The sequence below is a fragment of the Pan paniscus genome, chromosome 18, assembly GCF_029289425.2.
Source record: "Pan paniscus chromosome 18, NHGRI_mPanPan1-v2.0_pri, whole genome shotgun sequence".
Lineage (NCBI taxonomy): Eukaryota > Metazoa > Chordata > Mammalia > Primates > Hominidae > Pan > Pan paniscus.
The window spans coordinates 9,601,667-9,673,755 of record NC_073267.2 but is presented as its reverse complement, the minus strand read 5'-3'; the positions used below and the strand labels follow the sequence as shown (position 1 = coordinate 9,673,755).

The window sequence follows — 72,089 nt, the reverse complement described above, 5'->3', positions numbered from 1 at the left end:
AGCAACAGCAAAGACCAACTTAAAGAGGCTCCTACTAGCCAAAGATGGGACCATTTGGGCATCAATAAAAAAATAACTGCATACTAAATATGTTTCTATCCATGGGTTTATAACAATGTTAAAAATATTTTTTAAATGCTCACTGGTCCCCGCTGGAAAATTCTAGTGAGCCAATTCATTTTTTTTTTTTTATGGGGGAAAGAATCAAGTATTTATCCTTCCTTTTCTTTGCAAATTGCACCGCTGAGTAATCAAATGGGAGATGAGGGAAAGTTTGTGTGCATAGAACTCCTCCATTTAATAAATGAAAAGGAATAATAGAATGAGAATACCATCACTTTGCAACCCCAAATGAATTCGTGGATCCAGGCCCTGCACACCCACAGCTGCTGCCATCCCCTAGAGTGACAACCAGACATTATGCGCATCCTGACGGGAGGACACTACACCTCCTACGAGGCAGTCTTGCCAGATCAGTCAAATTGGAACCTGAGCAAACCTCTATACTCAAGGCCGGGCACAGTGGCTCACGTCTGTAATCCCAGCACTTTGGGGGGCCAAGGCGGGCGGATCACTTGAGGTCAGGGGTTTGAGACCCACCTGGCCAACATGGGAAACCTCGTCTCTGCTAAAAATACAAAAACTAGCCAGGCGTGGTGGTGGGCGCCTGTAATCCCAGCTACTTGGGAGGCTGAAGCAGAATTGCTTGAACCTAGGAGGCGGAAGCTGCAGTGAGCCACGATAGCTGCTACTGCCCTCCAGCCTGGGCGACAGAGCGAGGCTCCATCTCAAAAACAAAAAACCACCACATAACCTTTTCAAGCCTCCTCTATGTTGTAGCACGTGTCAGTACTTCATTCCTTTTTATAACTAAATAATATTCCATTATATGGATAGGCCACTTTTGTTATCCACTCATTCACTGGTGAATACATGGATTATTCCACTTTGGGGCTAATATGAAAAATACTTCTATGAACATTTTTCCATTCGTTTTTCTATGAACATATGTTTTCAATTCTCTTGGGTATATACTTAGCCCCAAAGTTGTCTGATAGCTTTTCATCGTTCTTAAAATGAAATCTGAGCTCTTTATCCTGACCTGTCCTGTCTTGCATGGTCTGAGCCCTGCCCGCTCCTCCCTCCGCTTCATCATCCACTCCCCTCCGGCTTCCCCAGGGGCTCCAGGTACTTCCTTCTGGTCACTGACCCAGGACCTTTGGCAGGGCTGTTCCTAACACCTGTATTTAGCTGTCTGCCATCATTAGCCTGTAAACTGCACAGAGCAGAAGCCACATCCTGTCTGTTGCGGCAGGGCACAGAGCCTGGCCGGTGATAAGAGGTCAATGAATACTTGATCCGCAGTGTCCTCATCTAAACTTTGGGTTAAATCAGAGAAGAGATTCGTAACCTCAGTCCATGGATACAGGAGTGAGCTTCAGAGTCAAGAAACCTACTGAAATGTCTGTGTGTTCTTCCAGGGAAAGGGTCTGCAGTTGTCAGCAGATTCTCAAAGGGTCTATGCCAAGCCCATCACCACCAAATCATAAGTATCCCAGGTCCAGGTCAATCATTTTCAAACTTCAGTGTGCATCGGAATAACCTGGGAAAAGGTCAGGGGCGGTGGCTCACGCCTGTAATCCCAGAACTTCGGGAGGCTGAGGCGGGTGGGTCACTTGAGGTCAGGAGTTCAAGACCAGCCTGGCCAACATGACGTAACCCCATCTCTACTAAAAATACAAAAACTAGCCAGGCGTGGTGGCAGGTGCCTGTAATCCCAGCTACTGGGGAGGCTGAGGCAGGAGAATCGCTTGAACCTGGGAGGCGGAGGTTGCAGTGAGCCGAGATCACACCACTGCACTCCAGCCTGGGAGACAAAGTGAGGCTCTGTCTCAAAATAATAAGAACAACACGGGAGAGTCTGTAAATAGTTAGATATTCAGCACCCTTCACCCCGCAGAACGGTCTGACTTGCGCATTTGGGATAGGCTCTGAAATCTTTATCACTAACTGTCTCCTACCTTGAACGTTGGATGCAGGTCCAAGGACCATATTTTAAGAATGTTACCCCAAAGATTTCCTTGACCTACCTAAGAATCAGCATAAGGCATCTTGAAGTGTCTTTGTAGCACTGACATTCTCAGAGGCTTCCAGAAAACAAACGGCCCTTTCAGGCGTGGAGGGTGCAGTAATGAGAAAGGCTTCTCTGCCCCTGGGGCTGGAGCTCAGCACTGGGTGAGGGGCTCCAAGGGTCATGTGCCCTGTGCTCCAGGAGCCTCTAGATGGCAGTGCCCAGCCAGAAATAGAGCCAGAGTGGGTGGATGCGGGAGGCTGTTGAGTCCTGAGGCTGCACATGGGAGGGTGAGGAAAGCCCAGCGGCCAAAGCCCCCACAACTGGCCCCAACTGGCTCACAGACAGGTGCAGCCAGGCTGGAACCCCGGATGCTCAGACACTTGTCAACTGAGAAGTGAATGGAAGGGAGGGAGGAAGATCATATGAGAGTTTGAATTATTAATGATAGTAGCTAACAATTATTGAAAATTTGCTGCCAGCCACTGTTCTCTGACCAAATTGAGATCATCCTGTTTATATTTCTCATGATATTACAAGCATTTTTCCATGTCTTGAAATATTTTTCAAGGCCAGGCGAGGTGGCTTATGTCTGTAATCCCAGCACTTTTGGAGGCCGAGGTGGGAGGATTGCTTGAGCCTAGGAGTCCAAGACCAGGCTGGACAACATAGGGAGACCCCCATCGCTACCAAAAAAAAAAAATTTTTTTTTTAATTAGCTGGGCATGGCGGGGCACCTCTGCGGTCCCAGCTACTTAGGAGGCTGAGGCAGGAGGATTGCCTGAGCCCAGAAGATGGAGGCTGAAGTGAGCCCTGATCATTCCACTGCACCCCAGGCTAGGTGACAGGGAGCAATCTTGTCTAAAAAAAAAAAACAGTCTGGGCTTAGTGGCTCACACCTGTAATCCTAGCACTCTGGGAGGCTGAGGCAGGCAAATTGCCTGAGCCCAGGAGTTCAAGACCAACCTGGGCAACACAGCAAAACCACATCTCTACTAAAAACACAAAAAATTAGCCAGGCATGGTGGTGCCTGCCTGTAACTCCCAGCTACTCAGTAGGCTGAGGTGAGGGTCACGTGAGCCTAGGAGGTTGAGGTTGCACTGAGCCTCAAGACTGGACCATTGCACTCCAACCAGGGTGACAGAATGAGACCCTGGCTCAAAAAAAAAAAAAGAAAATTCAAGAGTATGCTTTAGGCCAGGCACGGTGTCTCACGCCTGTAATTCCAGCACTTTGGGAGGATGAGGCAGGCAGATCACAAGGTCAGGAGTTCGAGACCAGCCTGGCCAATATGGTGAAACCCTGTCTCTACCGAAAATACAAAAAAAAAAAAAAAATTAGCCAGGCGTGGTGGTGCACACCTGTAATCCCAGCTACTCAGGAGGCTGAGGCAGAAGAATTGCTTGAACCCGGGAGGCGGAGGTTGTGGTGAGCCAAGATCGCGCCACTGTACTCCAGCCTGGGCAACAGAGAGAGACTCCACCTCAAAAAAAAAAAAAAAAAGTATGCTTTATAAAGGCTTCATAATTTTCCATCTAATGAAACTAATAAGATGTGATGAACCAGTCCCTATTATTAGGGCTTTAGGTTATTCCTCACTGTCTTCCACTCCAAGTACCACACTTCATATTGTTGCATTAGAATCCTCTTTTGGCCAGGCACGGTGGCTCCCGCCTGTAATCCCAGCACTTTGGGAGGCCAAGGCGGGCTATTCAACTGAGGTCGGAAGTTCAAGACCTATCTGGCCAACATGGAGAAACCCCGCCTCTACTAAAAATACAAAATTAGCCAGGCATGGTGGCACATGCCTGTAATCCCAGCCACTCAGGAGGCTGAGGCAGGAGAATAACTTGAACCCAGGAGGTGGAGGTTGCAGTGAGCCGAGATCAAGCCATTGCACTCCAGCCTGTGCAACAAGAGCGAGACTCTGTCTCCAAAAAAAAAAAACAAAGAATCCTCTTTTAAGGCTGGGCACGGTGGCTCACGCCTGTAATCCCAGCACTTTGGTAGGCTGAGGCGGGTGGATCACCTGAGGTCAGGAGTTCAAGACTATCCTGGCCAACATGGTGAAACTCTGTCTCTACTAAAAATACAAAAATTAGCTGGGCGTGGTAGCAGGCGGAGGCTGTGGTGAACCGAGATCACGCCATTGCACTCCAGTCTGGGCAACAAAAGTGAAACTCCATCTCAAAAAAAAAAAAGAAAAAGAAAATCCTCTTTTACAACTCTTATTACCTCTGAATATATGTTTAGAAACAGGTTTATAAAACCCAAAATTAGGACCACTTTTGAAAGATCTTAATAGATACAGCCAACTTTTTTTGTTTTGAGACAGTCTCGCTCTGTTGCCCAGGCTACAGTGCAGTGGCGTGATCTCCGCTCCCAGCAACCTCTGCCTCCCAGGTTCAAGCAATTCTCATGCCTCAGCCACCTGAGTAGCTGGGATTACAGGCACACGCCACTGGGCCCAGCTGATTTTTTTTTTTTTTTTTTTTAAGTAGAGACAGGGTTTCACCATGTTGGCCAGGCTGGTCTCGAACTCCTTGCCTCGAGTGATCTGCCCGCCTCGGCCTCCCAAAGTGCTGGGATTAAGGCGTAAGCCACTGTGTCAGGCCCAGCCAACTTATTTTTCAAGATGTTTTAGCACCTCTCAGCAGCAGCATGTGAGCGGGCACGTCATCTCAGACTTCCCAACCCCAAGTAATAGCCACTTATCTTTTCAAAACTGTATTCAAAACACAGTATCACTTTTTTTTGTTTTTCCTTTTCCATTTCCATTTTTGAGAGAGTCTTGCTCTGTCACCCAGGCTGGAGTGCAGTGGCTCGATCTCAGTTCACTGCAACCTCCGCCTCCCGGGTTCAAATGATTCTCCTGCCTCAGCCTCCCGAGTACCTGAGATTACAGGCGCCCACCACCACGCCTGGCTAATTTTTGTATTTTTAGTAGACGCAGGGTTTCACCAGGTTGGCCAGGCTGGTCTCGAACTCCTGGCCTCAAGTGATTCACCCACTTCAGCCTACTAAAGTGCTGGGATTATTGGCATAAGCCTCCACGCCCGGCAACTTTTAAAAATTTGAATCTCACAAAATAATGTTGAGCCATTTTTTTCATATATCAGTTGGTAATTTTTATTTCTGATTCTGAAAACTCCCTGGTCCTATCTTTTCTTTTTCTTTTTTTCTTTTTTCTTTTTTTTTTTGAGACAGAGTCTCACTCTGTGGCCCAGGCTGGAGTGCAGCGGTGCAATCTTGGCTCACTGCAACCTCCGCCTCCCAGGTTCAAGCGATTCTCCTGCCTCAGCCTCCTGAGTAGCTGGGACTACAGGTGCATGCTACCACACCCGGCTAATTTTTTATACTTTTAGTAAAGATGGGGTTTCACCATGTTAGCCAGGATGATCTCGATGTGCTGTCCTTGTGATCTGCCCACCTCAGCCTCCCAAAGTGCTGAGATTACAGGTGTGAACCACCACGCCCGGCCCCCTATTTTTCTTATTTGGCATATAACCTTCTTATCCACATATAAGAACTCTGTGGGTGGGAGGGATTAAATTTCTCCTGTTTGCCAGTTCCATTTTCAATATTTTTTTATATTGATGATAAACAAAAGCTTACATTTATGCTTATAATCAATCTTTTATTTTAAAATATATTTTCCATTGCCTTTATGTTTCTAAAAAATATTCAGGCTGGGTGCAGTGGCTCACGCCTATAATCCCAGCACTTTGGGTGGCAGAGGCGGAGGATCACTGGAGCCCAGGACTTAGAGACCTTCCTGAGCAACATAGCGAGACTCTGTCTCTATAAAAAAAAAAAAAAAGAAAAGAAAAAAAATTTTTAATTAGCTGGGTGTGGTGGTGCACACCTTTAGTCCCAACTACTTGGAAAGCTGAGGCTGGAAGATCAATTGGGCCCGGGAGGTTGAGGCTGCAGTGAGCCACAATCACACTACTCCAGTTCACCATGGGTGTGACAAAGTAGACCCTGTCTCTCAAAAAATAAAAATAAAGTTAAGTACTCGCTATACTTCCCACCAGTTTTTTAATGTTTCCATTTTGCATTTAAGTCTTTAATGTCAATATAATGTCAATTTAATGTCAATTTAATGTGTTTTTCCCCAAGAAGTCAGTTTTCCCAACACCATTAACTGATTAACTCATCCCTTCCCTGTCATTTTGTGTTATTCCCTGATGAGATATCAACTTCTTATATTAACCAGGGTATTTTCTGGAGTATCTATCCTGTTTCAGTCTTTGTGCTAACGCCTAACTTTGAATTATTACAATTTTGTCATGTTTTAATTCTCTTTATTTTTGAGACGGAGTCTCATTCTATTGCCCAGGCTGGAGCACAGTGGCATGATCTTGGCTCAGTGCAACCTCGGCCTCTCAGGTTCAAGCAATTCTCCTGCTTCAGCCTCCTGAGTAGCTGGGATTACAGGCGCCCACCACCATGCCTGGCTAATTTTTTGTATTTTTAGTAAAGACGGGGTTTCACCATATTGGCCAGGCTGGTGTCAAACTCCTGACCTTGTGATCCGCCCTACTCGGCCTCCCAAAGTGCTGCCATTACAGGTGTGAGCCACTGTGCCTGACCTTAATTCTGTTTTATCTCAAAATTTATTTAGCTATTCTCAGCTGTGAATTCTTTGAGCCAAACATGAATATGGTACTTCTGATCAGTTTCCCAAAATCCCTTTGGATTTGTGTTAGAACTATAATTTGGAAAGAAATAGCACTTAGGTGTGAAGAGGGTATGAAACCTCATCTTTACAAAAAATAAATTAGATGGGCCTGGTAATGCACACCTGTAGTCCCAGCTCGGGAGGCTGAGGTGGGAGGATTGCTTAAGCCTGGGAGTTTGAGGCTGCAGTGAGTTATGATTGTGTTACTGCACTTCAGGTAACACAGCGAGACCTTGTCTCAAAAAAAAAGGGGGGGGCGTTTTGCTTAGGGTCACACAACTCAATAAGTGGTGGGGCCAGGACTCAATCAGGCAGCCTGTCTCCAGAGACTGCGCATCGGCATTATTTTGTTTAGTCCTGTCGTACTGTTTTTTCTTTAGTATTCTAAACCAGCCACCTTAATAAAGAATTCTATTTTTCTCATAAAGAAAAAGCATAATTTGGAGCCCGCCACAGTGGTGTGCACCTGTAGTCCCAACTACTCAGGAGGCTGAGGAAACAAGATCACTTGAATCTAGCAGTTTGATGCCAGCCTGGACAACATAGTTGAGACCCTGTCTCAAAAAAAATTTTAATTACAATTTTAGGACAGGAGTAGTGGCTCATGCCTGTAATCCCAGCACTCTGGAAGGCTGACATGGGCAGATCACCTGAGGTCAGGAGTTCAAGACCATCCTGGCCAACATGGTGAAACTCTGTCTCTACTAAAAATACAAAAATTAGCTGGGCGTGGTGGCAGGCGCCTGTAATCCCAGCTACTGAAGAGGCTGACGCAGAAGAATCACTTGAACCTGGGAGGCAGAGGCTGCAGTGAGCCAAGATTGCACCACTGTACTCCAGCCTGGGCAACAGAGCAACACAGTCTCAAAAAAATTAAATTAAATTAAATTTTTTTTAAAGGCATAATTCAGAGGAAAAAGCATCAACAGGAAACTATTCTCTCTCTCTCTGCTTAGACAGGGAACCACCACCGTTTATCTGGAGTGAATAAAAAGCCAAGTTAAACACATAAAAGTGACCCCACATGTCATTCCCCTGGATCACATGCTCCACGGAAGCAAGGGTTGTGCTCTGATGGGATCAGGTAAGGAAATGTTGCACAGGGGAAGAGGGCCTGGACCTTACAGAGAGAAAATCCTAAGTGAGAGTCGCAACTGGACATCTCAGACAAATCACTCCACCTTTCTGAGCATCAGCAAAACAGGCACAAACACGTCCCTTGGGGATGTGCATGGAAAGCACCCAGGAGCCGGCTGGGGAATGGGGTTATCAAGACGACTGTGGTGACTGGCCCCTCGCATCCCACTGTGGGCATTTCACGAATTCTTGCAGGATTGGTGGACTTCCTGTTTGTCTTGTCTCCACTCTCCTGCCTACAGACAAGCTAGAGCCTGCTTTGCACACAGCCATAGGTTTGTCTGCTGCCAAAGGATAACAGGATTACAGTCACAACCAGGAGCCCTAGGGTCCTATAGAACAGAGCCCCGAAGGGCAGGCCCAGGGCACCATCAGGACCCCACCTGGTAGTGTGGAAACGGGAAGATGTTTGGGGCGGGGGGAGCAGGTTCTAAACCCAGAGAATAAGCACCTGCGAGTACAGTTCACTGATTCCTGAGCATTCCAGCCCAGAACCCCAGATCCAGGACAGGCGAGGGAGCTCATTTTAGAGATGGGGAAAGTGAGGCCCAGAGAGCTGTTTCCGAAGGAGCATGGAAGGGTACCTGCCCATTTTCCCAGGTGTCCTGACCCAAGAGAAGCCAAAGCCAGCCCTGTCCACAGATGTGCTTGGTGGGTCAACCTGGTCTGTTTTTAAATACACGGGTTCAAGTGTCCTTAAACAGATGTGCACCCTGCGAATCGCTGTGGTCTCAGGCTGCCAGCATCTGAATGCACCACCCCAAGCAAACAGGATGCATTTTCACAATTAACTTGGGGTTTTATCACCCAGTTTGAGACAAAAGGCAGCGGAGCCCAGACAGGGCAGTGAGTTAAACAAGGTTAGCAAGTAAATGCCCAGCACTACAGGTCCTTCTGGGCACAAATGGCTCAGTGAACCAGACTGGGCACTCGGAGACGGAGAGGTGGTTCCTCAGGGGAACTGAAAATCCGGGTGGGGAAAAGAGGAGGTGTCTGAGCTGTGGAATCTGGCAGCAGGCCCCCCTCGCTTCAAATCCTGACTCAAGAAGTTCTGGGCCCGTTTGTCAGCACCCCATTCGCCACCAGGGACCTCCCAGGACAAGCCCTGCCGTGGGAAAACTGTCGCTTTAAGGCTCTGGTGGGCAGGCCCAGCCATTTCCATGGAGCAGACTCTGAGCTGTTTCTGTCTTTCAAAAACCAAGGCCCCAACAGGAAGTGAGTCACCACAGGAAAATACAGGGTTCCCAGCCTTAGGGGGCTCGAGGCTGACCTCAGATGCCCCCGTGGGGGTCAGGCCTTTGTGGGTGCATGGCTCTGTGGGTGGGGAAAGATTATTTCAGCATTTGCTGAAATCACTGAATGGTGTGTGACTGAGGGGAAGGTCTCTAACTCAGCCCAGGTTCATCTGAGTCAACCAGGGTCAAACAGGTTTCACGGGCATCTTTGGGTCACTGACCGGGCAAAGCCAGGCCCTTAAAACAAGAGGTTGTTGGCCGGGCACGGTGGCTCACACCTGTAATCCCAGCACTTTGGGAGGCCAAGGCAGGTGGATCACCTGAGGTCAGGAGTTCAAGACCAGCCTGGCCAACACGGTGAAACCCCGTCTCTACTAAAAAATACAAAAATTAGGGCCAGGTGCAGTGGCTCACATCTGTAATCCCAGCATTTTGGGAGGCCAAGGTGGGTGGATCACCCGAGGTCAGGAGTTCGAGACCAGCCTGGCCAACATGGTGAAACCCCATCTCTACTAAAAATACAAAAAAAAAAATCAGATGGGCGTGGTGGCATGCACCTATAATCCCAGGTAGGCTGAGGTAGGAGAATCGCTTGAACCCAGGAGGCGGAGGTTGCAGTGAACTGAGAACGCACCACTGCACTCCAGCCTGCTAAATAAAAATTAGCTGGGTGTGGTGGGGCACACCTGTCACCTGTAATCCCACCTACTTGGAGGGCTGAGGCAGGAGAATCGCTTGTGCCCAGGAGGCAGAGGTTACAGTGAGCTGAGATTATGCCAGTGCACTCCAGCCTGGGCGACAGTGAGACTTTGTCTCAAAAAAAAAAAAAAAAAGAGGTTGTTGAAAGCACACTAAGAACCAACCAAATGTTTGATGTGCTTGCAGTCCTGTGAGTTAGCTTTGTCACGCCCACCTTCACAGATGAGAAAACTGAGGCTCAGATTAAGTTATCTGCCCAAGTTCCTACCAGCCCACACTCCCCAATCCCCTCCTGAATTTGAACCCAAGCTTGGGCTTGACAAGAAATGCTCATGAGTACCTTTCAGACAGGACAGAAGCCAGACAGATCTGAGCACCCCCCAAACCTTTCAGACAGGACAGAAGCCAGAGAGATCTGCGCACCCCCCAAACCTTTCAGATAGGACAGAAGCCAGAGAGCTCTGCACACCCCCCAAACCTTTCAGACAGGACAGAAGCCAGCGAGATCTGCGCACCTCCCAAACCTTTCAGACAGGACAGAAGCCAGAGAGATCTGCGCACCCCCCAGACCTTTCAGTGCCTCAGCCCTCTCATCTGTAAGCTGGGAATCCCCTCATTCAACTGCGTACTGGTGTCTATTCAGTGCCAGGCCAACAGTGAATACACACATGCAGACCCTGCCCTACAGCAATAGCAGACCCAAAACACCAGGAAACCAGCAAGGAAAATCATCACAAGGCAGAATGAGAAACAAGGGGCCCAGAGACTCACACAGGAGGAGAGGGTGAAGACATGCCCGGGAGGACACGACAGATGAGCCAGAATAAGGGGGATGGCCTTTCCAAAGAATGGGCAGAAGGACGCCCTGGGAGATGTAAACCACAGTTGTCGTCAAACTTGCAGCTGAAGTGAATGTTAACAAGGGAGGCCTCTGGAGAAGGTTCCATTGGGCAGACCAGGCCCTGCTAGGTCACACCTCAGAAGGAAGGGAAATCTCAATTGCTGGGCCCACTGAGAGCCCTGGCCCTCCCCAGGCTCAGAAGGCCCATCTCAGCCACCCGGGGCTTGGAAATACTCCACCCCCCGTCCCAGTCGGCTCCCCCAGCAGCCTATGCAAGGACAGCAACCACGCCCTCGGGACGTGCCGGCTGCCCAGGCTTCAGCAGCTGGCGCAAAGGCCCAGTGAAGGCTCCAGAAGCCAAGCTCGGCAAGTTGATTTAACATGGGATTGCACTGGGCTGCATCAGTGTCCCGATGTCAGGTCACAACAGCTTCGCAAGAGCCCACCTGTCGTTCTGCGCGTGGGTTAAGGTTGACAACAGTGCAGACACAGTTCCTTTCCGTTGGGTCTGTGACGAACCAAGGAATGAGTATCACCTAGGCCATTCCTGGTGACTGTCCACCAAGCTTCCTGCCGACCTCAGTGAACCCCCTCCTCCTCCAGAGCCCCTCTTCTCACTTGGGAATGACCTCTTCTCATCTCGGGATGGTTCACAATTGCCCAACTGCTCCAAGTCACCCGTGGAGAAATGGAGAGAGAATGCCATCTTGTGGCCACAGTGCCAGGATTAAAAACTTGTCGAGTGCCAGGTACCCTTCTGAAGTGTTTTAGGAAACACCTCATTTCATCCTCACAACCTTATCATCCTCTTTATGGATGGGGAAACCAAGGCAGAGTAGCTAAAGAACTTGCCAAGATGGGCTAGTGACACAGCCTTTGAACCAACAGGCAGGCTGCACCTAGAAGCTCAGGGCACAGCTGCCATCACAGCCTGTGAGGGCTTCCCAAGGGTCTGCTGGGTGTCCCCAGGGCACAAGGCAGGGGTCCAATCAGTACCCAGCCTGGGGCCACGTAGGGGCACCGTTGGGTCACGCAGACCGTCTCATCGCGTGAATGGAGATATCAGAACCTGCCCGATGGGGTTGGCAAAGGCATTAAGCACTCGGTAATCCTTAGCTTTTTCACTGCAATATCCTTTACATAACAAAAGATGTAGTTCTGCACAGACTGGTAACAAGGCTCCCATCTACTTGAACAGGGAAAGAAGTGGTGTATAAGACCCGTTTGGTATATGGTTTTCTAGGAATACGGTATACTCCCCAGACAGGTATTTTGTAATGTTATCACCAGTAGCTCCTGGCCGGGTGGGTAGATTTGGGGTCTATAGGAATATGGGCAGAAAGCTGCTGCACATCACAGGATTCCAATTAATAGGATGGCTGACGTACTGCTCGAGGATCAAGGGTCTTTTCATTTTCTGCCGCATCCAACTGCCTTGACCTTGGTCCAGCTTCCCTCGTAGTTGCAAGAGGCTGCGGCGACTCCAGGCTCACCTGCAGGTGACATCTGGGAGCAGGAGACCCTCCAGAAGACTTCACCTGTACCTTCCTATACCACTTCCCCCCTCCCCCAAGTAGTCCTAACCCCAAGTGTAAACAGGTAAAGAGATAAACAAGTAGTAGGACTTAGAACTTTTTTTTTTTTTGTATTTTTAGTAGCGATGAGGTTTTGCCATGTTGGACACAGGTCTTGAACTCCTGACCTCAAGTAATCCACCTGCCTCAGCCTCCCGAAGTGCTGGGATTACAGGCGTGAGCCACCACACCTGGCCAGAACCCATTTTTAATTCTTTAATTTGCTTTTTTTTTTTTTTTTTTGAGATACCATGTCCTACCCAGACCTTTGGATTCAGCATGTGTGTCCAGGTGGGGAATTCAGAAATCTGTAAATTAAACCTCCCTCCAGAAGACAAAGCCCCACCAGCTTCCAGGTTCAGGGAACTGTCGCCAAGGCACACCTGCTGGGTCATCCCTGGTGAGCCATGACTCACCACGCCCTGGGCCCTGTGGGTGCCAACTTCCTCCTATCAAGCCAGTCAAACACCCTGGCCCAGAGGAACGCACTGACTGTGCTGACTTCCCCAAAGCCCAAGGCATTGAGGGTGGGTGGCAGGCGGCCCAAGAGTAGGGGCTGAGTCGTCTGACAGCCCCATCTGTCCTCAGCCGCAGGGCTGGCCCCAAGGAGCCCAGTGCCACTAGCCACCCACCCAGTTAACAATCTGCAAAGGAGCAAAAGCAACATTCCCTCTGCGGAATGTGCCAAAGGTACATTCTGCTGAAGCATGGAAAATCTTGGTGCCTGGGCCCCACCCCAGAGTCCCATCTAGTTCTTCTGGGGTACCACATGCCCAGTGGCAGATTCTAACATGAAGGAAGGATGAGAAACACAAAACTAGAGAGCAAAGAGGAGATGGGGGAAACTGAGGCTGGAGGCCAGTGCAGAACCCAGAAGAGAGCCCTCGGACTCTGAGAAGGGAATCTTATCCAGCCATGCCACGACAAGCACATTTAAAGGCTAACATCTGAGTCCTCACTTCGCGCCAGGCATGGTGCTAGGCATCTTCCACACCATAACCTTGAGGGAGGGCCCCGGGAGGCAGGCCGCCAGTGGGACTGTCACCTACACCCTACTGACCCCGAAGTCCTTCTCTTCACCACCACCCTAGTTCTCGACACACCTAAGGCCCAGGAAGAGGAAAAATAGGGAGTTCCTTGTGAAAACCTAGAAAACTTCAAGCCACCTTTTATGAACTCATTCAAGAAATGTCTATACCTACCCTGTGCTGCATGCTGAGGTCCAGAGAGCCCACGTTTTCAAGCTGGCTGTGAAATCAACACAGTTGGTCACATACAACATCCTGTTCAGTGAAACAGCAAGAAGCTATGAAGTGCATTTGACATAGAAAGCTAAGAACTGCTGAGACCTGTTTCATCAGTTCTGTGTGTGTTCATTCACAAAAGGTGTGGCTGGGTAAAAGATCTTGATGGGAGAGGTATTTCTTACCACAGATCATAGTCCAGCATGTCTGAGAAACACTGAGGATGGGCAAGAGGCGAGCCTTCCTGTGCCCAATGCAATTGTGTACGCAAACACAGTTCTATACAACATTCACATTAACCTAAGAGGCCCCAAACAGCAAACAAGAACTTCTTGGTAGTTACAAATTTCTACATACACCTTGAAATCAACATGGGCATGGTGATCTTGAGACTCACCATGGGGAAAAGAGACTGGGAGTGATTAAGCTCCTGCCCACTACACTCAAGGACAGTTTAGCAGGTGACCCCCTTTTCCCCAGGGAACTTCAGCCCTGGCACCGCCACTCCTGAGGAAGACGTATGAATGGTCTTAGAATCCTTCCCTAAAGCTCTAAGTTATAGAGGCACATACCTTGGTGGGTTTATAGAGGGCATTCAGATTATGAGTCCACAAGCAAATAGTACTGAGTGTTGAGCCCAATGGACCCACAGGTGCCAAAAGCAGCCCAGTGGTAGCTGGCTGCCCCAGGCACCCCCAAACCCTTCTTCCAGGGTCAAGCTACAAAACTCTTGTCAGCCAGCTGAGCCCTCCTTGTTGCTGAAGCTGCAGAAAACCACAGGCCTTCTGAAGCTCCCAAAGGCAATTCCACTAAGTAATGAGAGCCCCAACACTTCCAGCAGCAACTCAGAGAACATGCCCGCCAGGCCTAAAACACAAGCAAATGCTATAGCCCTCCCCAACAGCGGCCGTGCACAGCAACCACACTAGCACCCCATACTCCCTCTACTTGGGCTAAAGAGGAGTAGCTTCCTTGCTTGAGGGTTAAGTACTAGTGAAGTGAGGCAGCCTGTACTTGCCGGCCTGTGGCATCTCCTAGGAGGGCATTCAACTTCAGTTCAAAAAATTAAAATCTCTGTCACATGTGAACAAGCCCCTTCCCTGAAAACTCACCACTTAGTGTGTTACCTATCGAGGTTGCAGTGAGCTATGATCGCACCACCGCACTCCAGCCTAGGCAAGAGAGTAAAACCCTGTCTCAAAGAAAAAAGAAAGGGCTAATTTTTCTTTTTCTTTTTTTTAGACGGAGTCTTGCTCTGTCGCCAGGCTGGAGTGCAGTGGTGCAATCTTTGCTCACCGCAACCTCTCCGCCTCCCGGATTCAAGTGATTCTCCTGTCTCAGCCTCCCACGTAGCTGGGACTACAGGTGCGTGCCACCACGCCCAGCTAATTTTTGTATTTTTAGTAGAGATGGGGTTTCACCATGTTGGCCAGGATGGTTTCAATCTCTTGACCTCGTGATCTGCCCGCCTCGGCCTCCCAGTGCTGGGATTACAGGCGTGAGCCACCACGCCTAGCCAAAAAGGGATAATTTTTCAATGGCATGTTAAGATAAGCTATCAGCCACATTCCAGAGTTCTCCAGGGCTCTGCTGATGGGAGAATTATAAATGGAGATGTAAATGTATCCAACTTCCAAGGAACACAAGTCACTAACATTCACATTTTTAAATTTATTTTTCTATGTTTTCTATTTATTTCACAGATGATAAAACTGAGCCCAGAGAGGCAAACTTACCTAGGTTCCCAGACCTGGTAGTAGAGTCAGCATTCAAACCCACGTGATATCAAGCAAAAAAGTCTTCCTTCATACGAGCAGGTAAAAAACAGATTAAAACTGAAAGGTCACTTCTGCCAAAGGAAGTATAAATACCCAACACTGGCTACGATGTAAGGGAACAGGCGCTCTTACTTTCTGATGGAAGTATTAACTGGTACCTTGCAGAAGGTACTTTGGCAAGACCCATCAGTATTTTATAGATGAATTTCTTTGACCCAGATAGTTCATCTGCAGAAATTTGTCATAGAGAAACTTAAAACATAGGCCAGGCGCAGTGTCTCATGCCTGTAATCCCAGCACTTGGGGAGGCCAAGGCGGGCAGATCACTTAAGGTCAGGAATTCAAGACTAGCCTGGCCAACATGGTGAAATCCCGTCTCTACTAAAAATTCAAAATTAAATTAGCTGGGCATGGTGGCGCACACCTGTAGTTATAGGCAGGAGAATCGCCTGAACCTGGGAGGCAGAGATTGCAGTGAGCTGGGATCGCACCACTGCACTCCAGCGACAGAGACTCCATCTCAAAAAACAAGAAAAAGAAAAAACTTCACTGCTGCACTACTAATTATAAAAAATCTGTAACCTGCATCAAGGCTTATCTGTACAAGGGAATACTATCCTGTCACAAGATTTCACCATATTTGAAACCCCGTATCTAACAAAAATACAAAAAATAGCCAGGTGTGGTGGCAGGCACCTGTAATCCAGCTACTCGGGAGGTTGAGGCATGAAGATTGCTTGAACCCAGGAGGCAGAGGTTGTGGTGAGCCAAGATCGTGCCACTGCACTCCAGCCTGGGTGAGAGAGTGAAACTCCATCACAAAAAAAAAAAAAAAAAAAAAGATTTCACCATATTAATTCTAATGTATAAAAGACCTGTATATACTATAAGCTGCTGTGTGGCTTGATTTTTGCTGTTTTAAATCTTTTTTTAAGCACTAAATAAAAAAAAAATGAGGGGCCATCGAAAACTTGACTTGCTACGTCACAGGCTACTGTCTACTGAACTTCACAAGGAGCCTGCAGATCCCATTATAGGAAGTAAAACCCTGGATCTCATCCCATCAAACCCAACAGCACAACACACGGTCTGACAGCCAGCCTGGGTGCTCGGGCCTGCTCGTCTCTCAAATGCTGCCCCCACTAAAACATCACACACCTCAAATATTCCAAAGGGAGGCTAGAAGCTGGCCTTATGGGGTAAGGTCATCTAAACCATCAAAGCCGACAACTTTCCAGAAGGGGTAGCAGGTACCATAAACACTTATAACTTTAAACAAGGGGTTGCTCTGGAAGAACCTTTCTAGTCACTTTATTCCACAAATCCAGAATGTATCTCTGAAGATTCCCATCCTCACCATAACTAAATACCTCAGTCACCAATCTAATGAATGAAGCACCAGGTTACAACATACTACATAAAGTAAAATGCAATGAGATTAATCTGCTGACGTAGTCACCACTAGAGGTAGTAGCCAGGCCAAAAACTCAATCATTCTGTTCATAATTTTCTAAAATTATGGCCCCATTTCAAAATCATCTCTTGGCGTCCTGCACTTGCCTCTGAGGCTGACTAGCCCTCTGGGTTGGATGTTGGCCATCCCTCTCACTATAAAGGAAGTTAGCCAGTTTTCACTGTTGAATGGAAATCTTCAGGCCCATTATTCGAGTTTAATGAGTTCCAGTAGCCCTTAGAAAAAAACATTTAGAAACCTAATTCTTTTTTAAAAGCCTAAACTTCATTTGATTGCATCAAAAAGTTATTCAGATGTGATGACCAAAACAAAACTGCAGACAAGCCCCATGGTTTTTTTGTTTTTATTCATTTTATGATTAAGGTGTTTATCACTTCTCCAGTTGGGTAAACCACATTGAAGAATCTGACTGCAGGTCTTTAGATTCAGCCAAATGCTTTCCATCAATTTTGCTCTAAAAAATATTAAACATTTTAATACTTCAGCCATGCTCAGAACGCTGCAGTCTAAGGATGAACTTCAACTTGCCCATGCCAAGTTAGGGCGACAGGAGCAGAACTAAGGAGCTATGACGTCTAAAAGAATCAGAGAATCTGGCTTAAGACGAAGAGAGGTTCTGTTCCCCAAAACTAAACTGTCTAGTTTTTAAATCCACCCTTAACTGTTCAAGAAACTGAAAAAGTCAACTTGTTTTTAAAGTACCACACAGGTATGCAATCTTCCATGATTTGTTTTGCATCTCAGCTAGCACAGGGAAACCCTTGAAAAACCTAGCTGTCAGAAGTTTTTCCTAAGAGAAATCATTACGCTTCTACTGCTGAGCTTCATGTTTATTCTGTGCGTCGGGGAAAGGAGAAAGCAATGGGACAGAGAAGGGAAAAGTTGCGACTGGGTGACAAATTCATTAGGTGCATTTGAAAGTAAATGCAATGGAAAAAAGTAACAAATGCTAAAGTTTTCTAAAAGTTTAATGAAGCCAATAAGGCATATAAATTGTGTTCTGGCAGACATTAAGACCTGCTTTCTCTTACCGAAGAAAATGGCACGTTTTATCAAAATTTGACAATTCAGAGTAAAGGGTACTGAGATTAAGCTTCAGAGCACCAACTTAAACAAAACAACCAAAAAATTGTTATCCAACGTGGAAAGAGGAACAAGAACCAAGGCATAAAGGGGAATTAAATATGTGTTCCTCCATCTCAAAATCCTTTTAGGAATAGGAGTTCTGGCCACTTGTGAGCAACACATTGCACCACCAAACCCCAATTCCAGAATCTAAATTTACGATAGAAAAACAAAGGTAACTCCAAATGCATGTCTTGTATATTCCAAAGGGAAGCTTGAAAGTATTCATAATACATAGGCTTGTCTGTTTCAGGTAAAATGACAGATTGCTATAATTCTTCCTGCTATTATAGTCAAACAAAAAATGATCCACTTTCGCAAAAGTTTAGAAATCTCTCACTTTCATTCCTAGTTTTAGTATGGAATTCACTTTTTTAAATAAGGGCTACATCTATAATGAATACAGAACTTCAATTCACACAACATTTCTAACATTCCATTCACATCCCACCCAGTCAATGAATGAATATTTATGGTTAACTCAGCAAAGTTTCTTCACAGAAAGATATTATTAAATGGCTGAAGAAATTGCAAACTTTAACAAAGTGCTGTGAGTAATTACTGGAAAAACCCTTACACTGATTTGCAATGGTCTTTTAAGGATAAAAATAGGAAGTAACTGATACTGGACTACAAGTTTGCAAGGAAACATTTTTCACTGTCCTACTTGATATATAATATAATAATATGATAGAATAAATTACAGTACCTGGCAGGCTGACATCAGTTCTTCATCTAAAAAAACACTATCATTCAGTTCAGGATATTAAAAATGAAGATGAAACATGCTCTAAAACATTGTAGCTACAAGAGGTCTTATATTTACTCAAAAGAGGAATCTATTGAGAACTTTTTATTTAGGTCTACCTAACAGCTAGAGAATCTCCATGCGATTCCATCTTTTCCAGAATGAGATTCCAAACTGAACTTTTTAGGAGAGGGATTGGAGGGACAGGGAGAGTTGGGTTTTGCTATTTTAAGTTGCAATCACATTATTAGTAGATAAAAAAGAGAGCTTTATCATCTTCCACCCATTCCAATGGAAACTGCACTAAGCAGGGACTCCATGAAAAATGTAAAATGATAGACTAGAAAACCTACCCCACCATCCATCTCCCTCTCCCTCTCACTAATACTGAACCAAAAAGGAAGCCCATTCTCAAAGTTCATGACCTCTCTACTTTAGGTCACCTCGAATGCAGTCTACATGTTTACATTGACCATAAGGAAAGTACCCCGCATGGGAAGTAGTGTTTGTCTTAAAACTGAGTACTTTAGGCCTACAGGGTTACTCTGGGGACAGTTTAATAATAATACTGCTACTTTAGAGCACTAACACACACAAAGTGAATCCAATAAAGCTCTGTGCATTGATTCAATATTTAGTATTAATTGCATGACCATCATAGCACCTCTTTACATCACACAATCACCAGAATTAGAAACTGCTTTGAAAACTAAAAACAGGGCACAGTCCAATAATTAGAATTGCACACTGTTACTATATAGAAACCAGGTGCATGGTACAGTGCAGCTGCAAAAATGGAAGCCAAATCATGTTTTTAGACAATTTTAGGAACCTGGCAATACTGTTGAAGCAAAATACTCAACACAGCAGGAAATGGACCCAAAAAAAAAAAAGCATTCTATAACCAAATAAACATCTGATATTTCCTTTCCCTTTGAGAATAAATACAGTTAAGGTCACTTTTAGCCTTGGAACGGATATATGTTTGCCTATGATGATCTTGCTAACGACTACAAAATATCTGATGTCCTCTGCTAGGATTATAGTTTTAAGAAAGCCATAATTACAAGAGGCATCTACTATAAATACCTAGAACTTCCTTTTATGGCAACCACTATAGAATTCACTTGTCTTAAACAGTGAACAAGGGAAGATGGCCTCATGTTTCCTTTGCAATTATAGTATATGTTGAGGATCAAGTGGCTTTCAAGCAGCATGGTGGGTGTGAAAATGTTTGCAGTTTAGATCATTCTGTTGCGTTTATGGGTTGGTGAGTCTGTAATGACATCGCCACACTGGGCTGAGGTACGCTTTCTAGTTCCACCATTGTCCAAGTGGAGTGCCATTTCTTCTGATATGAAAGTGTTCAAATCGACATCATGGAGTCCATTTCTCCTTCGACTAGCATTCGATCCACTGCTTACATGTGTAGGAGAGCCTGGGGTACTCGAACGCACGCTTATACTAGCCATTGCACCACTAAGACCTAGGAAGAAGAAAAAAGGTTTTAGAGTTGCTCAATTATGTAACCCTTTTGAAAGCAACCCACTTACTTTCCATGTTGTCACAATGTCAAAGCATGTCTGCCTATTTCCTTTATAAGGGATTACTAGTAAGCAATTAAGTTTTATTCTGGAAAAACATATCATCTGGCCTTGACATATATTTTATTGGTAATACTACCAATATCTATAATATTGGTAACTACCAATTACTAAAAGTTACTACGTGTCAACCACCGTGCTAGGTGTACAAATATCTCATTAAATTTTCCCATCTATGAGGTAGGTACCGCACAAAATTTACAGATAAGGACAGGAGACATTTGCTTTAAAGACAAGACATTTTTGGTTACCCAAAGTTACCATTCCAACAGACCCCTCTGATGAGTGTGTATGTGTGTGATGTATTCAGGAGAGCCAGAAATCACTTCCAGGCCTAGGTGGGCTTGTTCCAACATCCCCTCTAGATAAGGTGATCACATAACTTGCCACCCAAAACAGATTACTGTTGAGCCCGAAAAGAGTCACTGTTAAAATTTCTACTGGGACATGAGGTACAAAGTCAGTCTGCCCTGGACAAATCAGGCTATGTGATCACCTAAGGTCTGGAATGTATTTGGTAGATATCCTTCAGGACAGCCTCAATCATGAGCCTCTCTAATCCTTCAGGGAAGTGGGGAGGGGAGAGGGTTGTGAAGAATCCTGCTGCTTTGTTTTCAACATTAAGAGTTACTGAATCCAGGGCCAGGCACAGTGGCTCACACCTGTAATCCCAGCACTTTGGGAGGCCGGGCAGATCTCTTCAGGTCAGGAGTTCATGACCAGCCTGGCCAACATGGTGAAAACTCGTCTCTACTAAAAAATACAAAAATTAGCCCGGCATGGTGGCAGGCGCCTGTAATCCCAGCTACTCGGGAGGCTAAGGAGGAGAATCGCTTGAACCCGGGAGGCGGTGGTTGCAAAGAACCGAGACTGCACTCCAGCCTGGGTGACAAGAGCAAAACTCCGTCTCAAAAACAAGAGTTACTTTACTGAATCCAGAATATACCCAGCACTCATGGATACTTATTCCTTTCCTTAAACTCTTACACAGTTAAAGAGCCAAACTTACATTCCACTCCTAAACATTCAGGATAAACCTGTGAAAGGTATGAGTCAGGCCAGGAAACACCAAACACAGTGTTGCATTTTTAAAAACCTACCGTCACTGGCAGTGATCTTCTGCCTTAGGAATTTCCCCTTCCACTACTTTCGCCTCACCTAGGGATCTGTTATTGCTTGACTATCAATTAATTTTCAAAGAATAGGACTTAAAAGATTTTCAAGTAAGCTCAGAGGTTTCATTTGACAGGGGCCCATTCCTTCTAATCATGAACTCCCTAAATATGTAGTTTAAATTTGAATTTTAAGTTGAAAAGTCTCTGCCTCCTATCACAAACCTATTACATTCCCCTTGGCGTTTCCCTCCGTCAAATATTCTCTGAAATGTTCTCAAATCCATGGCCTCCACTATCATCGCACATGCTGACAATGTCCTGCGGGGCCACACCTCCCTTGTGAGGTGCTCAACTCCGCACTCGAGGTGCCCCCATTCCTTTCTGCACTGATCCAACCAATCCCCCTGGCTGCTCTCCCTGCAGAAGACACATCCTCCCTTCCCGCTGGTGGTCAGAGGAAATCAAACTGTCCCTCTTTAGCCTCTCAACCTTTCCAAGGCTAGTACCTATTAAAAAATAGAAGCATTAACGTGAGAATACTTCCTGTGTCAGGTACTATGTCAATTACTTCCTATGACACCTATAATATCTCCATTCTGCAGGTGAAAACCCAAGTTTAAAAGTTAATTCACCCAAGGTCAACAGGTAGTAAACAAGAGCTGGGACTCCCATCCAAGTGTAATCTATATTCCTATTCAGTTACTCTGATCCTCTTCCAAGCCTAGAGTATTTTAGCAAAAAGTGGCTTCAGGTTGGTCCTAGGGCCAGCCTGCCTCTTAGGCCTCATCTCTTTGAACAGTTTCTCTCTCTTCCCTTCCTGCTCTCTTCACTTCACCCTTAGACCGAATCCCCACTACCAACATCATGTAATTTGCAGCTCTCTGAAATAGTGAGGCCTGCAACTATCTGTCTCTTCCAACATTTGCAAACGTCTGTCTCTCCCAACATTCACTCCCTGAGTGAGCCCACCTGTTCCCCAGCACCTCCCTTATGAGGCTCCTTCCCTGGTTCTCCTACCTCTCCATTTTAGTTTCCTGCTGGCGCCTCTTTCCCCCTCCTTGAAACTGAAACTCTCCGCTCACTCCTCAGTCCCTTGGTGGGGTTCCCTTCTGCCCCTGAAAGGCTGGTGTCACCCTGGGTGATATCCTCAACCCCTACCTTACCCACACACGTTTCCCAAAACTAGACTAATGAGCTCAACGGCCCTCCCAGATTTCTAACCGCCTACTGGACATCTCAAACTCAACACCATCAAAAAGGAACTTCACTTCCTCTTCCCCAACCGGCACAAGCTTACTTTTAAAAAACAAAATAAACCAAAAAAAAATCTTGAGCTATCTTTCTACAGCATGGTACAATCAACCGTCTCTTCCTATAGAAAATATCTTTTCATCTCCATCTAATGACCTAAGCACAGTGCCTGGCACTTATGAATTCTGAAAAAGAATAATACTTCAAAGTCCTACCCCCTCATGTTGAAATCCACTGAAATCAAAGGTTCAACTGTTGATGTTTATTCACCTCTCCAACACCAGGAAATAAACCCAGGTGTTCTCTTCACTTAAATCATTGCCATCAAGTTTAAAACTCAATTATCCCCATTGTTGGCTTTTTTTTAAAGTTCTACCGCAAGACTAAACTTGAGGGGAGAGCTGTGCCTTCTTTCCTCCTAGTGTCTCAGCCTGTAACATATTACAAGGTGCCCATGTTCTTCAAAGATAACCTTTCGTACTTGTTTCATAATCCAAAAGGTAATTATAATGGCAAAATATGGGCACGTTCATCAATAAACTGGGCTACTTCAATAATTAAAATCAAGATCCCCTTTATCATTTCAAATTATAAAAAGAATTCAACAAACCCCACCCCAATGCCCTTGTTAACATAGGAATCTCATGGCAGCACGTTTAATACCTAACAACAAATATGGAAGGCTCAAAACACTGTATCAGAAGTGGACTAGGGATTTCAAGCAAATGTTCCTTATTGTTTCAGTTGCCATTCTCCATGAAAAAGAAGATGTGTTAAACATCAATTTGGTCAATCTGAAAATTCTAGCAGCTTCTGGGAAATCATCTTTTTCTACTGGGTGTATGACCTGGGTGTTTAGCTTGATAACTTTAATGTGCAATATGATCTATGACTGACTCTCACAGCAGTGAAAATATTTTCAAAGTCTGCCTACCTAATCTTCCCCAAAAAGACTTTTCACAAGGGTCAAAAATAATTAAGATTAACAACCAAAAAATGTGCATTTTGACAGCCCAAATTTTATTTTACAAACCAATGACAGCTACTAGAAGATGCTTTAGGAAACCTTAGCTAAGCCACATAAACAATCAGACCTATACAAGTACAGAAAAATCTAAACATGCTTCAGAACTAAAAAAAAAACAAAAACAAAAACAAGAAACAAAAAAAACCAAGTTGTACGTCCTGAGGGCATACAACTTAATTTCTACCAAAAACATACTTTTTCAAAAGGGCTATGAGAGTATCAATTGACAAAAGCAGAACAAGTAGCATGATTAGACAGAGAAGTCTTAATTGCTTAACACAAGATAAACTCAGCAGTTTTAAAGTGTCTGTATCCATTTTAAATGATTAGTCCAGGGGTGGAAAAGATGAGGATGGTTTCAACATACTTTGAAAAGGAAACTCCCACTGGAGCTAAAACAAATTTACAGTCCAGGTTATAAGAATCCAAGTTACATAGTAAATTATTAACTATTATTTTCATACCAAGTTCATGCTTAGGCAATAAGAAAATCCTGTTTGCAGCATTAATTACATGTAATTCAGTTTCCAGGCACATAGTTAGAGGTCACACACAGGCAGAGAAAGAACAAATGCCAGCCCAGTCATCTCACTGCCTCAGTCCAGCAGCCAGTGGCCCAGGACTTCATCTACACTGTCTATCTGCTTCCCAGCCACTTAAGCCCCACGAGGGAAGGCAAGGCAGCTAGCCCTTGAGGTGAGAAGACACCGTTGATCCACCAGCGCAGGTGCAGGGCCCTCTGCAGATTTGTTCCACCAGTGTATCTCCCATAGAAAATGGGATTTGAAATCACAACTTAAACAAAGTGGGTAATATCCTGACCGGGGGCCCTAAGAAACTGGCATTCTTGCATTGGAAATGAATTGCACTATTCAGATGCACAGCACTCCTTTTGCACAAAGTTGTGTTCTGAGGTGCCAGGACATCCAAGCACTTGCAGTGTCAATGTCGTGTTTAAGATGTACCAGGGGAGTTCAAACATTTAAAAAGGAATTCTACTAGGAAGATTTCAGTAATTTGAAGTAGATACCACTCCCCACCCCAATCTGTAAATTATAATACTGAATTTTTATTGAAATAAAGCACACTAAATCAAACCAATTACAAAGATACATGTGTCACACCAAGAAAACATTTTCAGTTATGCTGACAGCCCCAAATGTTTTCCATTTTTCAAAGACAGTTTGTAATGTCATGGGAAAATTGCTCACGACGTTAAAATGAAAAAAGCAAGATACAGTATCATATATGCAGTATGATCTCAACTATGAAATAACTTTAATATTTATACATTGAAAAAAAGACTAGAAGAAAATGCACCAAACATTGAACTGCAGTTAATCTCTATATAGTCGGATAACAAGATATTAATTTTTTACTTCTTGAAAACGTTCAAATTTTCCAAGAAATTCATCATAAAATCAGTGAGAAAACTGAACTTGAATGAATATCAAAACTGCTTAAACAAGGACTAGGCTGAGTAACCTGGCTTTGAGGCATGCTACATGGCCCTTTTCACTGCAATGAAAAAAAAGTCCAACAAAATTTTATCGCAGGTTCAAGACAATTTTGCATTACTGATGTTGGAAGCTTTATGTCCGACCTCCACAATTTCAGCAGCTAACATCTAATCTTAATACACAGAAAATGCCAACTTCATTGAAAACTTTAATGCTATCTTAATTGCCTTAATTGTTCTTTTCAGGGGCTGGTTTGAACAAAGGGACATAATTTACAAATTCCAGACTTCACAGAAAATTCTATTAAAGATTCTTTGAAATAATTCATTTTAAGTAATTAAGAGATTGCTTTGGTGCATTAATCTCTTACATCTTAATTTCCAAAAGGTTTTTAGACACATTTTACTTTTAAACAGCTACCAACAGTTCTGTTACTTCCAAGAAGATGCAGACTGCAACATTCAACAAGCATTCCTTAAGAATCTACTGTGTTCCCAAACACTGCTGAGAGTATGGGTTTCCACAGAGAAGAAAGGATTCTGAAAGGTGAATGTGTATAATCCGACAGGTTGGTTCTAATTAATTCTCTGCAACAGAAAACTGCAAGACGTTTCTTTCGTACTATACCATCAGGTTTTTTGTTTTGTTTTTTGAGACTGAGTTTTGCTCTTGTTGCCCAGGCTGGAGTGCAATGGCACGATCTCAGCTCACTGCAACCTCTGCCTCCCGGGTTCAGGCAATTCTCCTGCCTCAGCCTCCTGAGTAGGCAGGATTACAGGCATGCGCCACCACCCCTGACTAATTTTTGTATTTTTAGTAGAGACGGGGTTTCTCCATGTTGGTCAGGCTGGTCTCAAACTCCTGACCTCAGGTGATTCACCCGCCTTGGCCTCCCAAAGTGCTGGGATTACAGGCGTGAGCCATGCTGCCCAGCCATACCATCCATCAGTTTTAAGATACTTAACCAAAACATTTGTGCTGGGTGTCAAGACATACTTCTAAATATTTAGCCATAGTGATGGACGAGGGAGAAGAGCGACACCAAAGGGGCGAGACACAGAGCTAAATACAATTAAATTTCTTCTTAAAATGATTATCAATTGTCTAAGAAATTTTATCACGAGTGATTTGTTCTCAAAAAAATGTGGTAACTTCCTTTCTATATCACTCTGGCATGCATAGGGCCAAAGAATGTTTTGACAAACAAAGGGTACAAAAATCTGCACTTGGAGGAGGAAGAAGATCTTACTGGTTTAGGCTGCCTAAAATGAGCTTCCCTTTTCTAGGGAAAAAGTAGCAGTTTTATACTTTGGATGTGACAAATTAGTTATCTGCCTTACATTCTTCTTTGTAAAACATTCCTATCCAACCTTATACCCCTAAATCTGATTTCGAATGATTTTTTCATACGGCCCTACATCCAGTTTCTCCAAATCCAAGAATATTGTCGAGTAACTTAATGATTTAAGAGAATAAGAAGTTCCATGTAAGTCCACAGAAAGACTCAGTTGGGAAAAAAAAAAAGGAGAACCCAGACATGCAGCCTATTAATTCTCAAGGCGATGGACATGGTGCCTCAATCTGACTCCCTGGGTTTAGATACTTCACTGTCTACTATAATTCTATTAGGCCAGAAATTGCTTGAGAAGATTATTAGCTTTTTTGTTTCTTTAATCACCTGCCCATACTCCTAACCTCTAATAAACCCTGCTTGGTATTCACTGTGTTAAGTAAATAAAGGACAATAGTAAAGGCTGCAGAATAATAATAAGAACTCCTAACACCAAATTCACAAAGGAAGCAGAGTTTTCAAACCAAAAAGGCCTCGGCAATCAACATTAAGGAGCTGCTGCTGTCTTGTAACTCACAAAGTACTGCTTAAAAAAAAAATTTTTTTTTCCTTTATGTTTTGAAATTCTTAAAGGCTAGGCTGCCTGAGCTTGCCTAAGTCCCCCCGTCTTTTAAATGTTTTAAACATGAAAGGAACTTACAATTGGGAAGATTAAAGCCAAAAAAGGCAATGACAGTAATGGTTCCCATTGGTGCCTATTATGACACCAGACCCTGCATGCTAGAGGCCTTTGAGTCTGAAATGATGTGTAACTTTACAGAGAGACAACTCAGGCCCAGTGGGGTTAACTCCAAGCCCTGCAGTCAAGAATGTCATCAAAATCAGTTTGGGAACTAAAACCAAGTGTCTGACTTTTATGGAACAGTCTGAATCAGGGTCAGCAACTTGCAGAGACCACCTATGATATGCTACGAGTGAAAGTGGGGCTTTGAGCAAACATACCGAGTGAAGTCTGACTTGGCATCGGGCTCCCCACCCTAGGACCCATGCCATCTTCTCACTGGGGACCCTTTCACCTAACCCCCATGATTATACCTCAGAATGAAGGCAGACTAGATTTCAATCCAACCCTTTCCAGAGATAGCACTGGGTTGGACAGGGCAACTCTGAATCGCTCCCTCCAGTGAGGAGAGAGACAATGTAACCAACTTCACTAGTCTGTCAACATGAGACAAGCTCAAGATCTTAGCAAGTAATATTTAAGTAGTCAAAGTTCTAAATGATCTGACCGCTCCAGTGTGATAGCTGCAATTTAAAATGTGACCCTTACTACTAAACAGGGAGGTAAAAAAGTATCCCAGAAGGCAAAAGCCACTGGGCCTTGAGATCCTTGGTCTATTTTTATAGTAAAATTGCCCAGGGGAAATGAGGGTACCCACAGGACCTGGAACCAACCAGCAATTCTCCTTTTCTTAAGGCAAAGAATACTTCCAGTGTCATGGTAGGGTAGGTAACCTGCCTGGGTTCTCATTTAATATAATGTCTTGTAAGTAGATCACCTTTCACAAAAGAGACTGGCTTGGAGAAGTCGAGCATGTTGCCCAAGGTTACCGAGGAAAATAGCCTATACACAAAGACTATGTACTCTTCCTAACCAGTGAACCACGGATACAGTTGGTCATTCACCTTTAAGTCTACTAATCCAGATTAGCTTATGGGGAAAACCTCAGAAAGAGATATAAAATTCACATCGTTTCTGATTAATTTTCAGAAGAAAAGCCTCAAGATCTTTCCCACCTCAACACCTAAGCCCTAGGTCTTAGTGGGGGCAATGTCTTGACAGAAATCCCACATCTAAAAATGTAAGGGCATAGTGGCTAAGGGTATGCATTTTGAGGCCAGGCACCATGGCTCATGCCAGTATTCCCAACACTTCGGAAGTTCGAGGTTGGGGTATGGCTTGCACCCATGAGTTCGAGACCAGCCTGGACAACATGGCAAAACTCCAACTCTACAGACAATAAAAAATCAAAAATAAATATATTGAAAATTAGAAATTTTTTTAATTAAAAAAAAATTTGCATTTTGGAGACAGGACTGGAGTATCTATTCTACCACTTACTAACCTGCTCCATATCTTAGCCAAGTAAGGCTTTCTTCATCAACAGTGTTAATAACCCAGGGTAGGTGTGAGGATTAAATGACAACCTCCTTAGTGTGATGCTTTTACAAAGTAAACATTGAAAGAGTAGGTTTAATGGTTATCACCCTAAGGTCCCATGGAAGTCTCAGTTGTTCTAATTCAAGATTACCATGTAGCACCCTAGGCAAACAGGTTACATTATTCCCTGATTGTAGCTATCTGGGGATTGTAATCCTCAACCCTTTCTAGAGGATCTGGGTCCCCACTGTGTTGTATTCACTTAGCAGACCTCTGTGATAACCCCAGTGGTAAACTCAGACTACACCTATGTCAGGTTCTTTGCTGTGTTCTGTTAAAGCCAAAAAAAAAAAGGACCAAGACAAGGTCCCTGCTATGTGTCCCGAGGAGAATGGAACAGTCACAGAAACAAATCAAGCAGCAGAGCAAATGCACAGTTCAGGGAGGCTACACAGATTGGGAGCCCTGAAGCAAGGCTGTGTCACAGAAGTGAGGTATGAACACGTAGGGGCTGGACTTGTCAAAGAGCATAGAGTTATTCAAGAGATAAACAGTATGGCTAGGATACCTAACCAATGGTTAAGACTGGATCATAAGGGTCTTGTAATACCATGCTGAATTTGGACTTCACTGTGTAGGCCCAGGGAAACTTTAAACCATGAAGTGACAAGACCAGAAAGATCACTCCAATGGTCTCATGAAAGATGGACTGGCGACAACAGCTCAGGACTGGAAAGTGAGAGCTGAAACATTAGGCCAAGAGCCCAGGATCACCTCCTCCAGAGGGGCTGCCCTGAGCACCATACAGCCGGGCTGTGCTGTGAAACATCCCTTTCCGCTCTCAGAAGACCTTCCATATACCACATTCATGACGTGAATAGAAATTATCCAAATCCATATTTGCCTCAACAGAAAAAGGAATCGCTCTATGTTTATGTATTTCCAGAGACAGCACCGACTCTGCCATATAGAGAATGTGCTGAATGGCTCAATGGCTCAATGAGTCATTCTGCTGTCGGGGCAGAAGAATGAGTCCAACCTGAAACTTCATCTGAGATAAATGCCTGTGGGCCACTTTGGAGATGTACACCGGAGGACAGTGGAACATGCCGTCTGGCAGTCAGGAGAGAAGGTCTAAACCAGAGGTCCAGATTTGGAAGTGAAGACGTGGGAAACGTAATCTAGGGCAGTGACAGGGCCTGAGGACAGGTCAGGCAGGCCAATGTGGCAGAAGAGAAGCCAAGGTAAGGAGAAGCTCTAGAAAAGGGATGAACAGAAGACCAATGAGAATGGCAGGCAGAGATCCACAAAGTGATCCAGAAGATTTCTGGTCTCAAGTATGCGTTTACATAAAAACGAGTTACCAGTTGTTAGTATTAATTCAACTCTTGGGAAATTTATAATGTTATTTTATAACATTATTATAGGATAACAAAGCAAGACAGAAATCAATGTAGCACATGCATGTTTATCTCTTTAATTCCTCTGTGAATCTGACATACAGATGACTAGGTCCCATAGGACACAGGAAAAAAAGCAACATGTTGCAAACAAGTGTCAAAATAAAGCAATGAATTAGTCTTTAAGCCTTGCTAACCACTAATTGAAGTAGCTTTGATAAAAACTATTTGAGGCCAGCACAGTGGCTCACACCTGCAATCCCACCACTTATGGGCAAGCAGTGAGGCTAAGGCAGATCACTTGAGGTCAGGAGTTCAAGACCAGCTTCGCCAACATGGTGAAACCCCATCTCTACTACAAATACAAAAATTAGCTAGGCGTGGTGGCAGGCGCCTATAATCCCAGCTACTCGGGAGACTGAGGCACGAGAATCACTTGAACCCAGGAGGTGGAAGTCGCAGTAAGCACTGCACTCCAGCCTGGGCTATAGAGCGAGACTCAGTCTCAAAACAAACAAACAAAAAAACTTATTTGATAACCATAAATTGATATGCCTTACTTTTTTTTCTTTAAATAGGAAGAGGGTTTCACCATGTTGGCCAGGGTGGTCTCAAACTCCTGACCTCAAGTGATCCACCCACCTTGGCCTCCCAAAGTGCCGGCATTATAGGTGTGAGCCACAGCACCCGGCCAATTGATATACTTTTGATTAAAGCTGTTTACATTAGTCTCTCCCACTAAACTGGGTTCCCAGGCTTACAAGGGCAACGACTGGGGATCTCATTCATTGTCATACTCTGTCTACATGAAATATTCAGCAGGTATCAAGTCTGCCATTTTCCTTTAAATTAAGAACACAGTTATTTGGTTGGGCTGTATTTGATGGGGGTAGGGGTAAGGAAGGGGAAAAAAACTGAGGGAAAACTGTCCTCTCTTAAATACATAGGACATGAAGAGGAACTGAGTTTGCTTTCATTATAAACTCAAGCCTGCCTCAAAATACCAAATTCTTTTCCCATGTCCTTGTGCTTGCCAAACGCATGAATTTAGACTTACCCACAATGTAAAACTCCAAAACCTTCAATTTGGCCTAACTTAGAATTCATAAATTTGGCTAAGCAAATAATATGCAAGACTAAATTCTGACATTGTATTTACCCTAACTATGGTGTTTCCAAATACATTTTAAAAGAGCACCTTAACAGTTTTCACTTCAGACAAATCAGATAATAAGGACACCCAGTTAAAGTCACTAATCTATGTTACTAGTTAATAATGGCCCTAGTACTAGAACCATTCAAATTACTTTCTTTAAATATTCAAATTAAACTACCATTCTCCTTAATACACTGATGTTCTCACAAACCAGTAGAGCACAACTCAGTATAATTTAAGTTTCTGTAGATTCTTTCAAGGGGCCCTATTACTTCACCACAACACTGTCTCAACCACATGAATTAGAGGTATGAACCCTAAGAGTAAGAATGCATTCAGTCTCCAATCTATACTGGATTAGTGCTATATTATAAATTTATTGAAGGTAAAGATCATTTTTTTTCCTACACAAAGCCTTATATTTAAGTTTCAAAGCCTCACAACTTAAACATGTGAAAATTATAAACAGTCCCTTCAACTGTATCATTACTTAAAACTCCCAAAGTTCAGGAAAACAATAAATCACAGGTGGAACAGATTCAATATGAGAAAATGTAGCGGGAGTTGGAGAATACAGTTTTTCGAGGGCAGAGGGGGCTGGCTTGCCCTTTTTACTATTATGTACACTACTACTACGTTAAGATAACAAGCATGGTTTTTATGTTTCTTAAAACTATCTTCTAAAATATAACAGTAAAATAGAGTAAAAAGATACCTTAAGAGAAGCATGGAATGAGCCACAACCCTCTTAATAAAGGAAGAAAATCACAATACTTAAGGAGAGACAACTGCATCAAATATTACCGTGCACTAAAATTAATCTAACAAACTATGTACACCTCTAGTTAATTGTTTTCCCAAACTTTAGGGGGAAAGATGTGAAACTCTCTAATTCAGCATAAACAGATCAATCCCATTTTTGCCTGAGCTTCCTGACAGCCTAACTACTCCACTGTGTCAGGAACAGTGTGCAGTCTTAAAGTACTGCATCCACACAACCTGAACTTTCCTGCAATTCATGTTTTTGTTTTTAATTGTCCTAAACACTATCAAGGGAAAAAACAACATTGGGGTTTCAGGAAAGAACTACGGTTTGCCAGAGAGAACAAGATCTCTACAGGTATTATAAAGTCTCAATGATTCAACGTCTATAAAGTTTCTTTATATGCCACTATTTCTTAGTACCTTACCAGGTTACTTTGTTTTAGATGACCTGTACTATGGCCCAAAAATGTTAACTTTCAACAAGACTCATGGCCAGGCGCAGTGGCTCACACCTGTAATCCCAACACTTTGGGAGGCCGAGGTGGGCGGATCACCTGAGGTTGGGAGTTCGAGACTGGCCTGACCAACACGGTGAAACCCTGTCTCTAAAAAATTAGCCGGCCTGGTGGCACATGCCTGTAATCCCAGCTACTCGGGAGGCTGACGCAGGAGAATCGCTTGAACCCAGAGGCAGAGGTCGCGGTGAGCCAATATCGCGCCAATGCACTCCAGCCTGGGCCACAAGAGCCAAACTCCGTCTCCAAAAAAAAAAAGAGAAAGAAAAAAAAGGATTCATGACCTAATTACTTCTACCTGCTTAACCATCTGCGTGATCCCTCTTTCCATCATGGTTTCAAGCAAGTCTTATTATTCTGTTGCTTTTTTTCCCACAGCAGTATTAAATGCTGTCACACAGGTTAACTCTCCCAGCTCTATTTGGAAGTCTGTATTAGACAGCAACAAGCAACAACAGACTTATCACTGACTACATTTCCCGGGCTTCTCCAGCAATACTAAAATCCCTTAGCCGAGAGTGCCTTCTTATGACAGGTCTGGCCTGGGGAGATGGTGATCCACCTGTCCACTGGCTGCACTCTGCTGGTCCCACCTCTTAAAGTGCAAGGGACCTGAGGGACGACAGGCAGAAGGTCGAGTCTTACATCCATCCTCTCCCACCATCTACAGCAAACCAAGTAAGAAAGGTGTCAAGGGAGGTCCCAAGTCCCATGAGAACTAACCCAACAATTTCCCACCTTACTTGCCTGTCATGGACCATTAGAAATAGAACAGAATTCTTAAGACACAAGAACTTCCTCTTTGACTTCAGAAGAGGAAAAAAGCACGTACAACACGTAAGTGTAAAGCGATAAATTCTAATCAACGCTGCAGAAAGATATGTCATTTTAACACCAATAAGCTCAAACTAACTTTCTAAAAACATTTTCTAGGATGGGTTAGCTGACAGAAATCGCCCATATAAAGTTCTTAGCTTACATTCTATTAAACATTTCTAGAGCAAGCTGTTTACTGTAAGACAAAAAACAGTATATCTGGACCTAAACCTAACCGTGAAAAATGGGTCCACAGGCACCCTCTTAACCATTTTTCCAAAGAAATATGTTTAAACGGCTTTACCATGCAGAGCTATGGCTTCCCGGAAGGGTTGCAAATCAGTCTCTACAGATGAGCTAGTTTCCGTTGAAGTAGCTCGGTTAGGGGACACTACAGTCAGTCTTGGGGGAGCTCTAGAGTTTCGTGGTGGAGGAACTTTTCCACACAGGAAGCTGATCAAATCTTCTCGACGAATAGTTCTTCTGCGTTTTTTAACCCAAGCCAACACATCCTTATTGCGTCGCTGATAGCCAATCTGAATTCCAATATCAAAACTTCGTTGATGGGTATCCACGCTTTCTGTTAGAAAAAAAGAAAAAGAGAAAACATGTATCATGATCATTAGAGCCCGTATTCCCTTCTAAAGAAAACCATTTTACAATTTAACCAAAGTGAATACCATGATGTGGCCTCTGAGCCCATCAGTAATATAAACTGAAATGATTTCAGTCATAATGAAAATGTTATACGTAACATTTAATCTTAATGGTCTAAATTCAGTGTTTACTTATCACAGTCCTGGAGCTTGTCTTGTTAAAAAAAATTTAACAGAAACAGAGAAATTAGGTATCTTTAATGAAACTACCTAAAATAACTTGCATCACATCATTCAACAGATGTCTAAATATTGCACGCCTCAGGCCACGCTCATCTGCATTTACCACGTCATTGTGGAGACACATTCCTACTGACAGATTCAGCACCAAGCATCAGGAACAAGCTGAAGGCAGCAGCAAATGTTTTAGAAGGAAAAATTAATTCTGACTGACGGCTCAACACTAAAACCAAATAGCATGGTGGAAAACAAAAAGCTTTATTCATTTCCCTGGGTATATTCATTCTGCTTCCAGTTCCCAACAGCTTCCTGTAATTCAACCATTCCCAACAGATCTCCTAGACTAAATTCTCTGCATATACTCCACCTGGGTTTTGGTAAAATGATCTCTACCTTTTAGTGGTTTCATTTAGTTGAAAAAAATATTTGAAAATTTAAGTGACTATTATTTAGTTTTAATTGAGCTGCTGTGCCAGCAGAACATCACCAGTATGTCTTTAATGGCATTAACCAACATCGTTACTTTATCCTTGAACTTTCCGTAAAAGCAACAATACTGTGTACCTTTCTCTATTACTTTTCCCGGCTTTGATTATTTCGTTTTATCTTATTTTTTGAGACGGAGTCTCTCTGTCGCCCAGGCTGTAGTGCGGTGGCTCGATCTCAGCTCACTGCAACCTCTGCCTCCTGGGTTCTCCTGCTTCAGCCTCCTGAGTAGCTGGGATTACAGGCGCACGCCACCATGCCTGGCTAATTTTTGTATTTTTAGTAGAGACCGGGTTTCACCATATTGGTCAGGCTGGTCTTCAACTCCTGACCTCGTGATCCGCCTGCCTCAGCCTCCCAAAGTGCTGGGGATTACAGGCGTGAGCCACTGCACCCGGCGGCTTTAATTTCTTGTCTGCTACATCTACAGCAGACTCTCAAAGGATGGGCAATAGTCAAACAATGTAAAGCTATGTTCCAGAAAAAAAAAAAAAAAAAAAATCATCCAGACATCACAGAGGATCCCAAGCTGAATTTGCACTATTAAAGAAAATGGCAAGAGGGAAGCACAACAACCAGAACTTTATAATGAGGCCTACTCTTTAGCAGATGACAGTCTTTATTGCTAAAGACAAAGAAAAACAAGGATATTGTCCACAGATCTTTTCTCTTAAAAAAATAATCAAAGTAGGACCTGGGATGTTAAAAAGAAAGAAAAAATACTTTAAAATGAAAAGGACCAGGACTAGAATTCAACATCAATTTGGAAACCTGATATGCTATAGAGTGCATTCATATCTTCTCCATCACAACTCTGAGAAGGTGGATTATTCTAATTTTACAAATATAAAAAGCAGCTCAAGAGTGAAGTAACTTCTCCAGTGTCTCACTACTGGTATAACATGAATCAATAATTTTGATTTCTCACTTCTTCATAAACAAAGCATGAACTCCATTTTGAATGTAAATAACAGTAGAGAGGGTCACCACTTTTCCCATCTCTTTAGGAAAAGATTTAGATGAGCCAACCCTAAAGGGGTGGACAAACCTAAAGATGACCTTGTAATGCTGTACCTAAAACTTAAATGATTCTGAAAGAGCTGGAGGCATTAAGAGAAATCAAGTCATTGACCAACTAAACTTATCACACCACATAAAGGATAAATGTAAAATGTGTTAACCTAGAAGCAATCAGGTTTTTAAACCTATCCTACCTAGAAGAATTGCTTTTAATCAAGCTTGTAAATGAAGAAGTTTCTGTTTCTGAAGAGAATGAGGATATTTTATTCTTCAAAAGCCAAATGGAGGTAAGCCCAGCCCTGGAGAAACAGAGGGAAAAAAGTCTAAAGCATAGTAAAAGGGATACAAGAAACAAGTCTGAAGCAGGCTTGGAGAGTGCAAAGAAAGATGGCTGGGCATGGTGGCTCATGCCTGTAATCCTAGCACTTTGGGAGGCCAAGGTGGGTGGATCACCTGAAGTGAGGAGTTCGAGACCAGCCTGGCCAAGATGGCAAAACCCCGCCTCTACTAAAAATACAAAAATTAGCCAGGCATGGGTGGTAGGCACCTGTAATCCCAGCTACTCGGGAGGCTGAGGCAGGAGAATCACTTGAACCTGGGAAGCAGAGGTGGCAGTGAGCCAAGAATGCGCCACTTCACTCCAGCCTGGGCGAAAGAGTAAGACTCTCTCTCAAAAAAAAAAAAAGATGAAGGAGGCATGTAAACATACACCTGGCAAACCAGACAGCAAAAAAAGAGAAGCTAAACTTGATACAAAACTCAAGGGCCAAAAGGAAGGGGCCACGTGAGGTGTTTAAAAAAAAAACTATCCTGTGAAGAGCTTGGCCAAGTTTTGGGTTGTTTTGATTGAAGACACAAGAAGTCCAACAGTCAGATCTGCAAGGGACTAATGGTTTCATCACAGATTTGAACATCGGGAAAACTCAGTAATCACTAGTGGCCTGGCTTACATGTAAGACAGTTATGTAACAAGTTGTGAACCTCTTTAAAAAAATTATGCAACTGACCAATTATTTCACCTCAAAAATTCTGAGATGACCAAGTCTCAATGTCAGAACCAACTACGAGCACACTAGAAGTCATGCATTTTGCAAACACTACCCTTACAGACTAGAAGGTCCTAGAGGAGAAAAGCAGAAACAACATTTAAGGTTTTAGGTATGTTTTTGCACCACCGGGGCATAATGTAGTTTTGTACTGTTGACAGTATATATTCTGAAAACCAAGTCCAATTGCCTTACCACTCAAACCCAACCTCAGTTATTTCCCAAAATACAAAGTCCCATGTAAATGGTGAAGTATTTAAAATAGAGTCCTTTTTAAATAGTTACCTGACTGAAAACAAACCTTTCTCATACCTTGAGCTAATTAGGAGACCTGCATGCTTACTGGAGAATCTTAGGCATGACTACATTTTAACATAATCCCAGGACAAACTAGTGTCCAGTGGATAATCTCATACACACACACGGCCTCTTGAAGGCTCTCAGCCAAACACTGCTCTGAGCACACCCCAATTCTAGAAGCATGGACTTTCGGGTACCTATCCCAGAAAAACAGCACAGAAGCTGTGGCCAGTCTTGCGTCCAACACTATTTTACCGAAACCAAAGTCACTGTGGAAAAGAGCCACATACTTGAAGGTTAGGCAAACTCCACGAGCACTGAAAATGTCAATCTAACCTTTAACCACAACACATTCATTTCCTTATTCAAAAAAGGAACTGGGCGGGCGTGGCACAGTGGCTCATCCGTGTAATCCCAGCACTTTGGGAGGTCAAGGTGGGTGGATCACTTGAAGCCAGGAGTTCGAGATCAGCGTGGCCAACATGGTGAAACCTCCTCTCAAAATATAAAAATTAGCCAGGCATGGTGGCAGGCACCTGTAATCCCAGCTACTTGGGAGGCTGAGGCAGAAGAATCACTTGAGCCTGGGAGGCAGAGGTTGCAATGAGCCAAGATTGCACCACGGCACTCCAGGCTGGGTGACATGCAAGACTCCATCTCAAAAAAAAAAGAAAATGAACTGATTCATACACCAGTCATAGCAGGTATCCCATATTTCCCATTTTTTTAAAATGCTTTTATATAAGCATGGGAAACTGAATCTAAGAGATTTCAGAAGACAAATTCTCCCACCACAACGGGCTGGGGTGGGGGCAGAGGGCAAAGAATTATATTGATTCTGAAGACCAAATCATAACTTTCTTACATAACTGCATAAAGTTAATCAGATTACACTACTTATAGCTTTTTGATACACATTGATTCATGTGAATTAGAGCAGGTATTGCAAGTTTGTAACAAGGAACTGAAGTTCAAAGGGCCTTGTGTCCAAAGTTCAGTGACAGAGTTCCTTCTGTGACCTCTCTTCCTCAAATGAGAAGCCATCTCTCAATTGCAGACAATCTACAAACCATAAGAGCACAATGCTACATCAAAGCAACACTTCTAAAGAAATACTACTGACTACGTGATTTTTAAACTTAAGAATTAAATTTGCACTAGCCAGTCCACCACAAAGAAAAATATTTTATTATTTTTTGGGAGGAAGGGTAGAGGCAGGGTCTCACTATGTTGCCCAGGCTGATCTCAGACTCCTAGCCTCAAGACCTCAAGAGATCCTCTCCCCTCAGCCTCAAGTGCTGGACTACAGGTGTGAGCCCTGGCACTCCAACCAGTAAAGAAAATGTACTGTTTCTTTAGGAATATAACAATCTAAGTCACAGCCAAAATAAAACTGTTCCCAATCGTATTCCCTAAGGAAGTGGTATCCAAAAATAAGCACACCTCCTAGCTACTTATGTATTTACTTAATCTTCACCTAGCACACAAAACAAAGGACCAGGAACCAGGGGGATAATATTTTGTGTGTGTGTGTGATGGATTTTCGCTCTTGCTGCCCAGGCTGGAGTGCAATGGCATGATCTCGGCTCACCACAACCTCCGCCTCCCAGGTTCAAGCAATTCTTCTGCCTCAGCCTCCCAAGTTAGCTGGGATTACAGGCATGCACCACAACGCCCAGTTAATCTTTTATTTTTAGTAGAGATACAGTTTCTCTCCATGTTGGTCAGGCTGGTCTCAAACTCCCGACCTCAGGTGATCCATCCGCCTCGGCCTCCCAAAGTGCTAGGATTACAGGCGTGAGCCCCCGCCCCAGCCCTGGGGGAGAATCTTAATAACCACTGTTTGTTGCCTGCCTGGCATCCAATCCTTGTCCTCCCCTTCCTAAAAGCACTCCAGGTTTTTGTTTAGATAGCAACCATGTTTTGAGAGAAGCTCCCTCCACATTTGCTCAAGGAGTTGTGGCTTAGCTCTCAACTCATGTGCATAACCCTATGTACCCCTATTAATGGTTGTGGGTAAGCAAGTGACCCCGTTATGGCCAAGAGATGACAGAAGTCATTTTTAGGCTCTTCTAAGCTTCACTGAGTGGCTCTAAAATGTGAGCCACAAGCCATTCTGCCAACATAATGAAGCCAGCCTGATAACAAAGTGTGCGAGTGCACACAGGGGAGAACAGAGCAGGGGAGCCTGGGCCGCTCAATTAAGTCAATCCTACTGTGGCCTTTTAAGTCAGAGGAGCCAATACATGGCCATACAGCTAAAGCCATCCCAACTTGTGTTTTCTCATACTTGCAACCAACATATCCTTTCACAGAAAAACTACACACAGGCTGGGTATGGTGGCTCACAGTTGTAATCCCGGCACTTTGGCAGGCTGAGGCAGGTGGATCGCCTGAGCTCAGGAGACCAGCCTGGGCAACATGGCAAAACCTCATCTCTACCAAAAATACAAAAACTTAGCTGGGCATGGTGATGGGTGCCTGTGGTCCCAGCTACTCAGTGGCTGAGGTGGGAGGATCACTTGAGCCTAGAAGGTGGAGGCTGCAGTGAGCTGAGACAGCACCACTGCACTCCCACCTGGGTGACAGAATGAGACCCTGTCTCAAAAAAAAAAAAAAAAAAAAAAGAGCCAGGCGCGGTGGCTCACGCCTGTAATCCCACCATTATGGGAGGCCAAGGCGGGCGGATCACCTGAGGTCAGGAGTTCAAGACCAGCCTGGCCAACATGGTGAAACCCCCGTCTCTACTAAACATACAAAAAGTAGCCTGGTGTGGTGGCAGGCGCCTGTAATCCCAGCTACTGGGGAGGCTGAGGCAGGAGAATTGCTTGAACCAGGGAGGCCGTCGCCAGTGAGCCGAGATCACGCCATTGCACTCCAGCCTGGGGGACAAGAGCGAGACTTCGTCTCCAAAAAAGGAAAAAAGTAAGAGCTACACACAAAAAAAGCAGTCTATTATAAAAAATAAGTATTATGAATAACTGAGACTACTGCTTCTGACAAAGCTACAATTTTTTAATTAAAAAAAAAATTTAAGACACGGGATCTCACTATATTGCCCCAAGCAATCCTCCTGCCTCAGCCTCCCAAAGTGCTGGGATTACAGGCATGAAAAGTTAAATAGAAATTTAATGCTTAGGGTTTCTCACTGTAATCCACACTAAGGTATTTTGAACAAAGTTTCAAACTCAGTAATAATTTTTTGCAGCCAAGTGAGTCACAAACCAGCTCCACCAGTCTCCAAGTAGAATATGATTTCTGGCCATTTGTTTCTAAGTCACCTGCCACTTGGCCCACACATTTACAGTTATGCTCAGTTCTCCTTTAGTGTACGAGTCCAAAATGGCCACACTGAAGTGAGACATATAAAGAGGGCTTGGCATCAAGATGTATCAAAAGTGAGGACTTAAGGGCATCAGACTATTTTTCACACCTGTCAATTCTACTTACATTTACTCCAATTAGAGAAAGAAGATGAAGAAGGAAATACACACCAGAGCTTATTTCAACACAAAAAAAATTTTTTAAAAGATAGAAAATAAACTATTATTACTTCCCTTCATTTTAAGCACTGCCCACATTGAGAAAAATGCAAAAAATACTTAAAACTTGACCACCAACACAATGAATGCCAGAGCACTCACTATGCCAGGCACAAAGCTAAGAGCTTGTACTAAAATCTGTGGTAGTTATCCCTATTTAAGTTAATTAAGTCAAGGAGCACAATGGTGAATTAACACCTGGCTTCACTGTCTCCAGGACCATAAAGGTAAGAAGTAACAGAGCCAAGATCTGAACTCAGGCAATGTGGCAGTAGACTCCAACTCACAATGACACTGGGTAAACATCAACCCTAGCCAGATTAAAATGATTTTTTACTCTCCTTCTTTAGTTCCAGGAATCAAAAAATATACTGATCTAAGGATACTACTGAATATTGAAGAAACACCATCCTCTTTGCATTTATCAAATCAAAAACCAGCAATCAGTATTTTGGCTTCCTTCCTTTTTCGGAAAGGGGAAGACAAGTCTGACGCTACTATTTACAGTAGAGGTAACCACCCACTCCATTTTATTGAATTCTGTCCTTGCTGAAGTTCAACTTACATTTACATTATCTTCCAAATCCTTCTAGCCACATTCCAACCAAACCAATTAACTCAATTTTCAACTTTTCAAAAGCCCTCTGACAACTAAAAGCGACCCTCTGCTGGGTTTTTAATCTCAATCCTGACCTTCTTAATGGAGGTCAGGATTGAGATAAACACCTAATGAACTTCTTGGTAGTTATCAAGAAGCTGGTAGGAGTGCCAAATTGTCCCCAGGCTGCACAATAAGCCATTTTTACCTTGTCAGATATTATACAAAATACAGGAATGCTGCCTGCTGCCCACTTAGAAGTATCCACCAAATTTTTCCTCCCTTAAATTATATTTAAATATTTAATCAGAACTATAACCAATATCATTTAAATTTAGTACTACTTACTGCTGCATGCACTTGTGACACCACCTTGCTAATTTTATTGGTTCTATTTAAGGTAACCAATTATTCCTACAGCTGTATGCCTGTTCTTTAATGACCACATCCTGAAAAGAAAAAGTGTGAGGCTATCCAGAGTATTATCCACACACTCCTTGAATCAAATAAGAAAACGTTACTACACTATCAAATTCCACAAGACACAACTTACCATTTCTATTAGGCAAGGGATGTGTTTTCATTGTACAGAAACAAGGTACAAAATAAAACTAGTTCAGACTAACAATCTAGCATTTACAATAATCCAAGAATCATATGTGATGTTTTCTAAAAATAAAATTAATGTTCCTCCTTAAGTTTTCTGAGCAGGAAAACTAACAAATTGTAAACATTTTTAAATGAAGTAATCAAATTAAGGATTATTTCAGAGTTCAACTGCTGAACCCATCTTCTTACACGAAAAGTTAGCACTAAAGAAAACTGCTAGGTTAGTCCTAAAGGGACACATTCTACAAGCACCCAACAGGACCAAAGCCAGAGGACAATCCCATTTTATACGGCCTAGGCTAAGAACCTGACACATAAAAACACTAAAAATGTGTTGCCTTCCCCTTCAAGCACAAAGCAATACCAACAAAAGCAAAAGAATAAACCATGGTACTGCCACACCACAGAGTAATACTAGCCAATCAAAAGGAACTGAACTATGCACACCTGCAATGCGAACTCGATGGGTGAACCTTATCATAGTAACTGGAACAAGCCAGACACAATAGGCTACAAGGACTGCACGGTTCTATTTAGGACATGATGGAGAAGAAAAAACACCAATCAAATCAGTGACTGCCAGGGACTGGGGGATGGGGGTGATAGACATATTCTACTTCTTAAAAAAAAAAAAAAAATCAAAGTATATATCCTAAAACAGTGATTTTACTGTATGTAAATTACACTCCCAGAAACCTTTTTTTTAATTAAGTATTATTTCAAAATTCCCTTTTTGGACAAAACCAAGAGCCATTCCAAAACGTTCAAGACCGTCAGCACTGATAGATGTTGAAGCAATTTACTCAGTCACAATTTAACAAACAGCTATATAAAATCAAAACTAACCACTGGGGCACTATTTAACCATGTTTCCCTTTTTTCAGTAAGACTGGACTATTATTATTATAGTTCCTCATTCCCTAAAGTTAGCGTTTCTTTTCACCACTTTGTTACCAGTTCTCAAATTACTGTCCCAAAAAACTGTAGCCTACTCAAGAAATCTCACAATGAGATATTTTTTCCTACAAGATGCTGCGGCCATTTGCACATTCTTATGCAAAAATTAACAACTTGAGAGTCAAGCAGCACCTTCATAGCCCGTTTCAACCTATATATGGCCTAAATATATATGGCAAAAACACCAACATTGGTATTTTTGAAATGCACAAAATTCCATTACTGTTCTGAGCAACTCTTAAAAGTCTGAAAACATTTAATTACATATTTCTTAAGATTAACAAAGTCAAATCCTTTTTCCATAAAAATCTTGCCAAAAAAAAAATCAACCCCAAATTTCTCAATCTTCAAAACCAGTAAGGCACAAAATCTAAACCTACCGTTACCAAGAATGCACAAATGGGCAAGAACGTTTACTTACACATCTCCATGTCATCACAAAGGGAGGGGGATTAACTCCAGAAAGGAACCACCATAAAACAAACCTATGGACTCAAAACTCTGAACAGAATTCCTGCCAGCAACTTATAATCAGATATAGGATCGTTTTAACAGAAAACACTTGATCAAATTGCTAGAGAAGAGCAGCACGTTAACATGCGCGCAGATGACTCCGATTAGCAAGCTTTCAAGCACTTCAAAACTATACAGACTGCCACGCTTTCAAATGCCTAACTCAAGAATCTTTTCCATAAAGTTCGTCCCACTTCCGACTGTAGTACAAAAAACATCAACTCTTATCTTCCCTCAATGTCTTTTCCAGAGGGAAGCAAGGCTCAGCCGTCTTCCAGCTCAACGCTTCTCAACCTGAGCACTACTGACTTTAGGGGCAGGATAATTCTTCGCTGAGAGGGGGCCGGGGCGGTTATCTTGGGCACTGCAGGACCTTCAGCAGCCTCTATACACTGGGTGCCCAACAACAGCCCCTTCTAGAAGCCAACCAAAAACGTCCCCAGGCGTTGCCATCTGTCCCGGGGGGCGGAGGGAGGTGTCAAAATCGCCTCCGGTGGATCTAGCTAGAACACCGCCGGGATTCTCAAGTTGCAAGGTATTCAAGGTTAGCAGCTGGGCTGGGGAGCAGAAAACACACTTGGAACGCAGGGCAGACACCCTGACGCAGGCGGCTCTTCCCTGAATCGGCAATGCAGCAAGGTTATCTTTACCTTTGTAGAGGTTGGTGACGGCGGTGGCTGCGTTTTGGAAGGGGACCCAGAGAGAAAGTCCTGGCTGCTGACACACTCGGTCTGAAAAGCAAGCCAAAAAAAAAAAAAAACCAAAAAGAAAAAAGAAACACACATAGAAAGAGAAAGAAACAGAACAAGAATGTTATTTGGGCGTCAATCACTCCGGAACGGCCATATTAGGTTTCGCCATTTTGTTCAGGGGTTTCGGGATCCCAAACCCAGTGTGAGGACCGGGGGGCAGGGAGGTCGCGGCGGGGAAAAGGGGATGCCGCAGAGCTCAGGGGCACAGATCAGGGACGAGCCGCGGCGCAGGGAAGCGCCCCCCCTGGCAGTCCCCGCCCCGAGGCCGGCTCAGGGCACAATGGGGCCGCCCCGCCGTCTCCCTTCGCCATTTTGTGACGGGGGATCCTCCTCTCCCCTCTCCGGGCCGAGAGAGACACCGGGTGGCCGGGCCCGGAGAGCGGGGACCCTCGGACCACCCCAAAGCGGGGCTCCCCCTACGCCGGCTCTGGCCTGTCCCCCCAACCCCGGGCCTCCCTCCCGCGGCGCCATCTTGCGGGGAGGGGGCGGCAGGGCCGCGGAGCCACCGGCCGGGATCCCCGAGGCCGCCTCCGTCGCGGCCCCCCGAAGCGGCCGCTGAGCCGACAGGGCCAGGGCCGGGGCCGGGCCCGGGCGGGGGCGGCCAAGCGGTACCAAGATGGCGGCGGCGGCCTCACCTTTGTAGAGCTGGGCCACGGCGGTGGCCGAGTTCTGGAAGAGGTGCCACAGCTTCTGCTGCTTGTGCTCGGGCTGCGCGGCGGCCGCCGCCTCCTCCTGCAGCTCGGGGGGCAGCTGCTCGTCCTGTTCGGCCTCGGCCAGGCACTGCCGCTCCCACTTGGAGAACCAGTGCTCGGGCCCGTGCTCCTGGATCTCAGCCTCGCCCTCCTCCTTCCGCTCCTCCATCCTCCGCGGCCTCCCGCGGCCTCGCCGCCACCGCCGCCGCGTCCTCCTCAGGCGGGGCCCCCGCGGGAGCGTCGTCGTCAAGCGGCCTGGCGGCAGGGCCTGGCGACCGACGGCGCCTTCTCCTTTCAGCGGCCCAGGCCTCCTGCACCCCGACGGCCGGCGAGCCCCGCCCCGCGGCCCCGTGCAACCAGGGACGACCCCCGCCCCAGGCCTTCCCACCCCCGGGCCCGGCCGAAGGTCGCCACGGACCAGATAACCGCTGCCGCCCCTCGCCTCGGCCGCCGCAGCCTGTCTAAAGCCCCCCCATGGCGCTGCGGCCTCCCCACTGCCGCCGCCGCCGCTGATCGCCGAGCCCTCCGCGCAGCTCGGCCCGCACCGCGGAGCCCACCCCAAGACTGAGCAACGTCGTCGTCGTCGCCACCGCTGAGGACGGCTCTGCGGCTGCTGGTCCCCGCCCTACCCCGCCCACAAGCTGACAGGAGAAGCACCGCCCACTGGGCCCAAGCTACCCTGCCCGGTTGAGGCGTGGCCGCTCCAAGGGCCCCTATTAGTCGGATCCGGCCGGTTCCGCGTGGCGGCTTCTGAGCACAGCGTCGTGATTGGTTCTTCGGCCTGTCTGCCTGACGTAACCAATTGGCTGGGGGAAGGGAGTGAATGTCAGGAAGGATGAAGAAGGAGGAGGGGGAGGAGCTGACAGTGGTTGCGTCCGAGCCAAGGGGGCGGGTGGGGGGTGGAGGGGAAGAGCTACAAGGGATGCGCATGCGCACTTGCTCGCTGCTACCCCCGCTCAGGGGCGTTGAGTGGGGATCACGTGACCGGGCCCAGCGACCGCACCCCGCGGGAGCTTTTCCGGCGTTTACAGGCCCTGGGGGATGCAAAGTCGAGTGCGGCTCCTGTGCCGCGGGCACTGAGAGGTATAGTGGGTGGTAGCGTGCTTACTTCAGCCCCTGGGGCTCCCAAAGGGAGGAGGGTAGTAGAGAAAGTGAATAAAACGCCCAACTCGTGTCCAAGTTTGCAAAGCGCTTTCCTATTCTTTTGAGTACTCCCTTTTTTTTTTTTTTTTTGAGACGGGGTCTTGCTACGTTGTCGAGGTCTAGACTGCTGGCCTCAGGCGATCTTCCAGCCTCCCAGGGCGCTGGGATTACAGGCTTGAGCCACCGCGCCCGGCCCAGAGTCCCATTTCTTAGACGGGCAAATCGACCGTCACAGCCAAAGAAAAACTTCCGAGTTGCGAAGTCGGCTCAGTTGCCCCTGCGCCCTGGCGTCCCCCGAGGACGTCGCGCCTTCCCGGTGGACAGGACCTCGGCGGCCGCCCGCGGAGCCAAGGATAACCCGACGGCCGACGGTGCCCGGTGCCCGCACGCGTGCGTCTGCGCCTTTGCGCGCGCGGCGGCCCCCGCACCTGTCCCGAAAAGCACACTCCCAGGCCACGTGCATGCCCCGCGTCACGTACCGGCCCCTGCCTTCCCCGGCCGGAACCCGCGTGGCGGTGCCGAGCGCTGCGCCCGCCCCTACTCCCCCAGCAGTGCGCGATAGCTGGACGCCCCTGCGGCTGCGCGCCCCCCTCCCCTGTCGGGGCTTTCTCCAGGGTCTGAGGCCCCGGAGAAGGCAGCAACGCAGACAGGCGGTGACCGCACAGAGGTAAAACCCACCATCCCCACCTACATGCCCACGGCAGGCACCAGCCGGCCTGGAGCGGCGGAGGGCGCCGGCCAGAGGCAGCGTCGCCCGCAGCCTGCGATAGTGCGCTTGCACAGAGCAAGGCGGCTTTGGAAGAAAATCTGACCCCCTCACCGCGGCCTGCAAACCCCTGCAGGATCTGGCCCTGGCGCCTCTCACACAATCCCCTACTTGGCTTGTACCTTGCGCACTCCCCCTCTTCCCCCACTCGCCTGGACGCTCACACACTGGCCTGCCTTATTTCCCTGGGACACTAGGCTCTTTCCTGCCCCAGTCTGCTATCTCTGGAAGCTCTTCCTCCTCCTCTTTCCTCAGATAGCTCCTGTTTAGGCTACTAGGACAAGCCTAAAGTAGCACCCTTCACACTGTCTCGTATTGCCTGGTTATATTATTTCATAACATCAATCACTATCTAAAATGCTAAATTAGGCCTGGCGCGGTGGCTAAAAAACAGGTTTCCAATTGTAGGGAAGAATATAAAGTGAAAAGCAAACAAAAATCATTCTACCTACCTCATTCTACATCCTCCCAATCCTATTCCCAGGAAATAACTTGTGACCTTTGAAAACGGAGTTATGTGTACGTCGAGTGTGTATGTGTGTGTGTACCTATATACAAGTATGTCCCTTCTTAAGGAAAAAAAAAGATGATTTTATGTGTACTATCCTACAAGCCTTTTTTCCTTAACATAATTTGGATGTCTTCACATTGGGACCTAAAGACTTATTTATTCTTTTAAAATATTGCAAAGAATTTCATTGTATGGATTCACTATAAAGTATTTAACAGGGCCCCTATTGATACAAATTTAGGTTGTGACCAGTCTTTGGCTATTATAAACAATGCCATAATGAACATCTTGTACATATGTAATACAGTGAACATCCTTGCATATATACATATGTGTATTGAATATATATCCTCAGAAATAGTATTTTAGAGTCACAAGGTATATGAGTTAAATATTTTAGGAGGGTAGGCATGGTGGCTTACACCTATAATCTCAACAATTTAGGAGGCCAAGACGCAAGGATTGCTTGAACTCAAGAGTTCAAGACCAGCCTAGGCGACATAGTGAAACCCAGTCTCTACAAAAAGATACAAAACACAGCCAGGCATGGCGGCACACACATGTAGTTCCAGCTACTCAGGAGGCTGAGGCGGGAGGATTGCTTGAGCCCAGAAGGCATAGGTTGCAGTGAGCCGAGATAGTGCCACTACACAGCAGCCTGGGTGACAGAGTGAGACCCCATCTCAATCAATCAATCAATAAATAAAACTGCCTGCTGAGTGTAGGATCAGTGGTTGTTGATATGTCAATGTCTACATTTCTGCATTCGCGGTAGCACGTGGGAAGTCCAGGCCTGCACATGTAGGTATGACAAAGGAGAGAGCACAGCTGGACGATTTCGCTGCCTGCAGGCTCCACTTCAAAAGCCACACACCACTTTGGACAGTCCAAAGATTTCGAGTTTTTACAGAATGAAGGCTGCTCTTCTTCTCCTTCATGTAACTCAGACGCTGTTCCAGAAGCCTCTGGCCTTTTCTTGTAAGAACATAATATTTCAGCCATAGATAAAAGAAGGAATGATATTGAATAGCATAAACGCTGGCTCTATAATAAATATTTGTCAGTTAGAAAAAACAGTCTAAAGAAAAAGGAATAAATATTGAAAAGCACCACCTATCTGCTTGATTTCCATGACCCCGAGCTTTGTGTTAACCTCTAAGAGTTTCTTTTTTGTTGTTGTTTCGAGACGAAATCTCGCTCTGTCGCCCAGGCTGGAGTGCAGTGGCGTGATCTCAGCTCACTGCAACCTCTGCCTCCTGGGTACAAGCCATTCTCCTGCCTCAGCCTTCCTAGTAGCTGGGACCAGAGGTGTGCACCAGCATGCCCAGATAATTTTTTGTGTTTTTCGTAGAGGTAGTTTTGCAATGTTGCCCAGGTTGGTCTCCAATTCCTAGGCTTAAGCATTTCTCCCACCTCAGCCTCCCAGGTAGCTGGGACTACAGGCACATGCTACCATGCCTGGCTAAATGTTGTATTTTTTGTAAAGACGGGGTTTTGCAGTGTTGCCCAGGCTGGTTTCCAACTCCTGGACTCAAGCAATCCTCCTGCCTCAGCCTCCCAAAGTGCTGGAATTATAGGTGTGAACTACTGCACCCAACCCACCTCAAAAAGTTTCTGAATTCTGAATTGATAGTCTTAGAGCACTTGAGCTATTATACAAACTCTTATTATCTTCTTATTCATGTGTACCTTATAATCAATGCCACTTGGAATGGAGGAATGTCAAATGACAATGCACGATACATATTATGACCAGCAGTCAGCAAATAGAAGACCTTGTCAATGTGGAGATTCTCTCCAATGCCACCTACTCCTCAGTTTAAAGATCAAACCTCATAAGCCGGGAGCGGTGGCTCATGCCTGTAATCCCAGCACTTTTGGGCGGCCAAGGCAGGCAGATCACTTGAGGTCAGGAATTCGAGACCAGCCTGGCCAACATGAAGAAACCCCATCTCTACTAATAAAAAGTTAGTGGGGTGTGGTGGTGCATGTCTGTAATCCCAGCTACTCAGGAGGCTGAGGCAGGAGAATCGCTTGAACCCGGGAGGCACAGGTTGCAGTGAGCCGAGATTGCGCCACTGCACTCCAGCCTGGGCAACAGAGCAAGAATCTGTCTCATTTGGAAAAAAAAAAAAAAAAAAAGGCCGGGCTCGGTGGCTCCCACCTGTAATCCCAGCACTTTGGGAGGCTAAGGCAGCCGAATCACCTGAGGCCAGGCATTGGAGACCAGCCTGGCCAACATGGTGAAACTCCGTATCTACTAAAAATATAAAAATTAGCTGGGTGTGGTGGTGCATGTCTGTAATCCCAGCTACTTGGGAGGCTGAGGCAGGAGAATTGCTTGAACCCAGGAGGCGGAGGTTGCAGTGAGCCAAGATCATGTCACTAAACTCCAGCCTGGGCGACAGAGTGGGACTTCGTCTCAAAAAAAAAAAAAAAAGATGAAAGCTCATGAGATTCTGAATCAAGCGATCTATCTGCCCTTAATGATATTAGAATTATTCACATTTCAAACAGCAGATGTTTATATAATTGTAATAGCCATGAAAATGTGCTACATTCCTTTTATATATGCTGTCTTTTTTAGCACTTGTCAAATTATAAGAGTAGTGCACACTTAGATTAAAAAGTTAAAAATACTCTCGCCAGGCGCGGTGGCTCACGCCTGTAATCCCAGCACTTTGGGAGGCCGAGGCGGGCGGATCACGAGGTCAGGAGATCAAGACCATCCTGGCTAACACGGTGAAACTTCGTCTCTACCAAAAACACAAAAAATTGACAGGGCGTGACAGCCGGCGCCTATAGTCCCAGCTACTCGGGAGGCTGAGGCAGGAGAATGGCATGAACCCGGGAGGCGGAGCTTGCAGTGAGCCAAGATAGTGCCACTGCACTCCAGCCTGGGCAACAAAGCGAGATTCCGTCTCAAAATAAAATAAAATAAAATAAAAATAGACCAGGAGCGGTTGCTCAGGCCTGTAATTTCCACACTTTGGGAGGCTGAGGCAGGAGGATCACTTGCATCCAGAAGTTTGAGACCAGCCTGGGAAATATAGGGAGACCCAGTGGCTACACAAAAATAAAAAATTAGCCGGGCACGGTGGTGCTCACCTGTACTCCCAGCTACTTGAGAGGCTGAGGCAGGAGAATCACTTGAGCCCAGGAATTCAAAGCCAGCCTGGGCAACATAGCAAGACCTCATCTCAAATAAATAAATAAAAATAAAGACTATGGCAAGGCACAGTGGCTCACGCCTGTAATCCCAGCACTTTGGGAGGCTAAGATGGGCGGATCGCGAGGTCAAGAGATCGAGACCATCGTGGCCAACATGGTGAAACCCCATCTCTTACTAAAAATACAAAAATTAGCTGGGCATGGTGGCACACGCCTGTAGTCCCAGGTACTTAGGAGGCTGAGACAGGAGAATCGCTTGAACCGGGAGGCAGAGGTTACAGTGAGCTGATATCACGCCACTGCACTCCAGCCTGGCAACAGAGCTAAACTGTTTCAAAATAGAATAAAATAAAGACTATAACAATGAAGGAACCATGGGAATTTGAATGTCCTTACTTTGAAACAGATTCTTTTCACATACATTTATTGATATGTAATTCACATAGCCTACAGTTCACACATTAAAGTATATGATTCAGTGGTTTTTAGTATATTCACAGAGTTATGCAATCATTACCACTATCTAATTACAGAACACTTTCATCACCCTTAAAAGAACCCCCTGACTAGGCCAGGCGCGGTGGCTCAGGCCTGTAATCCCAGCACTTTGGGAGGCCGAGGCGAGTGGATCACGAGGTCAGGAGATCGAGACCATCCTGGCTAACATGGTGAATCCCCGTCTCTGCTAAAAAATACAAAAAATTAGCCTGGTGTCATGGTGGGCGCCTCTAGTCCCAGCTACTCGGGTGGCTGAGCCAGGAGAATGGCGTGAACCCGGGAGACAGAGCTTGCAGTGAGCCGAGATCGCGCCACTACACTCCAGCCTGGGAGACAGAGCGAGACTCCATCTCAAAAAAAAAAAAAAAAAAAAAAGAACCCCCACCCCCTCATCATTACCAGTCACTCCCCATTACCCTCCCCTGAGCCCTTGACAAGCGCTAATTACTTTCTCTCTCTTTGGATTTGCCTATACTGGACATTTAATATAAATTAGGTTATAAAATATTTAGCCTTTTGTGTCTGGCTTCTTTCACCTAACATAGTTTTTCCAAGGTTCTTCCTTGACATAACATGTATCAGTACTTTATTCTTTTTATGGCCAAAGAGTATTACAAATATTTCATATTTCATTGCATGTATACATACACATGCCACAATTTGTTTATCTAATCATCAGTTGATGAGCACTTAGATTACTTCCAATTTTTGACTATTATGAATAATGGTTATGCATATTCACATACAAGTTTCGCGTGGACATATGTTTCCATTTCTCCTGGCTCTACACCTAGAAGCGGAATTGCTGGGTCACAGCGTAACTATATTTAACTCATTGAAAAACTGCCAACCTGTTACGCAAAATAGCTGCACTATTTTACATTTCCACTAGCAGTGCACAAGGGTTCCAATTTCTCCACATCCTCGCCAACACTTGTTATTATGTCCTTTTTTTTTTTTTTTTGAGATGGAATCTCGCTCTATCGCCCAGGCTGGAGTGCAGTGGCCAGATCTCAGGTCACTGCAACATCTGCCTCCCTGATTCAAGCAATCTCCTGCCTGAGGCTCCCGAGTAGCTGGGATTACAGACACACGCCACCATGCCTGGCTAATTTTTTTATTTTTTCAGTAGAGATGGGGTTTCACCATGTTGGCCAGGCTGGTCTCAAACTCTGGACCTCAGGTGATCCGCCTGCCTTGCTCTCCCAAAGTGCTGGGATTACAGGCATAAGCCACCGTGCCCAGCATCTTTTTTGTTTTGTTTTGTTTTGTTTTTGGAGACAAGGTCTTCCTCTATTTCGAAGGCTGGAGTGCAGTGGCTATTCACAGAGCGATCCCACTACTGATCAGCATGGGAGTTTTGACCGCTTTGTTTCTGACCTGGGCACCCCCATCCTTAGGCACAGCCCTTCCTCCTGCCTCAGCCTCCTGAGTAGCTGGGACCACAGACACACGCCACCACAACCAGCGCCTGTCCTTTTTATTATAGCTATCCTAGTGAGTGTGATGTAGTATCTCACTGTGGTTTTAATTTGCAATTCCCTGTTGCCTAATGATGTTGATCATTTCTTCATGTGCTGTGGCATTTGTTTATCTTCTTTGAAGAAATGTCTATTCAGGCGGGGCATGGTGGCTCATGCCTGTAATCCCAGCAATTTGGGAGGCCGAGGTGAGAGGACCACTTGAGGTCAGGAGTTTGAGACCAGCCTGGCCAACATGTTGAAACCCCATCTCTACTAAAAATACAAAAAATAGCTGGGGGTCGTGGCGTGTGCCTGTCATCCCAGCTACTAAGGAGGCTGAGGCAAGAGAATCACTTGAACCCAGGAGATAGAGGTTGCAGTGAGCCGAGATTGTGCCACTACACTCCAGCCTGGGCGACAGTGCAAGAGTCTGTCTCAAAACAAAAAAAAAACAAACAATGAAATGTCTATTCATGTATTTCACTCATTTTTAATTGGGTTGTCTTTTTGTTACAGAGTTGTCAGAGTTTTTATGTATTCTACATAATAGTCTCTTATCAGATAAATGATTTGCAAATATATTCTCCCATTCTGTGAATTGCCTTTTCACTGTATTGATGCTGTCCTTCGAAGCACAAAATGTTTTTAATTTTCATGCAGTACAATTTATCTATTTTGTCTTATGCTGCTTATCATCACAGTTTTTTAAATTGAGGTAAAATGCACATAACATGAAATTAACTATTCCACATACATTTCAAAAAATGTATGAGCCGGGTGCAGTGCCTCACACCTGTAATTCCAGCACTTTGGGAGACTGAGGAGGATGGACGACTTGAGGCCAGGAGTTCAAGACCAGCCTGGCAAACGTGGTGAAACCCCGTGTCTACTAAAAACACAAAAATGAGCCAAGCGTGGTGGCACACACTTGTAGTCCCAGCTACTCAGGAGGCTGAGGCATGAGAATCACTTGAGCCCAGCAAGCAGAGATTGCAGTGAGTGGAGATCACGCCACTGCTGCACTCCAGGCTCAGTGGGAGAGCGAGACTCTGTCTCAAAAAAAAAAAAAAAAAAGTTAAAAAAAAATTTTTTTTTTTTGAGACACTGTCTCACTCTGTCACCAGGGCTGGAGTGCAGTGGCACGATCTTGGCTCACTGCAACCTCCACCTCCCTAGTTAAAGCGATTCTCCTGCCTCAGCTTCCCGAATAGCTGGGACTACAGGTGCTCGCCACCACGCCCAGCTAATTTTTGTATTTTTAGTAGAGACGGGGTTTTACCATGTTGGCCAGGATGGTCTCCGTCTCTTGACCTCGTGATCCGCCCGCCTCGGCCTCCCAAAGTGCTGGGATTACAGGCGTGAGCCACCACGCCAAGCCAAGTTAATTTTTTTTTTTAATGCAAGTAACTTTTTTTTAAAAAGAATATCTAGGAAAGTATTATCGAAATATTATATTATTGCAATCCAAAGAGAGGAAAAATGAACACGATTATCGTTTATTGAATACTAACTAAGCACCTTGCACAGAATTAGGTCATCTATATCAGGGGTTTTCAACTGAGTGCAGTTTTGCTCCCTCAGGGGGCATTTGGTAAAGAATGTCTGGAGGGCCAGGTATGGTGGTTCACGCCTGTAATCCCAGCACTTTGGGAGGCCGAGGCGGATGGATCACCTGAGGTCAGGAGTTCGAGACCAGCCTGACCAACATGGAGAAACCCCATCTCTACTAAAAATACAAAATTAGCCAGGCATGGTGGCACACGCCTGTAATCCCAGCTACTTGGGAGGCTGAGGCAGGGGAATTGCTTGAACCTGGGAGGTGGAGGTTGTGGTGAGCCGATATTGTGCCATTGCACTCCAGCCTGAGCAACAAGAGTGAAACTCCGTCTCAAAAAAAAAAGAATGTCTGGAGACATTTTGATTGCCATAACTTGGGGGTTGGGGGTTGCTGCCACATCTAGTGGGTAGAAGCCAGGGAGGCTGCTAAACATTCAACAATGTGCATAACAGCCCCCCACAACAAAGAATTATCTGGTCCAATGCGTCACCAGTGCTGAGGGTGAGAAACCATGATCTATACGCATTATCTCATTTTTCTTCACACCTGCCTAGTGGCACAGTTACTGTCAATTGTCACCATTTGTAGGTGAGGATACTGAGGCTTAGAGGGGGTAGATAACTCATGCAAAACCCCACAGCTGGGCCGGGCACAGTGGCTCACGCCTGTAATCCCAACATTTTGGGAGGCCGAGGCAAGTGGATCACCTGAGGTCAGGAGTTCAAGACCAGCCTGGCCAACATGGTGAAACCCCGTCTCTTCTAAAAAATACAAAAATTAGCCGGGCATGGTGATGCACACCTATAGTCCCAGCTACTTGGGAGGCTGAGGCAGGAGAATCACTTGAACCCGGGAGACAGAGGTTGCAGTGAGCCGAGGTCACGCCACTGCACTCCTGCCTGGACGACAAAGTGAGACTCTGTCTCAAAAAAAAAAAAAAAAAAAAAAATTGGGGTCTCTGGGCCCCATTCAGAGCTCTGGAACAGAATCATCTCCAGGTATGAGGCTCTGGGGTTGTATTTCTGAAAGACCTCTGGTTTGTTGGCTGCCTACCAAGTGCAGTACCCATGTGATAAACACGTCATGGGGTTGTTAAGGCTGGTTTCAGACGTGCCCGAATCAAGTCTGACTTTTTTTCTCTAGCCTAGACCATGCTTTTGATTATTTTATTTTATTTGTTTTGTTTTGTTTTGTTTTGTTTTGTTTTTGAGACAGAGTCTTGCTCTGTCACCCAGGCTGGAGTACAGTAGCAGCAATCTCGGCTCACTGAAACCTCCACCTCCTGGGTTAAGCAGTCCTCTCGCCTCAGCCTCCCAAGTAGCTGGGATTACAAGCATGCGCCACCATGGCCACCATGCCTGGCTACATATTTTTGTATTTTTAGTAGAGACAGTGTTTCACCATGTTGGCCAGGCCAGTCTCAAACTTCTGACCTCAAGTTACCCACCCTCCTTGGCCTCCCAAAGTGCTGGGATTACAGGCGGGAGCCACCGCGCCTGGCCCTTGATTATTTTAATTACAAATGAGAAACTTCAAGAAACTCAGAGACAGAAACCAGCCAGGAAGTATCTCCATTTATTTCCTCTCAGATATTTAGTAATTGTCTTAGTCCATTTTGTATTGCTATAAAAAAATACCTCAGACTTGGCAATGTATAAAGAAAAACAGTTATTTAGCTCATGGTCCTACAAGCTGAGAAGGCCAAGGGCATGGCCCTGACCTCTGGGGAGGGCTTCTGTGCTGTGTCACAACATGGCAGAGAAAGTCAAAAGAGAAGTGGACATATGTGAAGAGAGGAAAACCTAAGAGGCTTCCTGGCTTTATAACAAACCACTCTCAGAGGGACTAATCCATTCCCACGGAAATCAATTCAGTTCTCACTACTGCAGAAACAGCACCAAGCGATTCATGAGGGATCTGACTCTATAACCCAACATCTCTTATTTGGCTCCACCTCCCAACACTGCCACATTGAGGATCAAATATCTTTTCTTTTTTTTTTTTTTTTTTTGAGACGGAGCCTCACTCGGTCGCCCAGGCTGGAGTGCAGTGGCACAATCCTGGCTCACTGCAACCTCTGCCTCCCAGGTTTAAGCAATTCTCCCTGCCTTAGCCTCCTAACTGGGATTATAGGCACCCATCATCATGCCCAGCTAATATTTGTATTTTTAGTAGAGATGGGGTTTCTCCATGTTGGCCAGGTTGGTCTCGAACTCCTAAACTTCGAGTGATCCACCTTCCTCGGCCTTCCAAAGTGCTGGGATTACAGCCTTCAGCCACTGCACCCGGGCCAGGATCTACCTTTTAAAGGTAGGAATGTCATAGAATTGGGTAACCTGGCTAGGCATGGTGGCTCACACCTGTAATCCCAGCACTTTGAGAGGCCAAGGCGGGTGGATTACCTGAGGTCAGGAGTTCGAGACCAGCCTGACCAACGTGGTAAAACCCCGTCTCTACTAAAAATACAAAATTAGCCAGGCATGGTGGCGCATGCCTGTAATCCCAGCTACTCGGTTGGCTTTCGCAGAAGGATTGCTTGAACCCGGGAGAGGGAAGTTGCAATGAGCCGGGAGATTTTTAGTAGAGACGGGGTTTCTCCATGTTGGTCAGGCTGGTCTCCAACTCCTGACCTCAGGTGATCTGCCCGCCTCGGCCTCCCAAAGTGCTGGGATTACAGGCATGAGCTACCGAGCCCATCCTAGGGCCACTTTTTGAATATCTCCCCTAGGGCAGAAATGGCAAGCTCATAATTGAATCCAGTCACAACTCACTTCATTTGTTCTTCTGATCGAACTTGTTTGTTTCTAAAGTCTTGTTTTATTTATTTTTATGACTTTTTAATGTTTTATTTATTTATTTTATTTTTTTGAGACGGAGTCCCGCTGTGTTGCTCAGGCTGGAGTGCGGTGGCACGATCTCGGCTCACTGCAACCTCCGCCTCCCGGGTTCAAGCGATTCTTCTGGCTCAGCCTCCCGAGTGGCTGGGATTGCAGGCACACACCACCATGGCCGGCTAATTTTTTTGTACTTTTAATAGAGATGGGTTTTCGCCATGTTGGCTAGGCTGGTCTCGAGCTCCTGACCTCAGGTACTCTGCCCTGGGATTACAGGCATGAGCCACTGTGCCTGGCCCGACGTTTTTTTATTTTATAGAGGTGGTGTTGCAGTGTGTTGCCCAAGCCTGGTCTCCAACTTCTAGGTTCAAGCAATCCTCCGACCTTGGCCTCCCAAAGTGCTGGGATTATAGGTGTGAGCCACCATGCCGGGCCCTAAACTCTTCTTTTGAATAAAAGCGCAGATAGCAAACAAAATTAAATTTTAAATAAAGAGCTTTTTTTAACAGAAATCAAAAGGCTTATATGTTCTCCTCCCCTTGTTATGAAATGCACCTTACCTTGGGCAAGCAGATTCTACCTGTCTTAAAAAAGCAATAGCAAATACTGCCAGTCTCTTCTCTATGAAACAGAAAAACTTTTACCCAGAAGTGTTAAGTAGGCCAGATGTGGTGGCTCATGCCTATAATCCCACTGCTTTGGGAGGCCAAGGTGGGAGGATCACTTGAGCCCAAGAGTTAAAGACCAGCCTGGGCAACATGGTGAGACCCCCGCCTCTGTAAAAAAAATGTTAAAAAAATTTTTTTAATTTAGTTTTTTTCTTAAAATTTTTAACCTAATGGAGAATAGCAGATTTTCCTAATGGAGGAAATACTAGATTTTCCTAAGGGTGTCTCAAAAGTGAGCATGTAATGGGATAATGTATGCATAATGGAGTCCACTAGCTCCCTTCCTAATATCCATTCCCCCATTATTCTTTGCTAGCAGAGTCTGAATTTTATTCAAATGAGCAATGTGCCCATCTTAAGGACTACACTTCCCAGCCTCCCTTGCAGCTAAGGGAGGATGATGAAATAATAAGAGGAAGTCATTGGGTGGGGCTTCCAGGAAAGCTATTTAAAGGGAAATGACTTAGCTTGCCTCTGGCTCTTGCTACTTCCTTCTTCCCGCTGCCGGGAACACAAGCAAAACGTTGAGGGCTGCAGCAGCCGTCTTTGACCATGAAGTAACCTTAAGAAAGGAAGCCATGTGCTAAGAATGGTGGAGAAGAAAGGAGGAAGTGTGTGATGAATTTGTCAACATCCCTGGACTACCTAATTCCAGACTTTTTTAAGTAGAGAAAAATAAACCTCTAGTTTATATAAGCAACTGTGGTCATGTCTCTGTACGAACTAAACACAATTTATTCATCCTTATAATATGTAAAGCTTGAGAACTAAATTCTGATTTTTTTTTAATCTTGCCCAAATTCCTATCTAAGGGGTCTGGGGAGTCATGCCCTACAAACCGTAAATTCTCATCAGATGGGTTTTATTTAACCCTATATATGTCTTGACTTACTTTTCAGCCTGACTCTGGTATAACATGAGGATGCAAGGAAGAAAATCAAAATATTTTACCCCAAAAACATGTTTCTTTGTAACAATTTGAAATGGCCCTGCAACCCGTCCTTTGTTGGGGGAAAATTCACATCTGTAAAGAATCCCTATTAACATAGCTAGACGTTTTCCTTCCAGGCCCCTCCAATTCCGAATAGAGTAAGTGAGAGTCTAGCACCTTTTAAAGTTTCTGAAAAGGAAACGTGTGTCATCTATTGTTTCTAAGGGCAGCTGCTATGAGACTTGAAAAGAACCTTGGTCTCCACGATCTGTTTTTATTTTCTTTAATTTTATTTTTTCCTTTGAGGTGGAGTCTTACTTTGTTGCCCAGGCTGGAGTGCAGTGGCTCGATCTCGGCTCACTGCAACCTCCGCCTCCCGGGTTCAAGCGATTCTCCCTCCTCAGTCTTCCAAGTAGCTGGGAGTACAGGCACACACAACCATGCCTGGCTAATTTTTGTGTTTTTAGTAGAGATGGGGTTTCACCATGTTGGCCAGACTGGTCTCAAACTCCTGACCTCAGGTTATCCGCCTGCCGCAGCCTCCCAAAGTGCTGGGATTACAGGCGTGAGCCACCGTGCCCAGCCCACCATCTTTTATCTTAAGCTGAACATTTCCTTTCTATTGATACCAAGTCCTTAGACAAAAACTCAACAAGTTGTCAACCAGAAAATGTTTAAATTTACCTATAGCCTGAAAGCCCCTCGCCTCCAACTTCAAATTGTCCCACCTTTCTGGAACAACTCAATGTATTCCTTAAATGTATTTGATTGATGTTTCATTCCTCCCTAAAATATATAAAACCAAGCTGCAGTCCAACCACCTTGGGCACATGTTCTCGTGACCTCCTAAGGGCTGCTATGGGTCATGGTCACTCATATTTGGCTCAGATAAATCTCTTTAAGTATTTTACGTAGTTTAACTCTATTAACCGACAAGCTCTTGGTAATTTGCAGATTTCTCAATACATGTGATGTTTTGTAGTTTGAGATCTGCGGTTGTTCCTCATTTTTGCTTTCGTCTTGCTTTTACCCACTGTGTTTATGCACCTTTTCTCCATTACAGCCTTGGGTCCTTTCTGAAGCTGGTCCTCAGCCTAGAACAGTAGCTGCAAGTTGCTGCCGGTTATCAGATAGTACTCAGGATAAGAATGTGATCGCTCATCCTGACTCTGCTATCTGAGGGCTGAATCACAGGCAAGTAAATGCATTTTCAGAAAGACTGCCTGTGGCCTTGCCCGACTTGTGGCCACTCTGTGGGTGGTTATCTGAGCCTGGATTGGAGGCAGACCCTGGGCTGGAGATGTGCTTCATTCAGCACAATGACAGTGCCATGGAGGAAGGTGCCACCTATAGACTGTGTCTCAGGTCTCTTGCTTCTGATGACTAAACAGTTCCCCAATTTTCCTGAAACTGTGTTCTAAAAGTGGCATGGCTCTGAAAACAAAAAGACTCAGATTCATGGGCCAACCCAGGTATCACATGAGGACCAGCTTCTTGACGAGCCAAGACATCTATATGATAGAGCTACACTCTCTGACCACAACTGGTGTACAAAAATAGCAGTAACACAGGCGCTCATATTCAAATACAGACTTTGGTTCTGGAGGTCTGGGAGTCTGCATTAATTAATTAATTAATTAATTTAATTTATTTGTTTATTTTTGAGACAGGGTCTCACTGTGTCACCCAGGCTGTAGTGCAGTGGAGCAATCATAGCTCACTGCAGCCTTGAACCCCTGGGGTCAAGCAATCCTCCTGCCTTAGCCTCCAGAGTCCTAGGACAACAGACTTGCGCCACCATACCCAGCTCATTTTTTGTTTTAATTTTCTGTAGATATGGGGTCTCCCTATGTTACCCAGGCTGGACTCAAACTTCCACCTCAAGCCATCCTCCTGTCTTGGCCTCCCAAAGTGCTGGGATTACAGGCATGAGTCACCTTGCCCAACTCAATGGTTTCCTTTTTTTTCTTTCTTATTTTTCACTTTGTTTCTTTCTTTTTTAAGAGAGGGTCTCACCCAGGCTGGTGTGCAGTGGCATGATCTCAGCTCACTGCAGCCTCGACCTCCCGTGCTCATGTGATCTTCCCACTTCAGCCTCCTGCGTAGCTGGGACCACAGGAATGCAAACAATGCCTGGTTCATTTCTTATTTTCTGTAAAGATGAGGTCTTGCTATGTTGCCAGGTTGTTCTCAAACTCCTACACTCAGGCTATCTGCCCACCTGGGTCTCCCGAAGGGCTGGGTTTACAGTCATGGGCCACCACACCCGGCGGTTGTTTCCAATATGTATCTAATCCCACTGCTCTCCATTCGAATTTTAGCAGTTTTCCTTCCAGTCTTTTATTATTTTATTTTTTGAGACGAAGTTTTGCCCTGTCACCCAGGCTGGAGTGCAGTGGCATGATCTCAGCTCACTGCAACCTCCGCCTCCCAGGTTCAAGCGATTCTCCTGCCTCAGCTGGGATTACAGGTGTGTGCCACGACACCCAGCTAATTTTTGTATTTTATTAGAGACAGGGTTTCACCACGTTGGCCAGGCTGATCTCGAACTCCTACCTCAGGTGATCTGCCTGCCTTGGCCTCCCAACGTGCTGGGATTACAAGCATGAGCCACTGCCCCAGCCACCTTTCAGTCTTTTATATTAACAGAAGTATTTCCAGTGTTGTGCTAGCGCCAGCTCCCATGGGCTTGGATAGGCAGCTGTGCATGTCTCTATTCTGCTCCTCCTTCAGTGACATCACAAGGTAGCTTGAAATCAGCCATGGTGGGAGGAGTATTTACACCATAGAAATTGGCAAATGCTACTCTATAAATCAGAGATTTTCTTTGCACAGTCAGTTGTTAAACATTTACCAGCACTTCACTGATTTTATTATCATCAGGTTTACCCTGTCATTCCACTCTCCCCTAATTCACTTCTCCAACTGTTTCATTTTCCCCTACAGTATACCAGGACCTTCACCCTAGTAAAGGAAGACAGACGATACATAAGTAAACGTGGAAACAAGATCGTTGTAAGTAGCGATATAAAGTTGGGAGAAAATTAAAACAGGTGATATGTTGAATAGACTCCTCTTACCCTTTTATCCCCCACATCATGTCATAAACATTTCCCTAAGTTCTAAAAAGGTCTTAGCTGGGTGCAGAGGCTTGTTTCTGTAATCCCAACACTTCAGGGGGCCAAGGTGAGAAGATCGCTTGAGCCTAGGAGTTCAAGACCAGCCTGGGCAACATAGCAAGGTCCCATCTCTGTAAATAAACAAACAAATAGATAAATAGAAATATTAAAAAGTTTTAAGGCACATTCTTCTCAATGACTACATAATATTTATTCCTTGTAAGAATGTTCTACTTTATTTAAGCAGTCCCCTGGAGTTCAGAGTTGCCCAACCTCAGCACTATGGCTATTTTCGACCAAAATAATTATTTGTTGTTGAGGGCTGGGCTAAGCACTTTAAGCTGTTTAGCTGCATCCCTGGCTTCTACCCACTAGATGCTGGTAATACCCACCCCACGCAGCTTCTTGCAGTAATGACAACCAAAAATGTCTTCTGGGGCGATAAAATCACCCCAGTTGAAGATCACTACTATAATTGGACATTTACCACTTTTTTTGTTGCTGTTGTTTGTTTTTTGTTTTTGTTTTGAGACAGGGTCTCATTCTGTTGTCCATGCTGGAGTGCAGTGGTGCCATCTCGGCTTACTGCAACCTTCGCCTCCCAGGCTCAAGCGATCCTCCAGCCTCAGCCTTCTGCGTAGCTGGGACTGTGGGCGCCCGCCACCACGCCCAGCCGATTTTAGCATTTTTTTGTAGAGATGGGGTCTCACTATGTCACCCAGGCTGGTCTCAAACTCCTGGGCTCAAGTGCTTCGCCTGCCTTGGCCTCCAAAAGTGCTAGGATTACAGACATGAGCCATGGCACCCAGCTCACTTACCACTTTATTACTTCTTCTTATTATTTTTGAGATGGAGCCTCACTCTGTCACCAAGGTTGGAGTGCAATGGTGTGGTCTCAGCTCACTGCAACCTCTGCCTCCCCAGTTCAAGCGATTCTCCTGCCTCAGCCTCCTGAGTAGCTGGGACTACAGGTGCGTGCCACCACACCTGGCTAATTTTTGTATTTTTAGTAGAGACGGGGTTTCGCTATGTTGGCCAGGCTGGTCTCGAACTCCTGACCTCATGATCCACCCACCTTGGTCACCCATAGTGCTGGGATTACAGGCGTGAGCCACCATGCCCGGCCTCATTTACCACTTTAAACTGGCAAAAATAGGCCAGGCATGGTGACTCATGCCTGTAATCCCAGCACTTTGGGAGGCTGAGGCAGGAGGATTGCTTGAGACCAGGAGTTCAAGACCAGTCTGAGTGACACAGTGAGACCCCCCATCTCTACAGAAAATTTTAAAAATTAGCCAGGCATAGTGGCTCACACCTGTAGTCCCAGTTACTTGACAGGCTGAGGCAGGAGAGTCACTTGAGTCCAGGAGTTCTAGCTGCAGTGAGCTATGATGGCGACAATGCACTCCAGCCTGGGCAATAGAGTGAGACCACATCTCTTTAAAAAATAAACAAATAAACTGGGCTGGGCACATTGGCTCACGCTTGTAATCCCCATCTCTACTAAAAATACAAAAATTAACAGGGCGTGGTGGCACGTGTCTGTAATCCCAGCTACCCAGGAGGCTGAGGCAGGAGAATTGCTGGAACCCAGGAGGCAGAGGCTGCAGTGAGCCAAGATCTCACCACTGCACTCCAGCCTGGGTGACAACAGCGAGACTCTGTCTCGAAAAAATAAAAAATAAACTGGCAAAAGTAAGGTTCTGATAGGAAACCTTGTTTTGTATGGGAAATGAGGGTCTCAGAATGTGGCCCCAGGACCAGCAGCTTCAGCGCCATCTGAGATCTTGTTAGAAATAAAAATACTCAGGGCCAGATATGGTGGCTCATGGCTGTAATCCCAGTACTTTGGGAAGCCAAGGCGCACGGATCATCTGAGGTCAGGGGTTCAAGACCAGGCTCGCCAACATGGTGAAACCCTGTCTCTACTAAAAATACAAAATTTAGCAGGGCGTGGTGGCGGGCGCCTGTAATCCCAGCTACTCCGGAGCCTGAGGCAGGAGAATCACTTGAACCCCGAGGGCGGAGGTTGCAGTGGGCCAAGATCGCGCCACTGCACTCCAGCCTGGGTGACAGACCAAGACTCTGTCTCAAAAAAAAAAAAAAAGAAAAAAGAAAAAACAAGAAAATACTCAGGACTTCTCCAGTTACCTGGAATCAGAATCTCCAGGGTTGGGACCCGGCAATCTCCTAACACACCCTCCAGGGGATTCTGGTGCAGGCTCCCATTTGATAACCACTACATGAGGGGGCTTAGAAGTCGGTTTCAGAAATGAAAATCATGTTTGAGGTTGGTTAGGTCCTGCAATACCTGGTTGTGGTTGCATCATAATGACGTTTTCCCCTCTGGCTGATTCATGGCAGATCTAGATGATTAGTGCAAATTAGCTGTGTTGAGGTGTGCTTTTGACTTAAGTACCACCTTTCAGCTCAGGATTACCAAACACCACTTATTTTTATCCAGGGAGGTTCTAAGAGGCTCTGGGGCCAGCGAGAAAGTTAAGAATAGAAAGCAAATGGACCGTCTGACTGGGCTCTAACCACCACGTTGTGATTCACCATGGCATGTAAACCTTGGTTCTTTAAATAAAGAACATTTGGGTCTTTTCAGAAACTGAAAACCACAGACTACAAAGCTAAGCCAAAATGTACTGCTCATAGCTATATCTCATGCTTGTTGCCATCTTGTGAAATGTGCTATCATGAATTCAGCTGAGAATATGAACTGTTTTCCTTGTTGGGGCTCATGCTACCCCAAAATATGGTACCTTGGCATTTGAAAAAAACAGCAGAAGCAGGAAGATCCCTCTCATCTTCCCTTTGCCTTCTCCCTTCAAGCAAAAAAGCCATAAAACACAAAAAGGATTCTCTGATCTTCCTTTAGAACAGATCGTAAGACCTGTCAGAGGTATGCACCCTGTACCTGGAGGAAAGAAACATCCTTGTCTCTGAAGACACAGGGAACAGCCTAAACAAAAAGGCCTTGCCAACTTCCAGCCAGTTTATTCCCATTAGGTCATAGCCCCGGTGTCCAGTTATCCTTCTCCATGACTGTCCACTCTTCATCAAACCTAAGCATAAAATAGACAGGTTTCTGACCAGGTGCGGTGGCTAATGGCTATAATCCTAGCACTTTGGGAAGGCAAGCTGGGTAGATCTCTTGAGTGAAGAGCTGGAGACCAGCCTGGCCAACATGGTGAAACTTCATCTCTACAAAAAGTACAAAAATTGGCCAGGCATGGTGGCTCATGCCTGTAATCCTGGCACTTTGGGAGGCCGAGGCAGGCAGATCACTTGAGGTCAGGACTTCGAGACTACCCTGGACAACATGGCAAAATCCTGTCTCTACTAAAAACACAAAAATTAGCCAGGCATGGTTGCATGCACATGTAATCCTAGCTACTAGGGAAGCTGAGGCAGAAGAATTGCTTGAACCCAGGAGATGGAGGTTGCAGTGAGCCGAGATCTTGCCATTGCACTCCAGCCTGGGCGACAGAGTGAGATTCTGTCTCAGAAAAAAAAAAAAGGACAAAAATTAGCCAGGCGCGATGGCACACACTTGGGGTCCCAGCTACTTGGGAGGCTGAGGTGAGAGGATTGCCTGAGCCCGGGAGGCGGAGGTTGCAGTCAGCGGAGATTGCACCATTGCACTCCAGCCTGGGGAAGAAAACGAGACTGCCAAAAAAAAACAAAACACACACGCGCACACACACACATACACACACAGGTTTTCCTGTTTCTATATCTTCATTTCTGAAGGTTCTCATGTCACATTAAACTTATATTAAATGCGTGTGTTAATCTGTCTTTCATTGTGGGGACTCAGCCATGGACCTAGCAATGGGTGAGGAAAGATCTTTCCTTCCCTACATCTCCTATGGTTCCTAAATGGGGTTTGTCGAAACAAAAGGAACACTGGTCTAGTGGTTCTCCACTGTGGCATCACTGTCCCATTCAAGCTGACGTTTGTAAACAGAGAGTGGGTGTTGGGTTATCACGGTGATGTGATCTCTGGCATCCATTGGGTGGCTGCTAGCATTGCTCGCCATCTTATAGGGTGCAGGTGATAATGTAAAATGGTACAATCACTTTCAAAAATAATTTGAGTTGGCCGGGTGCGGTGGCTCATGCCTGTAATCCTAGCACTTCGGGAGGCAGAGGCAGGCAGATCATCTGAGGTCAGGAGTTTAAGACTAGCCTGGCCAACATGGTGAAACCCCATCTCTACTAAAACTGAACGTTTATATCAGCCCTATGCATAATCACCAAAAACTGGAAATGACCCAAATGTCCAGATGAACAGATAAACAGGCTGTGATGCATTCACACAGTGGACAACTTACTCCTCATCCATCAAAAGGAATAAACTATGAGTACACAATACAACATAGATGAGGCCGGGTGCGGTGGCTCACACCTGTAATCCCAGCACTTTGGGAGGCCAAGGCGAGTGGATCCCCTGAGGTTAGGAGTTCGAGACCAGCCTGGCCAACATGGTGAAATCCTGTCTCTACTAAAAATACAAAATTAGCCAGGTGTGGTGGTGGGCACCTGTAATCCCAGCTACTCAGGTGGCTGAGGCAGGAGAATCACTTGAACCCGAGAGGCAGAAGTTACAGAGAGCTAAGACTGTGTCACTGCACTGCAGCCTGGGCCGTAGGGCGCACAGAGAGAGATTCCATCTAAAAAAAAAATATATATATATATATATACGGGGGGAGAGAGAGAGAGAGAGAGAGAGAGAGAGATGAAACTCAAAATAATTATGCTGGGTGAAAAAAGCCAGACACAAAAGAATACATGCATTATAATTCGTTCCCTTCACATAAAATTATAGAAAATGCAAACTAATCAGTCTATTGCCACAGGAAAAAAACAGATCAAACCATTTGCCTGGGGATGTGTGGAAGGGCCAGGGGGAAGTGAAGGAAGGATTCGATTCCATTTGAATTCCCCTTGGGGTGACAAGGAAACAGGTTGGGTGATAGCCGTGTTAATTAGCCCTCCAAAGGGCAGCTCACAACCTGGCAGCTGGCTCTTTAGGGCAGAGGGAGAGTGCAAAAGAGAGTGTCCGAGAGACGGAAACTACCATTGTTCATAATCCACTCTCAGGGGTGACATCCATCACTTCTGCTGTATCCTATTCATTTGAGATAAGTCAGTCAATCCAATGCACACTCGAGGGCTGGATGTTACACAACAGAATGAATTCCAAGAGGCGTTGGATCTTTGGGAGCTCTCTTGGAGGCTGCCCACCTCACGTAACAAATGGGAACATGTAGAAGTATGAAAGCAGACACATGCAGTGTTCTCCCTCTCTGCCCAAATGAGGGCACATTAATATTGGCCTCGCAGGTCAGAACCACTTCACAAGGACATTTTCTTTCCTCCTTAAAAAAAATACCATCGGCCAGGCACGGTGGCTTACGCCTGTAATCCAAGCACTTTAGGAGGCCAAGGTGGGCGGATCACCTGAGGCCAGGAGTTCGAGACCACACTGACCGACACGGTGAAGTGCCGTCTCTACTAAAAATACAAAAATTAGCCGCGCATAGTGGCGGGCTCCTGTAATCCCAGCTACTTGGGAGGCAGAGACAGGAGAATTGCTTGAACCCAGGAGGCAGAGGTTGCAGTGAGCCAAGATTGTACCACTGCACTCCAGCCTGGACAACAGAGCAAGACTCCCTCTAAAAAAATAAAAATAAAAATAAAAAATAGCATCGACTGGGAGCTGTGCCTCACACCTGTAATCCTAGCACTTTGGGAGGCCTAGGCGGGCAGATCACTTGAGTTTAGGATTTTGAAACCAGGCTGACCAACATAGTGAAACCCTGTCCCTACTAAAAATATTTTAAAAACTAGCCAGAGGCTGGGCACAGTGGCTCACGCCTGTAATCCCAGCACTTTTGGAGGCCGAGGTGCGCGGATCACCTGAGGTCGGGAGTTCGAGAGCAGCCTGACCAACATGGAGAAACCCCGTCTCTACTAAAAATGCAAAATTAGCCAGGCGTGGTGGCGCATGCCTGTAATCCCAGCTACTCGGGAGGCTGAGGCAGGAGAATCGCTTGAACCCAGGAGGCAGAGATTGCGGTGAGCTGAGATCGTGCCATTGCACTCCAGCCTGGGCAACAAGAGTGAAACTCTGTCTCAAAAAAAAAAAAGAAAAAAAAATTAGCAGGGTGTGGTGGCAGGCATCCGTAATCCCAGCTACTTGGGAAGTTGAGGCAGGAGAACTGTTTGAACCCAGGAGGCAGAGGTTGCAGTGAGCCAAGATCACATCATCATTGCACTCCAGCCTGGGCAACAGAGTGAGACTCTGTTTCCAAAATAAATAAATAAATAAATAAATAGCATCATTGGTCCTGTCCCAGTGGTCATAAGAGCTGATGATGCTGATGCAGTTGGCAGTATGTGTTTCTGTGGTTTCTCCAGCAGCTAAAGCAACAGCTTGTTGGAAGAGAACAGAAGCATAAAAGTGTGGTGGGATGAAAGATGCCAGGGGTGTGCCTGATTCCCCAAACAGTCTGGATTATCTTCTAGAAATATTCATCGCTATGTTGTACTGCTCAGGACAGGCTATGCTGCTGTAAATGAACAAATGAAAACAATACAATTATGTACACCTGGCAACATGGTGGTTGATGCCTGTAGTCCCAGCTACTTGGGAAAGTGAGACAGGAAGATCACTTGAGGCCAGAAGTTTGAGACCAGCCTGGGCAACATAGCAAGACTCTGTCTCAAAAACAAAAAAAGTATATATATATATACTCGCACACACATATATTTAATAGGCTAAACACCACAAAAGTTTATTTCATGTTCAGGCAAAGCAGGCTCTGGGTCCATACCACTCTCCAGGGCTTCTGCCTTCCACGTGTTGACATGTGGTGACTCAGGGATTCAGGCAGCTTCTATCTTGTGGCTCCACGCTTTCAATACAAGGCCTCCTCTATGATGAGCAAGATGAAGCCTGGAGAATCTTGCAGGGGCCTCAGAAAGGAAATGACACATCACTTATGATTCATATTCTATTGGCCAGAATTAGTCATGTAGCCCTGCCTAACTCAAAGTCATTGGGAAGGTACTTCCATACACTGAAAAAGGAAGGGAGAACTGGATATTGGGCAGTGTGAATATCAATTACATATGGCAAGGAGGAGATTGAATGCAGACACTAATATTCAGAGGTCAGTATTCTTACCTGCTGTTAAAGCTGGGTAGCCTCCCACTTTGGGAGACCAAGGTGGGTGGATCACCTGAGAACGGGCTCCTGTAATGGACACCTGTAGAGTAGCTGGGAGTTCGAGACCAGCCTGGCCAATGTGGTGAAACCCTGTCTCTACTAAAAATAAAAAAATCAGCCAGGAATGGTGGCACAGGTCTGTAGTCCCAGCTACTTGGGAGGCTGAGGCAGAAGAATCGCTTGAACCCACGAGGCAGGAGTTGTAGTGAGCCGAGATCGTGCCACTGCACTCCAGCCTGGGTGACAGAGCAAGACTCTGTCTCAAAAAAAAAGCTGGGGAGCCTGGCTGCTTCAAAATTCATTACAACATTTTAACAGAAAGCCCCCACCCCCACGACACTCACACACACAATTTCACATGTTATATTTGTTACCTGAAAAAAACAGGGTTCGGTTCACCGAAGTGGGTGGCAAATGACTCTCCATGAGAACGTAGGGTTTGTGTAGTTGTTGCTGTTGTTTTATTTAATAGAAATAAGGTCTCGCTGTGTTGTCCAGGCTGGTCTTGAACTCCTGGGCTCAAGCGATCCTCCTACCTCAGCCTCCAGAGTAGCCAGGACTACAGGCATGTGCCACCAAGCCCAGCTAATTTATTTTTTATTTTTTATTTTTGAGAGGAGTCTTGTTCTGTCTCCCAGGCTGCAGTGCAATGGCACGATCTCAGCTCACTGCAACTTCTGCCTCCTGGGTTCAAGTGATCCTCCTGCCTCAGCCTCCCGAGGAGCTGGGATTACAGGCCCATGCCACCATGCCCGGCTGACTTTTATATTTTTAGTAGACATAAGGTTTCGCCATGTTGGCCAGGCTGGTCTCGAACTCCTGACCTCAAGTGATCCACCCACTTCGGCCTCCCAGAATGCTGGATTACAGGCATGAGCCACCATGCCAGGCCAGTAGTTTTTGTTTTTGTTTTTGTTTTGTTTTGAGACAGAGTCTCGCTATGTCTCCCAGGCTGGAGTGCAGTGGCGCGATCTCGGCTCACTGTAAGCTCTGCCTTCTGGGTTCATGCCATTCTCCTGCCTCACCCTCCCGAGTAGCTGGGACTATAGGCGCCTGCCACCACGCCCAGATAATTTTTTTTTTTTTTTTGTATTTTTAGTAGAGACAGGATTTCACTGTATTAGCCAAGATGGTCTCGATCTCCTGACCTCTTGATCCACCTGCCTCAGCCTCTCAAAGTGCTAGGATTACAGGCGTGAGCCACCGCGCCCGGCCACCAATAGTTTTATTACATGGCAGAAGTAAGGAGGACAGCTGGGAGTATTCTCGAAAGCAGTGTCTCTCTGAGGGAAAGTGACAGAAGGGTTTTATGCGGTGATGGAGAGGGGAGATGGTGCGTCATTCCACATAGAGGAGGGGTCTCCATGGCACAGACTCAGTAAGTAATCACAGCACCTAGGTCACATGCGATGGCCCCAAGCTATAGCTCCTCCCAGGGTGGAGACGTGAGCATGACAATCAAGAAAGTTCATTCGGGCTCAGGTCTGTAATCTCAGCACTTTGGGAGGCCAAGGAGGGCAGATCACTTGAGGTCAGGAGTTCCAGACCAGCCTGGCCAACATGGTGAAACCCTGTCTCTACTAAAAATACAAAAATTAGCTGGATGTGGTGGCGTGCCCCTGTAGTCCCAGCTCCTTGGGAGGCTGAGGCAGGAGAATCGCTTGAACCCAGGAGGCGGAGGTTGCAGTGAGCCGAGATCACACCCCTGCATTCTAGCCTGAGCAACAGAGTAAGACTCCATCTCAAAAAAAAAACAAAAAAACAAAACAAAACAAAAAAATTATGTAACATATATATATATAAAGATAGAGTTAAGACACAAAGAGGTTTCTAACCAAATTGATGGGCTTTTTCCACATCAACACCAATTCTCCAATTCTCCAGACACCAACTGGGTGTCCAGCAATGCAACGTAATGCAATTCTGATGCTGCCCAGTGTTAGCATCAAACCCCACAGATGAAGGGCTTCGTCCCATAAGGCTGCCCCACTTCAGGTGCCAATCCCAAGTCTGGGACATCCATACTTCTGACTGACCAGACATAAATTGGGGGTTCCCACAAACCCCTCATTAGGTTCAGTAATTTGCTAGAACAGCTCATAGAACTCAGGAAAACGCTGCACTTAATATTACTGGTAAAGACAGGGGAGCGGGGGCTTGGAGCTTCCATGACCCCTCCAGGTGTGTTGCTCTCCCAGCACCTGGATGTGTTCACCAACCCAGAAGCTCATGAAACTCATTGTTCAAAAATGTATTTTAGCCAGGCATGGTGGTTCACGCCTGTAATCCCAGAACTTTGGGAGACCGAGGCAGGTGGATCAACTGAGGTCAGGAGTTCGAGACCAGCCTGGCCAATATGGTGAAACCCTGTCTCTACTAAAAATACAAAATTAGCTGGGCATGGTGGCCTGTACCGGTAATCCCAGCTACTCAAGAGGCTGAGGCAGGAGAATCGCTTGAACCTGGGAGGCAGATGTTGCAGCGAGCCGAGATCGTGCCATTGCACTCCAGCCTGGGCAACAAGAGCAAAACTCTGTCTCAAAATAAGTAAATAAATGAACAAACAAAACTATAATGTGCAGATAAATGAGAAGACACAACCAATCAAACTAGTGACCGACCACCGAAAAACAAGTGTAATGTAATATTTTCATAGATATCTTTCCATTACATTTTCTATGCATATGTGTTTTATAAAATTAGAATTTTCCTATACATACTATTCTTAATTTTTTCTTTCTTAAAAATTATATCTTTAGAGGCAGGGTCTTGCTCCATTCTCCAGGCTGGCATGAAGCGGCACAATCATAGCTTACTGCAATCTTGAACTTCTGACTCAAGTGATCCTCTCACCTCAGTCTCCAAAGTAGCTGGGATTACAGGCATGAGCCACCATACCCCACTAATTTGCCTTTTTTTTTTTTTTTTTGGTAGAGGCAGGGTCTTGCTATGTTGGTCAGGCTGGTCTCAGACACCTGGCCTCAAGTGATCCTCCTGCCTCAGCCTCCCAGGGTGCTGGGATTCTAGGTATGAGCCACCACACTTGTTTTTGTTTTTGTTTTTGTTTTTGTTTTTTGAGACGGAGTTTTGCTCTTGTTGCCCAGGCTAGAGTGCGACAGCGTGATCTTGGCTCACCCCAACCCCAGCCTCCCGGGTTCAAGTGATTCTCCTCCTTCAGCCTACCAAGTAGCTGGGATTACAGGCATGCGCTGCCACGCCTGGCTAATTTTGTATTTTTAATAGAGACGGGGGTTTCTCCATGTTGGTCAGACTGGTCTCGAACTCCTGACCTCAAGTGATCCACCCGCCTTGGCCTCCCAAAATGCTGGGATTACAGGCATGAGCCACCGCGCCTGGCCCAGTTTTTTGTTTTTTGTTTTTTTTACTTAATAAATCATGACCATCTTTTTATGTTCTCATCCCTTTTTTTTTTAGACAGAGTCCTGCTGTGTCATCCAGGCTGGAGTGCATGGCACCATCTCGGCTCACTGGAACCTCCACCTCCTGGGCTTAAGTGATTCTCCTGCCTCAGCCTCCCAAGTAGCTGAGACTACAAGCACGCACTACCATGCCCAGCTAATTTTTTTTTTTTTTTGAGGCGGAGTGTCGCTCTCTCGCCCAGGCTGGATGGAGTGCAGTGGCACAATCTCAGCTCACTGCA

At 45.5% G+C, this 72,089-nt stretch overlaps 1 protein-coding gene across 1 annotated transcript; it reads right to left on the bottom strand.

The window, feature by feature from the left end:
- Positions 1-17,067: 17,067 nt before the first annotated feature.
- HAPSTR1 (HUWE1 associated protein modifying stress responses) lies at positions 17,068-45,093 on the bottom strand. Its single transcript, XM_034939758.4, has 4 exons — positions 44,467-45,093; positions 43,730-43,810; positions 33,477-33,752; positions 17,068-20,097 (listed from the first exon to the last, which is right to left on the bottom strand). The coding sequence occupies exons 1-4, from the start codon at positions 44,690-44,692 to the stop codon at positions 19,853-19,855; spliced, it is 828 nt and encodes a 275-aa protein (XP_034795649.1). The 5' UTR covers positions 44,693-45,093; the 3' UTR covers positions 17,068-19,852.
- Positions 45,094-72,089: the final 26,996 nt, after the last annotated feature.

Coding starts and splice junctions, on each gene's coding strand:
- HAPSTR1 (XM_034939758.4), bottom strand. CDS start 44,692: ATGGAGGAGCGGAAGGAGGAGGGCGAGGCTGAGATCCAGGAGCACGGG. Junction 33,753..43,729: donor CGTCACCAACCTCTACAAAG/GTAAAGATAACC, acceptor TTTTTCTAACAG/AAAGCGTGGATACCCATCAA. Junction 20,098..33,476: donor GGAAGCCATAGCTCTGCATG/GTAAAGCCGTTT, acceptor TCTTCTTCCTAG/GTCTTAGTGGTGCAATGGCT.